Source organism: Solanum verrucosum, unplaced genomic scaffold, assembly GCF_900185275.1.
Source record: "Solanum verrucosum unplaced genomic scaffold, falcon-dt-bn FXZP01000194.1, whole genome shotgun sequence".
In the NCBI taxonomy this organism is placed as follows: domain Eukaryota; kingdom Viridiplantae; phylum Streptophyta; class Magnoliopsida; order Solanales; family Solanaceae; genus Solanum; species Solanum verrucosum.
In genome coordinates this window covers 2,376,100-2,439,312 of record NW_026020416.1, presented here as the reverse complement: position 1 = coordinate 2,439,312, position 63,213 = coordinate 2,376,100, and the positions used below count along the sequence as shown (strand labels likewise).

The window sequence follows — 63,213 nt, the reverse complement described above, 5'->3', positions numbered from 1 at the left end:
GGGTATTCGATCTGGTGAAGACCGAGTGCAGAAATGCTATGCTTTTAGGGGATATGGACATCTACATACTAATGACTAACACTCAGTAGGTTGAGGGAGATAAGCTTAGGGAAATGGCTAAGGACAACAAGAAGGCTAGAATAGGGAATTATAAATACTCTCAATAGAGATAGAGTGGTGGAAATCGCTCACCGTTTCAGCAGAGGTCTACAACCCCAACACCTTCATCAACTACCGCTCCATCCCCCTGGTTTCGACAGGATCAGAAAAGTAGGGCACCAGACTCTAAGTCACAAATGAGTGCTTTAGGTGATCAGACTTTTCCAACTTGCCCAAAGTGTGGTAAGAACCATCAGAGTGAGTTTCTTGCTGGCTGAGAGGGGTGTTTTGGGTGTGGTCAGTCTGGCCATAAGTTGAAGGATTGCCCTTTTGCCAGATAGGGGAAAGGAGGTAACAACAATAGGGCTCAATCTACAGCTCTAACAGCACCATCCGGTCGCCCAAACTCAGCAGGGTGCTTCATTTGGTTTAGGTGGCGGTCAGTGCCAGAACTGTATGCTCTCTAGGCTCGCCAGGACCAGGAAGATTCTCCTGATGTGGTCACTGGTATGTTACGAGTTTTTCATTTATATGTTTATGCACTGTTAGATCCCAGAGCTACACTATCTTTTGTAACTCCCTATATAACAGTTAACTTCGGTGTCAGTCTAGAAACTCTCTCAGAACCCTTCTCAGTCCCTACTCCAGTTGGTGACCCAGTTATAGCTAGACAGGCATAGAGAAATTGCCCTGTCACAGTCTCTTAGAAAGTCACCTCAACAGATCTTGTAGAGTTAGAAATGGTAGATGTCGATATCATTCTAGGCATGGATTGGTTACATTCCTGTTATGCCTCAGTCGATTGTAGAACTATAATTGTTCGGTTTCAGTTTCCAAATGAGCCAGTCTTAGAGTGGAAGGGTAGTAACTCACTGCCTATCGGTCGATTTATCTCTTATCTTAAGGCTAGGAAAATGATCTCCAAAGGGTATATCTATCATCTTGTTCAGGTTAAGGATTCAAACTCCGAAACCCCAACTCTTGAGTCAGTTCCAGTAGTAAATAAGTTTCCAAAAGTGTTCCATAAATATCTTCCTGGAGTTCCTCCCGAAAGGAAAATTGACTTCGGAATAGATCTCTTTCCGAATACCCAGCCTATTTCGATTCCTCCTTACAAAATGGCTCCAGCTGAGCTTAAGAAATAGAAAAAGCAGTTGAAAAACCTTCTAGATAAAAGCTTTATCAGACCTAGTATCTCTCCATGGGGTGCTCCAGTGTTGTTCGTGAAAAATAAATATGGTTCACTCAGGATGTGCATCGACTATCAACAGTTGAACAAAGTCACAATTAAGAATAAGTATCCCATTCCCAGGATTGATGATTTGTTCAACCAACTTCAGGATGCTAGTTGCTTCTCTAAGATAGACCTCAGATTCGACTATCATCAACTCAGAGTCAGGGATAGTGACATTTCAAAGACAGCCTTCAGAATTCGGTATGGTCTCTATGAATTTATAGTTATGTCTTTTGGACTAACAAATACTCCTGCGACTTTCATGGACTTAATGAACAAGGTGTTCAAACAGTATTTGGACTTGTTCGTCATCGTTTTTATTGACAATATCCTTATTTATTCTCAGAGTGAGGAGGAGCATGTGACTCATTTGAGAGTTGTTTTGCAAACTCTCAAAGATCGCTAGTTATTCGCTAAGTTCAACAAATGTGAATTTTGTTTACAGTAAGTCACTTTCCTTGGGCATGTGGTATCCATAGAAGGGATTCGAGTGGATTCTCAGAAAATTGAGGTAGTACAACACTGTCCTAGACCCACCTCTCCAACAGATATAAGAAGTTTCTTGGATTTGGCCGGTTATTACAGAAGATTTGTTGAAGGATTTTCATCCATAACTTCCTCATTGACCAAGTTGACTCATAAAAAGGTCAAATTTCAGTGGTCAGATGAGTGTGAGAAAAACTTCTCAAAACTGAAGACTAGCTTGACTACATCTCCTGTCTTTACTCTACCAGATAATTTAGACGGTTATGTGATTTATTGTGATACATCCAGGTTCGTCCTAGGTTGTGTGTTGATGTAGTGAGGTAGGGTCATAGCTTATGCCTCTAAATAGCTTAAGGTCCACGAGAAGAACTACCCGACTTATGACATTGAGCTTATAGCCGTAGCATTTGCCCTAAATATTTGGAGACACTACTTGTATGGTGTTCATGTTGATATGTTCACAGATCATAAGAGCCTCCAGTATGTGTTCACCCAGAAATAGTTAAATCTTTGTCAGAGGAGATGGCTTGAATTCCTTAAAGACTATGACATGAATGTACTTTACCATCCTGTTAAGGCCAATATAGTAGCTGATGCTCTCAACAGAATATCTATGGTAGTGTAGCACATGTTGAGGAAGAAAAGAAAGAGTTTGCCAAAGATTTTCATCGGCTTGCTCGCTTAGGAGTTTGCCTTACAGATTCATCAGATGGGGGTGTGATAGTTCATAATGGGTCAAAATTTTTATTGGTAGCAGAGGTTAAGGAAAAACAGGACAGTGATCCTATATTACTTCAGTTGAAAGGTGCAATTCATCAGCATAAAGTTGAGGTTTTCTCCCAAGGGGGAGATGGTGTGCTTCGTTACCAGGGTCGCTTATGTGTTCCTAATGTGGGTGAGTTGAGGCAGATGATCCTTAAAGAAGCCTATAATTACAGATATTCCATTCATCCAGGTGAAACTAAGATGTACCGTGATCTACGAGAAGTCTTTTGGTGGAACGACATGAAGAGAGATATCGCAGATTTTGTGGCTAAGTGTCCTAATTGTCAACAAGTTAAGGTAGAACATCATAAACCAGGAGGAATGACTCAAGAGATTAACATTCCGACATGGAAGTAGGAAGTGATAAACATGGACTTCATTACAGATTTACCTTGTACTCGCAGACAACATGACTCCATTTGGGTGATAGTGGACAAAGTCACTAAGTTTGCTCATTTCTTTTTGGTGGGTAAGCAATTGAGGATGCAAACCATCATATTTGAAACATGATCGAGGTGTGGTAACCTTTTAAGATGAACATCATCTACCAAGAATCTGTATGGCTAAGGTTGTTTCCTTTTTCACTAAAGAGGGAAGCCACCATTTGGCTTAACAAGCTATCCCAAGAATCAATCACCTCTTGGGCTGAGTTTAAAATCACATTTCCTGATAGATTCTTGCCCTCCTCATGTATGCTTAAGTCATGGGATAAGATAAAAATTATCAGCAACTATCGGGGGAGGGCATTCATGAAATGTGGTTTAGATTTAAGAAAAAGGTCTCAATGTGTTTAAACCATGGGTTGTCTGATGAAATTTTGCTACAAAACAGGGTAACCAATCCGGAAGAAACAACTTGGCTGGAGATTCTATCAAGGACCTAACATATTCTTTGGCCACCATCATTCTTGATCATATGACAAAGAAAACAGGGCATGGGATACAAGAAACAATGAGCATCCTTTAGGTTTAGTGGCGACTAGTTTGAAAAATGAGATGCAGTGAAAAGAAAAGAGCACGATGAACAAAAAACAAAGACGATGACACATGTGGATCTCTTGGCCAAGAACATGTTAGGCACCAGGAGAAAAAATGAGAATGATATCGAATGATATGGTGCACCATCTCATGAGATTGAGGACACTTATACCTCATTTGATGAAGACATAAGATATTTGGCAAATTAGGACATGGGTTCTCAACCGGGGTACAAAGGCACCAATCGAGGTCCTTGGCATTTTCAAGAAGAGAATCAAGTTTTGAAAAACCGTGATGGCCAATGAAGAGATCATGACAGGTACTGACATAAGCGAGATCATGAAAGAATTGATTAGAGGTACAACTATTGAAGTTGAAACTCGTACGTGCCTCCACAAAAAGTTGAAGTTGCACACAACCAAGCAAGTGTGAGTGACTAGGAAAGTTCAAAGATTTAAGAGATGTTTCATCATGTTCTAAAGAGGTTTGATTCAATGAACAATATGTTAAGCAACTCAAAAGTGATGTATCAAATTTAACCCAAACCACGAGCTCTCAATAAGCTTTAAGCAAACATTAGGAATCTCAAATGAACCATCTCTCGGCTTAATGAGTTAAAGGGCCAAAGGTATGCTTTCTAGTGACACTCTTCCCAATCCTAAAAATGATGGTCATTATTTTGCAATAGTCACTAGAATGGTGGGTTACTTGATAATGCCAATATTGTGCCTAAAAGGACAGTGAGTAATAAAGTGGATGATGCGGTGAAACCTAGTGCACCCATACCATTTATGGTTAATGATGAGAATAATGCATGTGTAGAAGAAGAAAATGAGGATTATCCTCCTAGTGTGGTGGTTGATATTGAGGGAAACAAAGGGGATGAATCCACTAAGGGCGATGTGCCTAAGTGTCCCCCTTCATACCATCAAAGATTAATGAAGAAGAAAGAGGACAACCAATTCAAGATGTTTAGCAAGTTGCTTGTGAACATACCATTGGTGGATGCTCTCTTGTAAATATAATGGTATGCAAAGTTTATGAAGGACATGTAGAATAAAAATAGGGTGATTCATATGGGAAAAATCAAAGTATCACATCATTTTAGTGTTGTGATGGCCAATAATTTGGCCTTGAAGAGAGATGATCCATGAGCATTTATCATTTCTTGTACCATTAGGGTGTACATGTTTAATAAAGCCTTGTGTAACTTAGGGGAAAGTATCTACTTGATTGGGTCTAAATGATTCCAAGCCCACTCCGATGAGGTTGTTAATGACGGATCACTCTACTAAGAAGCCGAGTGGTATCCTATTTAACATATTGGTCAAAGTAGATATGTTTATTCTCTTATATGATTTTATGGTGTTGGATTGTGACATGGATATTGAGGTGCCTAAAATTTTAGGCTGATCTTTCCTTTCCATGGGATGTGTTTTAGTAAATATGGAGCTAGGAGAGGTCAAGTTAGAGTTGAAAGTGATAAAGTGATATTTAAGGTCTGCACTCTTATGAAACCACAAGATGAGTGTAGAGTGGTGTCAGTGCTTCAATTCGTGGATGAGTTGGGGTTGAAGGTCCATGGGAAGAAGAGGTTCCACCAAACATTGGTTGAAACTGAGGTACTTGCATCGTGCCACGATGTTCAAATAAGCGCTTCTTGCGAGACAACTGATAAGTGGTGAATTTACCACTTATTTGTGTCTTTTTTCTTGTGATTTTTTCCTTCTAATTGTTGAATAAGACTACTTATGTGTGTGTTTTAAATATTTCAGGTTAAAAGGTGTGAAAGAAAGATTGAAGAGAAAAGACTCCAAAAAAGGAGCTAAATAGAGAAGTTCATGCTATGAGTGAACTGCTAGGTATTTCGCTCATGCGAAATTGGACCCACACTGACGAGTTTGCACCTGTATAACAATAAGTGTTGTAGCGAGGATGTTACTATTTCACAGGAGGCGCAACAACAAAGAAAGGATCACTCTTGTGATGAATATTCATAGTTGTAGTATTTGATTTTCAGAGTGAGACATTATGTTAGAGATAAACAATATTTTGGTTTTGATTCTTGTTTTGTGATTTTGCAATTAATTGAAGATTATCTTGTTTATAATATGGGTCTTTGATTCTCTAATTTATCTCATGATTTAATTGACTTCCAAGGGACTGATCAACCCAAGGACTTGGATATTTATCTTTATCTTATTTGAGAAAGATGATTAAGTGTAGAAAATATTGATTAGCATGATTTCACAATTGCAAAAAAGACTTGAGTTTGAGAAAGTCTAGATCCGGCCTAATTGAGCTAGAGATAAATATAATCCTAGTGTTTCCATATTAGTAGTTTATTTGATATAATTTCTATGTTTGAGAGAATTAGTCAAGATATACTTACTTGTGATTCAGAGATACAAGTTAGCACTTGAGAAACCAATGCAAATTTGACTCACCAATGATTATATAGATGATGTTTGGTTATTAGTGATGGATTGTATGAGCATGAATTGAATTAGTGGCTTGTAATTCTTTATTTGTTCGATCTCCCCTACATTGTTCCTTGTGGGATTCCACTCTGACCTTATACATTGGGTATTATTTTTTATAAGGCCGCCTATATTCTTAATTTGGGAGTGTAGTTGAGCGTTATAAAAAATGGCGCCGTTCCTGGGAACAATTTGGTGTATTCAATTAGTTTAATATTAATAGTTCACCTGTTTCAATCCATCTTGTGAACATTTGTTTGTGTGTTTGTTGTTTTCTATTTTTGTAGTGTTTGATTTTTATTTCTATGGCACCTTGTGATGAAACCATGCTTGGGGGTTGCAATCCTATGTTGATGACCTTGTCCATTTTGCGGAGGACCTTATGTTGGCCAAAATTGTGTGGAGACATCTCAAAATGAAGATTGAGACACAATGGGAAGTGTGAGTCAAACTTGGCTCGTGGGAATAAGCCTATATCTTAAGCTTTGTGAGATGTTACGGGAGGACTTGTTTCAATTGACGGATGCATTCCATCTTAATCGGTGCCATAAAGTGACCCAACTTGATCTTCAAATTGCAAACTTGAAGAACGATTTGAGAACAATGCTTAGGGCATTTGATGCTCTTATTCAAGTGGTCAAGAGTGGTGAAATATAGTTGGAATCCGAATAAGAAAGTGGTGTGCTTAATGTGGAAAAAATCTTGGGTATTTGCACGCCATTCGAGCCAAAGATATCCAAGATGCCACAATCAGAGAAATGATGCTACAGTTGCAAGAAAAAGTTAACATCCTCATCTCTTGTTCGTTTGAAAGTGAGATTGCCAAGAAAGAGGCAAATCCAACAATGGGGAGGCTTGTGATAAATGCTCAACTATGTCCTATTTTCAAGGTATAGGTGGCCATATGCAAAATAATTACACAACTTATGAGGTCAGGGTCGAACTTGAAGGATTGACAGATGGAACTCTTCTTCAATTGATTGCATAGTTCAAAACAAACTAGCAAATTGAATTCCTAACAACCAAATACACACACACACACACACACACACACACATATATATATATATATATATATATAAGTTTAGCAAGTTTGGAAAGGACTAGGGGTTTGTCCATAACGATTGGGTTCAACTCGAATAGGCAATTGATGCATGGATAGCTCTTGGTCTAGGCTACACTTTGATATTCTCCCGAATTATCAAGCTTATGTCTCTTGGATTCTTTCAAACTCCAAGACCCTTTCAAATAAAACACCAAATACTGCTTGAGTAGATAGACTATCCCTAAATCATATCATTAAATGTGAATTACTCGGATATCCCATCCATGGCCAAAAACCATACAGTGATATCAACAAGTCCTCACTACTGAATCTTCCTCAACTCCATTTTTCTTTCCTAAGACAAAAACGTGTCAAAGAGCTCAATTAATATTTGCAACCACTAATTTCTAGATTATAAATTCAAGACAACAATAGATCTATGTCATACAATCAATATTTGAGTCGATTAATTAAATATCCTTTTGGGGTTTTACACCCTTATCCAACACTTACACCCCTAGTTAAGGGTTTATCTGCTCATAAAAGAAGAAATAAAGATAATTCTCATGTGAGAAATCTCCATTCCAAGCTAATTTGATTAGCTAAAACAAAATTCCAAGCTTTGATTGACATAAATTTGAGGTTTCTTCCTCTACAACCTAAGAAGTTCTTCACTATAATCTATCAGTATTTTCCACATAAAAAGAGGTCTTTTCTCTCTATCCCTAATTGGGAAGATGATAATGGTACTTAATTTCACAAATCTCTATTCTATCCTTGCAACGTTTAAAAAAAAAGCACTATTTTCCATAATTACATTTCTTCCCTTCAGTTTATAACTTAAGACTTGCACAGGACTGACAAAATGCCGATCAGAAATTATGGAGCGTCACTCGCCTCCTCACTTCGACTTTTAGTTCTCACAATATCATCTGTGCTAGGACTAGCAAATCGCCGATCAATCATTGTGCTGCACCAATTGCAGCGTTGATACTGAGGTAGCTTTGCTCCATTCAAGTTGGCGTTTAGCTGACTAGGCAACTATTCATTCCTGTGGGACGCCAGTTCTGTCACAAGTGTGCTTCGGTAACTTTCAGCTTCAAATCCACCAAACTTGCATTTTCCAAATAAATTATGCATCCAAGAGAACTAGGGCCTAAAACCTCTTCAATTAGCATTAAAATATTACAATAATTCATGAATTTAAGTCTAATAAATTAGTAAAATATCAACTCATCGAACCCTAAAACTTGAACTATTGTTTGTCCTCAAGCAAAACACTCACTAAGAATAGAATGAAAGCTCAGCTACACCCAAGATAGGATTTGGATAATTACATACTTGAGTCAAAAAAATTAAAAATAAAAGATTCAAAATGAAAAGACTTTATACAAGCACAACTCACTATTGGTTCCACCATTATTTGTTAGGTAAAAGTTTTTCTTCTTTTTCAAACAAAATACGTATAGCATGAAATTCTAGCACAATCTTTCATTCAAGCACAATCTCATAGCATCTCAAGTCAATGATATCAACCTTCTCCGTTTGACTAAATATTCACATGAATATGTTACATTTATGCAACTCAATTTAAATCAAGACATCACAATTCACATGAAGAATGCAATGTCACTCACACTAGAGAGAATCCCACACACAATTAAGAATGCCAATTTAAGGGATTATAGATCATAGTAACCAACCAAACCCATGAAAATCCATCTATCTATTGAGGAGGTGGTTCTAGGCCATTTCTTCACTACCTCTATTTTCTATGAGTCAACCTGAACACCTTTATTGGAAAAAATCTGGCCTAGGAATGCCATTGACTATACCCAAAACTCACACTTTAAAAACTTGGTGTATAACTCATGGCAATGGGAGTTTGGAGAACTATTCTAAGAAAGTTGGCATGGTCCTCATCACTCCTGGAGTATATCAGAATGTTGTCGGTGAACACAAAAAATATTTCCTAGTATTGTTTAAACACTTTGTTTATGAGATCCAAAAATTATGTAGGATCATTAGGCAAACAAAAGGACATCACAAGGAACTCAAAGTGACCATAATGGGTCCTGAAGGCTGTCCTTAGAATGTCACTTTCTCTCACTTTCAACTGATGCTAATCGGGTCTAAGGTCTATCTTAGAGAAACAAGTGGCACCCTGAAGTTGGTCGAACAAGTCATCAATTCTAGGAAGGGGATACTTATTCTTTACGGTGACCTTTTTCAACTGACGATAATTGATACACATCCTAAGGGAACCATCTTTCTTTCACGCGAAAAAGACTGGAGAGCCCTAAGGTGAGACACTTGTTCTAATGAAACCCTTATCAATGAGATATTTCAACTACTCTTTTAACTCATTGTCAACTCAGTCAGAGTCATTCTATATGGTGAAATAGAGATGGGTTGAGTATCAGGAGGAACTCTAGGAAGATCGTTGGGAAAAACCTGTGGAAACTCATTCACTACTAGAACTGACTAAAGAGGTGGTGTCTCAACGCTAGAGCCTTTAACTCTAACTGAGTGATAGATACACCCCTTGGAAACTCTATCCTTGAGGTATGAAATGAAATGACCCTTAGGTACTATAAGATTGGTTCACCTGGGAGCTGAAACTTTATGACTCAGATTCTATAATCAATTGAGGCATAACAAACATACAACTAGTCCATGCCTAGAATGATATTGAAATCCACCATATCCAACTCAACTAAGTCAGATGTGGTATATTTATGATGGATTGAAATAGTGAAATTTCTATAGACACTTTTGGCAAGAATGGACTTACCAACATGAGTAGAAACACTGAAAGGATCTCGAAGTTACTCGAGATAAATTTCATGGAATGTAAGGATGATAAACTAGTACTTGGGTTAAGTAATGAAAAAAACATCTAAGGAGAATATTTTTAGCGTACTACAACATCTGGAGAGTCTTCCTGATCCTGGTATATAAATGGTTTAAACCTCTTTCAGCTGTTGATGAAGAGTCGTCCCTAGTGCTCCCATTACCTTGCTTCTACATCATGCAATCTCTCAAAAAGTGACCAAATTTTCCACACTTGTAACATCCACTTATGTTGTCATGATACTCCCCTAGATGGGTCTCACTATACTTTCCATAATGTGGGTTCTGAGTAGATCCTTGCTCCACACTACCTTGCGATTGAGAATTTTTCCCCTTGAAATTCTGACTAATCTGAAACCTCAAGTCGTCCTCGTTCCTCGGTGTAGGTGCACTTGCTAATGATAGTGCATGCCCTGATGAACCCATCTGGAAGAAATACTTATTACCATTTCCACTCCTCTAATGAGTGGGCTTATAACGTGGCTACTTCTCTTTCTTTATCTGGTGCTCTTCCTTATCCTTCTACTTATCTTTATTAATATGTTGATCATATACCATAAGTATGGAGATGTCCATATGATAAATCAATAGTGTAGCCTCGTGTTACTTCTTCATATGTTTACCCAATCAAGATACAAACTTTCTCAACCTAGATTTCATGTTCGGGACCATCTCCGGAGCATAGCGGGATAATTGAATGAACTTGAGACAATACTCTTTCACACTCATTACACCTTGATTCAAATTCATGAACTCTTCAACCTTCAACTCTCTTAGATCTTGTGGAAAGAAATGGTTTAGGAATTCCTCCTCAAACTCGTCATAAATAGTCGGATCAACATCCTCACCATGACCTTCCTCCCTCTGATCATACCAAATGTTTGCTCCACCTTGAGTTGATAAGTAGCAAGTTCAATTCCCTCAATCTCAGTAGCAGGCATCGCTTTCAAAATATTCCACATCTCATCAATAAAGTTCTGGGATCCTCTTCTACCTTGGGTCTTGTGAACATTGGTGGGTTCATTATGAGGAAATTCCTCTCGCCATAGCTGGCGACTTTTGAGAACTCGAGTTAGTGACTGTAGTGACCTGACAACATAATTGAACAGCAACCAACCGAGTGAGCATTTTAATAGCTCCCCAAAATCTTCCTCCGAAGTGAGGGGAGGATGAGGAGCAAGTGTCCCTGGAACCTTACAGTCCTAACAAACACTCCTTGAGTCCCAATACTTTCCCCCCGATCTATTGAGCGTGTTCCATTCCGGGTATGCATCCTAGTTGGTGGAGGCAGGTTACTGCATTACTTCAGGTGGGGACATTAGTACTTGCAACGTTTATCTGGCTAATGGTACGCTTTGGAGGCATGATCTGACATATGCAAATACACGATTTAGAAAAAAACTTTTATAGAGTTAAACTCTATCGCATGAAATAGAGTGTAAAAGAAGGGTGATATTTCTTAATGTTATGTTGCCTCTCTATTATAGATGTAGCGCGTTTCACACCCATAATAAATAGTCTACTAGACACGACTCGACATCCCAGAACACTTGAACTGTGGGCTTAGATACCAAGTTTGTCACACCCCGAGCTTATACCCTACGCATGTTTGGCACTCAAAAAACCTTTATGGTCCCAAGCGAACCCTTGGCCTGGCTGACTATTAAGTGAAGGACTACACAATTATGTAGAAGCTTTAAAGAGATATGTTCAAAATCATTTCAACAATCTTTAAACATCTCAATCGTACTTTATGAAAAAGTCTAAAAAATAACTCTGAATATAAGCAGAAGTAAAGTTTAAAACAACATAATAATAAGATTGAACTGACTCACTAACTTTATCCATGACACATCTATTAAACTAAGATAGGTGACGGGACAATACCTACGACTAACTAAACAATGAACTAGTTGTCTACTAACACCAAAAGACGTAAATAAATAGAGCCCTCCAAAAGCAAAGAGGTCTCATCAACAATGCTAATAGATGGAGATCTTAACGAAGTGCATGTCGCCGATCTTGAACACTTGTATTTGCATCATAAAACAATGCATCATCGAATGAAGTCAGTACATGGAATGTACAGTATGTAAAAGTGGCGGAATAAAACAACAAGCTGACTAACTACGTAAGCTGAAAGGAACTGAAACTAACTCATATAAAAGTAAAACAGATAGATGTAATGAAAACAAGTAAAGCTTTACAAATAATACAATGCGATATATCAAAGGCTAAAATAGTATACTTTACTTTTTTGAGAGTTTTTCTAACCGACAACCATCACTATGAGCCTCGTGATGATACAACGTATTGTCCATATTGCCAGATTCATTGAATAATTTGTCAAGGTATAGGATGATACTAAACTTATGGGTCCATATCTAATCCCTTATGGGAGTTGTGTGAGGAGTCACCCAAATCAACGACATGATCCTGCCCTATGTTGGCTGCACACTTTATGCAGTTTGAGTTATCTAAATCCTTATCCAACTCCGTGCTAAATACTACTCCCAAAACATGCAAAAATACTTAGTTTAACCTCTATTATGAGTTAATACTCAAAAGTACTTAGAAATTATATTGAACTTCTTTTAACGGAAATTCCTTACAAAAACCGATTATATTTTCTTTAAAACCATGTCATGCTTTTACTTGTGAAAAATAATACATTTAAAACGCTTAGTGTTTTCCTTAAACCTCCTCTTGAATGAAAGCTCAAGTCATTGAAACATACTTTGAAATCCGAAAAAAATGCATGAACGTAAAGGTACAAGCTTGCAAACGATTCTTCACTATTTAGGGTTCATGTGATGAAATAGGCATGCAAACAATTGAGAATCAGAATGTCATAGAGAAATACACTCAAAATGATAAGAACCAGATTGCAATGATAAGGAAGTAAGGGCAAATTGAAATCCATGAAACTTAGGGTAAAAACCCTAGGCTTAATCTCATTAACTGAATTCTAGATGTAGGGAGTGAGGATGAACTTAGTCCATCACTATGATAGCCTTACATACCTAGGAAAACAATAGTTGTTGAAGAAAGTTCTCTTGAATCCTTGAAACCCTAAGTTTGATCCTCTTATTTATTGCTCTAAGTCTTGAAAATGATTATGGGAGTAATTAGGTCGAATGGTACTGGTAAGGACCTTAATTAGGTGTAAAACTATCGGGGTTTAGGCTTAAAGAGGTTGGAAAAACTAGAATACCCCTTCTTAAAAACTGTCAAAGGTTGTCCACGGGGCCTTCTACTGTCCATAAAAACTTTTACGGGCCGTAGAGCCTCTCTTATAAGTCCGACTGAATTTTTCTGAAGTTTCAAAATTTTTGGTTTACAGATGATTTTACAGGTCGTTCACCCTTTTACAGGTCATCATGTTGATCCGTATAAAACAAGCTAAAATTAGAGTTTCAGGACTTCACTCCACGATATAGTCTATGGTCTGTTTACTTCTATGGGTCTTAGAACTTGTCCGTCAAAGTCAAACTTTAAATTAAGTTTCAAGACTTTGTTTCACGATTCAATCTACGATCCATATTATTATTTACCACCCGTAGTCCGGACTCGTGAAACTCGAGTCAAACCAAAGTTTTAGAGGTCTGATTTGGCAAGCCCATCTAGAGTCCGTGGCTACTTTTACAAGGCGTAAATTATGTTCGTAAAAGTAAGATTTCTGCAACAACTCTTGATCTTTTTCTAGGTTTTCTTGGTTTGATCTGAGTTAGAATTCTTGGGGTGTTAAAGGAATAACAAGAGTTGACTATATTTGCAAAGCGTAAAAAGAAGTGCGCTCTGTACTTTCATTATAATTTTTTTTTAAAAAAAGTCAAAACTCGATGACATATTTTAGTGCAAGAGGTTAAAACATTTTTGTATTTGGGGGTCGTTTGGTAGAGTGTATTAGGAAAAATAATGCATGCATTAGGCTTGTGTATTACTAGTACTTTGTTTGGTACTCTTTTCCAACTTATGTATAACTAATGCTTGCATTAGTGATTCACTCTATTGTGTATTAAGATGTGTATTGCTAATACCATGAATTTCTAGGTATTGACAATGCAATGGTTTTAATGCATGCATTAGCATGATTAAAGATCCAATTGCCCCTCAAAACCTTTTTTACACCTTTTCTACCATAATAGTGGAGGGTATCTTTGTAAATTAATTTTTTTATGTAATGCATGCTATTTTTTATGCATCAAGCCAAACAATGCATAAAAATAATCTATGTATAACTAATGCAAACATTACTAATACACTCTATTTAGCATTATTCTTATACACTCTACCAAACGACCCCTTAGTTTGTAATAGTAGAACAAGCAAAGTTTCTTTCTGTTCACTAGTTTTGTCAATTATCACTTTTTGTCCCCATATGTAGGTTCCAAACTCCCTGTTGAAAGAAACCAAAAAAATGTAACAGGTTGAAGTATTTGATTGTTAATAAAGGGGAAGAGAATCAACAGGCAGACTATAAAGATTAAATTAGTCAAACACTGAAGAGAATAGGAAATGGGGAAAACCAATCAGACTTCCATTCACTAAAACAAAATAATAAGTGGAGTGGTTACACACTGTACACAACCTCGCATCAAAGACTAATGAATTTCATTTGCTAACCCCCCAAGTTTTCTATGAAATCAATGATGGCTAAAAAAAATAAAAAATACATAGGATGCTCAAAAAATGAGAAAAAATAAAATGCAAACTCACAACAAACAAAAAGAATACCAAGCAACTAACTTATAACAATAATGATAAATTAGCATACGAAGAAGCCCCCAAAAAATATCATTCATGTAAAGACGGGATCTTCAGTCCTGTCCACTTCGGAAACTTAGGGGAGCAGTAGCAGCTAAAAATACACTGGTGCTGTCCCTCAAACACTGTTGAAATCGGACCCTTTGCTGCTGTATAAGTGCTAGAAAAACGGGAAGCAATTGGAGAAGGGGAAAATTGATAGAGAAGGCTTGTAAAATTCTCTTTCTTGTATCCCCATTATATAGCCTGGGAGAGAGCAGGCCTCAATGCAATCAGAACAACTGGAGTGCCATTTTTACCTTGTTCTGTTTCCACTTGGGTAACTTGTGGAAAGCCTCCTTAACCATCCCAAATTTCTCTCTGAACTCTTCCGAAGACAAGTAAGTCTGCAGCCAAAAACAATAAAGAAAGGATCATAGTAAAATCAAGAAAAGCATAATGTACAATATCCAAATGAAGCTTTTTGAAAACACACCTCTCGCTTAGTTACATCAATTTCAGTGACAGGATCTGTTGCTGTTGTTTTCAGCCGGTCATAAGGATAGATAGGAAGCCCTTCCTCATCTTCAGTTTCACCCTCTTTCACATCCTCTTGTATTGTTTCTGGTTTGGGTTTAGGAGTCTCATCCGTTACATTGTTAACTGAGTTCTCCTTAGAATCTCCCTGAGGACTTGATATCATGGCCTCCGTGCTCAATTTTGGTTCTTCAGGGCTCCCTTCATCATTTGAAGAGTTTTAGTTTTCTAATATGGAGAAGCGTAGTTGTTAGTTCTAAAATGAAAAGACTCTACCTTTGATAGAGGGAGGTATTATGACTTCCTTGGCAGGTAAAGGTTTATTGAAACTTGCTGTTAGTGCTGCAATAGCTGCTGATCTGGGTGCCAATTTTGCTGAATCTGGAGTAACAGATTTTGGATAAAGCTTTCTCACCATTGGTGGAGGCGTAGATAGATTTCTTGCATTTGGGTTCTCAAAAGTAGCTGCTAGTGCATTAAAAGCTGGAGACCTTCCCCTAACACGAACTCGGTCAGGGCTGAAAGACACGCTCCTCGATCGCTGTGACTTCTCGGGAGCAGCAGATCTTCCACCATATGACACAGGTGTTCTCCTTTTAGGTTTCTAATGGAGCAAATCACGCAAAATTAGAAAATCAGCAATAAGATAAAGGAGTCCTTACATGAAGGGAAACAAACAAATGATTCAAAGAACACGGCCAAAAGATAAAAGTTCGAAAGGAACTGCAGTCTATACAGAGAAGAAACACGACGCCAAGATCAGGTAGAAAGGCCTAAATGCATGATGATTCTATTTCCAGAATATATGAATATAAAGGAAAAAGTCATCTCTTCAAAGTAGACTTTGAAATAAAGTGCATTCTATAAGTCTTATCATATTAGAAGGATAGCTTTGACTTTTGCAACTCCAACAACACTTCGGAAGGATACATCAAAGAAGGTGTCATATTGAACAACACCCAGATGGTACAAGAAGAAAATAAAGCAAACATGGAAAAAACACACAAAAATCATTACCTATGTAGTTCCAGGAAAGGAAAGAAAAAAAACAGCTATAGGAAGAAACTTACATCTATTGGTGGAGCGCCCCCGTTCTTCACTAGTGCAAGTTTTCTTTGGAATGAGTTTCCATGCATCTGCCGAAGTGTTCTCTATTAGCAAAAATTAGTTTCAAAATCATATGCAAACATCATGAAGACACTTACAGCAGACTTGGTGGAGTCCCAACTGAAATGACGAGTGAAGAAAAGTGGTTCACTCCCTTCCATAACAATGTATGTTGGAGCTTGGTGAGATAGCTTCTCCATAAGAAAATCATATTCCAGGAATTTCTGATAGAATTGATCAAAACTTATTAGCAAATGAGAGAAAAGCCTATGAGATCACAAATTCAATTCTGGATTTGTAGAACTTCTGTGCAGCTATAAATTTATCTATAGAACTTCATAAACTATGCAAAACTAGCGTTCAGGTTTCCAGAGAATTGTATATCCTATACTGCCAAGAGAAATGACATTATCCAGCTTATGTTCACAGGGGAAGAAGAGTATATATGTAAAGTGATTGGTCTCTCTTATAAAACTTATAACTTATGCTTATATATCTTATATGGGAATTGAAAAAAAAAATTAATTCTCAAAAAAAAAAAACCTTATATGGGAATTGATGTATTATTTTATACAGGATAGACATGGAATAAGACGCGTATATTAGCATACTGTGACAAAGTTAATTCTTCACTTCAGTATAACAACTTATATGGGAATTGAAAAAGAAAAATTATTTCTCAAATAAAAAAACCTTATATGGGAATTGATGTATTATTTTATACAGGATAGACATGGAATAAGACGCGTATATTAGCATACTGTGATAAAGTTAATTCTTCACTTCAGTATAACAACTCATAACAATTTGTAATATTTTTCAATCACATAACAATCTCTAATGACCGAATAACAATCTTTTGCATTACAATCTTTGGATTCCTGGCTGACTGTTCTTATTGAAGAATTAGATTGTCAGATCTTGCCAAGCAATCACCCTTTTCCCATAAGAGATTGCTCTCCTTCTACTCCTAGGCTTATCCCCTTCTTGTTCACCTTTCTTTTTCTTTACTTATTTTCTTTATTGAAGGAGTTCCAAAATAACAAGTTTAAGAACCAAATGGTTTGCAATTCTCTACTTGGCAGTCCTGAGACCTCTCCTGTGGCTCCTTGCACTAATATTCGAGGGAATGCTCTCAACATGGCTCTTTCCTGCAACCCTTTTTGTGTAAAGACTTGGTTATAAAGGAACAAATAATACACATTTAAAACACAACATTTTCTTTGATAAGTTTAATTAAATGATATGTAAGATTGAATAGACATCCCTTTTTATATTCTTAGGTGCTTTTTTGGCAATTAGCAAGGGTAAAAGATTACAGTTAGAGTGTGGACTTAAGTCGTCTGATTCCCAATCCACCTTAAAACTTTGGTTAAATACCTTTAAGAACATTTCACCAAGTGCAATAGTGAATCTGACAATACCTTGTAATGACTTTATTTTTGATAACCGAGAAAACCATTTGTGACCCGTCCTTTGGACCAATCACAGCCTTCTAAACTCGATGGATGATGGGCCCGCCCCTCTACCCTTCTCCACTTAAATACCAGGCTTCGCTTTGCATGGTGTGGGGCTTGAACTTGCGACCTAAGCCACAAATCCTCCACCTTTTGCCACTCGAGCTAGGCCTTGGGGGCACCTTTGTAATGACTCTCTAGGTCATTTTCTCCTTTTTCAGAATATTTCGTCATTTAGAGCTTTCCTACGACTGCCCCAAGTCATTTATGACTTGTTGGGTGGGATTGATAGTTCGGTCACCCGGCAGTTCGTTTGGTTTTTAGAGCCGATTCCATGTTTTGGAGCTTTCGTTGTTATGAAATGGGTACCAGGCTAAACTTCAGGTAAACGGCCTCGGATGCCAATTCTAACAACTTTGTTAGTTCAGGAATGTTGACTTTGGACTAGGGGGACCTTTGGTTCGGGTATTGAGGCTTCCGGACTCCTTTTGTGCTATTGAGTTGTTTTTGGATGGGAAGTAGGAGCAACTTTTGATCGAAACAACCTAGGATGGAAATTTTGAGGGTGTTGTTGAGTCAGAAATATCTATTTGGTAGAGAAGCATAGTTTGTTTGATGGGATTCCAAACGAATCCTGAGGATCCGATCGATGATGACACTTAACAGATTTTCAGTCGTCATATGGTGCAATCACTAGGCATAGAGATAGCCTTGGCCCGCGATCATGATAGAGGAAATTTGGGCGTTGACATAGTTGGTCACAATTGCGAGGTCGTACCCACACGACCGGGATGTACTGATTAGCTAGGTCACGCGATTGCGCCCAAAGTGGCCTACGATCGCCATGAAGGATATGTGGGCGTATTTATTTCTTTTCAACCCGATTTCCTCCATTTATTACAAGTCCCAACTTCCAAAATAGCCCTAGAGAGCTTAGAATCTTGGAAGGTCGATTGTTGGGTGTTGGAGGCGTGTTGGGGGTTTTGTAGTGGTCTATTCCTAGTTGTTATTCTGTAAGTTCCCACGTAATTTGTAGTTAAATTCCCTTATTTAGTTTAAATCCCTAGATTATTGTTGGGTTGATTTGAGAGCGAATTGTGCTTGGATTTCACCCACTTTTTAGGGTAAATGATTCTTTTGCTTAGAGGGATGTGTTGTCAGTGTTGTTTTCGAGAATACCGCAAGTGGGCCCCACATGAGAATTTAGTTAGTTTTTGACCCAAAGCATTTATATGCAATATGGGTATCATTGTTCCTGTCTCGATGCATAGAACATTATTTGATAGTGTGGCAGCATTCAAAAACTTCTTGGAAATGAAAAGCTACGGAGTAGTGGACTTTGCAAATTTTTGAAGGCATCAAGTTAGGCTAGGCTGACCTTCTTCATAGATGGAGATAACTAATCCCTAGCCTTATTTTATCCCTAGAAAATGGAGGGATAACTAATCCAAGATTTCTTTTCCTAAATTTGTAATTTGATGTCCTTTTTATTTATACTAGAATATTGGTTATAAATGCTTTTTTTAATTCTCCAAATCCAAAAATTTCTCCATTTTTTCGAGGTTTATTTTTGGTTTTCATTATTCAATGCAGTTCGTCGATTGACCACTTGAACTATTTGTTGTTTTTTTTAAAAAGTTTCAGGTATTTGAACAATTTAAGTAGCCTTAAATCTATGTTAAGTTTAAGATATATTTGTTCAACAAAAAGTTAAAAATACATTGTGCCAAGGAATAGTGGTACATCACACCTCAAAATTAATAACAATATATATATATCTATATTAGTTTTTAACTTGATTAGTTAAATTAAATAGGGAACCCTATCGAAAAAAATTGTCTGGATGACAAAGGCGAAGGTAAGAAGTTTTGTAGGCTAGCCAAGGCAAGAGAGAGGAGGGCCTGAACCTAAACCAAGTGAAATGCATCAAGCACAAGGACGACAAAGTGTTGGTGGAGGCGGCACTCATTAGATGGAGATGGAAGTCATACTTCCATAAACTCTTGAACAAAGAGGGGGCAACGACATTGAATTGGGAGATTTGAGCACTCCGAGTGGCGTCACAATTTGGGTATTATAGGTGTATAATGAGGTGGTTAAGGGTGTTATTCGTAGGATTCATAGGGGAAGAGCAACCGGGCCAGATGAGATTTCGGTGAAATTTGAAAGAGCGCATTCATTGTAGGTATGGAGGGCTGACTAGGTTGTGTAATGTTGTTTTTAAGACAGCAAGAATGCATGAAGAATGGAGGTGGAGTACGATCACTAAACTCAATTCTTTCAAAATTAAATTAAATTCTTTTCAAGAGCTTCATCCATTACAGCTTATCTTTACCTCTAGTTCTCTTAGCCACAGATGAAGTGTGTCCCGTTGATACTGGTTAGACCCTCTTTGGCTATGTCCTTTTCCTGTCTTTTTAAGAGTCTCTTCTGATTGTGGCTATCCTTGCAGCCAATGTCTCATCATCTGTCATGTTTCTCAATATTTCTTACTAGGCTTCATTCAAGGGCTCATGAACAACACATGACCAATGAAATCCCACTAAGTGAGGTCTGAGAGGGTAGAGAGTACGCAGACCTTACCACTACCTTGTGGAGGTAGAGCAGTTGTTTCCGAAAGACTTTCGGCTCAAGTGCATCAAACTCAAGTAAACGATGAAGAAAACAATGAAGAAAGCATACAGTTAATACGAAAACAAAGAACAATTGAAATTGTTCCAGCAGTCTCTGACTCTATCTGTGAACCCCTTAGTGCTAAATCAGCAAAGAACAATTGCTGAATTGTGGAAGCCTGATTGGTGGGAAATCAATTTCAGAAGGCAAGTAAATGACTGGGAAATCACAAGAGTTGCAGAATTCTTAAACAATATTGGACAGTTTAAAGGAACACAAGAAGGGGAAGATGAGCTTTGGTGGAAGGGCAGAGACAAAGGAATATTCAGGTTGGCAATGCATACAGATGGTTGAATAATCACAATCTGCAGAATGTCAACTGGCCTTGGAAAACTATATGGAAGGTGAACATACCCTACAAGGTAGCATGTTTCATTTGGCTCCTATCTAAGGAAGCTGGCCTTACACAAGATAATCTGATGAAAAAGGGGATAACTTTATGCCCCAGATGTGTTTTTTGTGGAGAACAAGCAGAGACTGTTAGATATTTGTTCCTCCACTGCAAGTTCACAGACCAGCTTTGGAGGCTATTCTTAAACCTTAATGGTTTCTCTTGGTCTATGCCAGGAAAGGTTATAGAGGCCCTGCAAAGCTGGGAATAAGCTGGGGTTCGAGCAAGAAGCAGAAGTAGGTTGAGAATTATACCAGCCAGCATATGGTGGACAATTTGGAAGGAGAGAAATGCTAGGTGTTTTGAGAGCATAGAGAATAGTATAGAGCAGATCAAATTGAATTGTATCTTGATTCTAGGTTTTTGGTGTAATCAGGTCTGGTCTAATGATCCTGAATCTATTATTGATGTGTTAAGACTCATTATAGACACAGGATCATAGGTTCTGGAATTACTTGTAAATATGGCCCTAGTACAGCCCATGTACTAATCTGTTCGTATCAATATACACAAAGTTACCAATTTAAAAAAAAAAACAATAGTGTGATAATCGAAACACAATACACAACATATGACAATAGATAACACTCTACCCCTACTAACCTTCTACCCTTATTCGCGACCTCCACTCCTTATCTAGAGTTATGTCCTCGTTAATATGAAGTTGTGCCATGTCCTGCCTAATCACCTCCCCAATACTTTTTCGGCCTATCTCTACCCCTCCCCATACCCCTTACAACCATCCTCTCGCACCTCCTCACGGGGGTGTCTGTGCACCTCCTTTTCACATGCCCAAACCATCTCAGTCTCGCTTCCCTCATCTTGTCTGCCACAAGGGCCACTCCCACCTTCTCCCGAATAACCTCATTCTTAATCTTCTCACTCCTAGTATGCCCACACATCCATCTCAACATCCTCATCTCCGCAACACATATCTTCTGAACATGTGAGTTCTTCGTGTTTGTTGCCGAATGGCATGCCCAAACAGACTGTTGGTAATTTTTCTACCTGACACCCCAAGATCCCACCTAGTTAGTTCCTCCATCAACACCACTTCTTTAATAGGAAAGAGGTTACTATTCCTTCGGTTAATGCTAAAACTAGAAATGGCTTCAAAAACAATTAGTATTATCCTGGTATAGCAAATTTGTTCAACTACAGATTCACAAAATATCACAGTATTATTTGCATACAACAGATGACATAATTCCATATCTACTCTTATTCTGCTGCCATCCTTGAATCCTTTTATCCACCTGTTGCTAATAGCACTCCTCATCATATTGTTGAACCTTCCATGGCAATGATGAATAGGAAAGGATAGAGAGGGTCACCTTGTGTAAGACCCATCTCTGAAGGAAAAACCCACAAGTTCTCCATTTACAAGTACGGAGAACCTAATAGTTTTAACAAAGGCCAATCCATTTCAGCCGCCTTTCACCAAATTCCATCTGCCTGAGAATGTTTAGAAAAAAACGCACAGTTCAAATAATCATAAGTCTTCTCTATATCTAGCTTGCACATAATTCTTGGCACCTCCCTTTTGCCAATCTAGTATCCACAGATTCATTGGCTATAAGAGCAGCATCCATCGAGGCCAGTTCTACCTTGTACCGAATATATTCATTCCTAATCTTATCTCCCCTAGTATCTCCACACATTCATCTCAGCATCCTCATCTCCGCAACTTTCATCTTCTGAATGTGAGAGTTCTTGACTGGGCAACACTCTGCTGCATACAACATAGTTGGTCTATCATGATTCAATCACTAAAACATTTTCCTTGAGCACTTCAGTTCCTGCCGAGTGACTTCTCTCCATTTTCTCTCTTTTTGTTTACTCAAAAGAAGCATTATTCAATGCTTAAAGTTTATTTTCTCCTAATGCGCTCATCTTTACTGCTTAGATCGATCTATTATGGGTACTTTGCTATTGAAACATTTTCTTAACTTCCATATATCCAGTGAACAATTCCTTGGTCAATTTGTTTAAATTTTTCTACTTTTGATAATGATGATGGCATATTCGCACCAAAAGGCCCATCAAGTAAAATCTGATGGGGTGGGATTAACAACCCTAGAGGATATCATCAAGACCAAAGTCTAGATAGAAACTTAACAAGCGTCCTATGAAATCAACTAAGTGATCAATCTCCCCCACTATATCTTGTTTACACCAAAAATACAAAAAACTTAAACTCTTCATCTTGATCTTTTGGAGACTGCTAGTTTTTCCATCATGGACTCTTTCAATTCATTCTTACCATAGGGTGACAAATAATTTGTTTTAATTATTTTGAAACATTATCTCACTTAAATTGCAAATCATCTTGCTGCTATGCTTTGTGAAATTACAACTCATAGATTACTCGAGTTTCATCATCTAAGCTCTGTAGATATTCTTCTCAAATTGAAACAGAGCACAAAACGCTGACTTTGGTACTCCATTAACACAACAAACTGAGCTTTTAGCCTTTTACCCCTCGAAGGTTACAGTCATTCAAACGAGGCCTGCCCTATTTAAAAAGCCATACCAGGATAATAATCCTATATATGCTCATCCCAATTTTCTGTCGACTCACCATTAACAACCTAAAGTAAACCTCGCCAACATTATAAATGCAGAAGTTTGTATTTAGTAGCCCATAATCACCTAAGCAATGAAAGAACTTCCTTGTAAAACGTTTAACGCATATACCTCACCAATGGCTAAAGCCTGCATTTTATTCTTGTTCTCCACCTGCTGGCCAACCCAAATATAAATATCTGAATGGCAATCAAGGATAAATACATCTTCTGTCATCAAATCATCTTGGTTGAAATTGTAGATCTCTGTCACCTGCAAGTTTTAAGAGAATCAAGTCTAAGTAAAGTCTAGAAATACTTCTGTCAGTGTTGATTGGACGATAAGTGGGCGTTCAGACATCCAGTCATTTCAGTGGGCGTAAGAAATACTCTTATTATATACAGAAGCTACTTGTAAAAGAAACACAGTTGTATCTTATGACCTTTCTATTTAAACCTAAGTTGCTTGGACTCGGGGTGCAGGTGTCCGATGCGGGTATGGATCTAGAGGTTGGATCCTTCATGATCTAAACTTTAATATCGGGGATACGGATCCGGGTATAGATACGGGTGCGGGGATTCGGCTTAAAATAATTCAAATATCTAAAAATAGAGTAGTAAAAATATGCCTAAAATTAAGGTGGACTATTTGGAAGGAGCGGAATGCACAAATTGTTTAGAGCAAGTTTGAATCTGTAATTATTATTGAGTACAAATGCATCTCCATATTTTTTTGTGTGTAACATGGCTATTGAAAATGATATAGAGGTTATGATAGACTTCTTGAATTGATTGCACATTCAACAAATGTTGACATGTTAATATCTTTATAACACCTTGTGGTTGCGAACTTTTAATACAAATATCTTTTAACGATAAAAGAACATGTGCCTAAATTATAATCTCACCCTAGCTTTTGTTTGATTTTAGAAATTATTTTATCTGTCTCAAATATCTCAGTCGATTTTGGTCAAAGTACCCAAAATCGATAGACCATATCAGATGTGTATCCCACACCCACACCCATGTCGTGTCGACATGGGTACGACACCAAAAGTGAAGAGTACACACATCATAGATTTTAATACTTCCCTCCCCTCCCAATAGGAAATTAGCCAAAACAATAAACTGTAAGAGAACAAAATTAGAGGATAGGAACAGTCCAGCTGAACACTCACCTTTAGTTCCCCTGAAGATCAAGTAAAATCCCAGTAGCCAAGAATTGGAGAAGTGAAGAAAACTAAATTAGTAGAACTATTAAAATCAAAGAAACATAGAATGCAATTTTTTTAGCATAGAGATTTTTGGGAAAAAAATGGACAAAAAGAAAGTGAGAATCCTACCTTTTGAGAAAGTGCATGAAAACAAATGAGGATCGCTTTCAGCATCCCGTCCAATCTTCTCACTGGGATATTCAGATTTTCCACCCAATATCTCCCAGAATTGCTCAGATTCTGCCCCTTCTTTTTGCAATTTTGACTGCATATCAGGCTGCATGTGGTGTGAAAAATGAGACAAGGATATAGCATGATTGACAGAGCAAGGATAATTCAATGAGAAAGCAAAACTGGTTCAGTTTGACAGTCACTAGTTAGACAGTTGTGCAGCAAAGATTTCAAAAAATAAACAGTAAAAGTGAAGACCATCAAGCATATCTTCTTCAGCTTGCAGATGAAGCAGCTCAAGTAATACATGTTTACTATGGGAAACCATTCCATGACAACTTGCCTTGATAAGATCCAGTTGCCTCTCAACAAGTTCCTGATCCTCAGAGTTGGTAAGATTTCCAGTCCATGTGAAGACAGAGGAGCCACTGTGTAATATGTAGCAATATGAGGAATTCAAAGATGAAGCCACCTGATTTCATTAAATGGAGAAAAGCAAATTATGATTCTTTAGCCAAACACTATGTAGGAAAGTGCAGAATAATATAACCACAACAGACAATTTAAGGTCAATAAATTTCCCCAAAACCGATGACTACTCAATTCAAAGTAATTGGACTACCGATATAATATTTGTTTCATTTCTATTAAATCTACCAAAAAGAAAGAATGTGCAGAGCAAACTTGCAAAATATTATTTCAAAATCCAAAAATTGTTTTGCTGAAGAACCACATACAGAAAAGTTAAAAAATCATGATGTATTATACACAAACATGACACTTTCAGGAATAATATATGGTACATCTCCTCCATTCAATGATTTATTAATTACTCCTATCATTTCATGTTACAAACTTCCCAAATCCAAATTGGGACATCTTAAAATATGCCGGAAAAAAGGGTCAGAATACCCCTACCGTACAGAAAATGGTTTAAATTTGCCTCCTTCTATTGGACCCCAATTTCCCTTAATGTTAATTTTTGAGTTAAAAATGCCCCTAATTCCACCTATTGGATCTCAGTTGTCCTTTACGGTTAAAAATATCCCTCCTTTTAACGGAATTATGAGATGGATATGTGGGGCTTTAATTATTGGGGGTGGGTCGGTTTATGAGTAAAATGTGGGTTTTAATTGAATGAGTATTTAGAATTGAGGGTGTCTCTTTTTATTCCTAAACTGCCACATGTCCTTCCGTTTAAATTAGGGGTATATTTGTGCCGTAGCATAACAGTACAATCTTAATTAAACGTATACTGAAACAAAGGCTATATTTAAACTATTTCCGATAGTACAGGGGTATATTTGGCCCTTTCCCGTAAAATATTTGATACACATCTCAGTTAACAAAAACTCTTTCTTTCAATAACTGTGGCATTTTGGCAAGCTTGCACGCAATTCAACTATTTAACCTAATACATGCTGCCTCCACCCATATATGTATTGGGTAATTCTGCATATTACAGTCTCAAGTAGATTGGAAGAATTCAACTAATGTCGCCTCATACAGGATTCCTTGGTTCAAAGTTGTTACTTCAGCCCTTTGAAGAGCTCTCAAGTAGTTTGCTGTTTTATCAATAAATTAATCTTTCTTTTTGCAAAAATAAAAACCAAGTAAAATATATTTTTTTACTTCTGCAAATACATTACACTGTAAGACTTCTTAATCTGTGCAACAAATTAAACACACATAAAATGGGAGGGCGCCCTAGACAAGAGAATTTGGACTATAACAAACTCTAAGGAAAGATTAGACAAGCTAAACTATGTCATCTACAGGACGACACGCTGTGAAGAGTACAAGTACAGTAGCCAGCATAACACCAGGAGAGCTATTTTGAGGTGCTTAGTATGACACAAAGGTCCATAAAACTTTTATCTGGGAGCATCTTCCTTTATAAGAAGAATCTCAGAATCATATAAGACCACAGTCCTATTACTAGAATTTTCAGAAAAAGTATGGTGAGCTAGCTAGATAGAATATAGAGTGAGCACAGGGAAGCAACAAATAAGAAACTGTGATAATTGACATCATAAAAAACAAGAGAAAATAGTGATAAACTAAAACAATATTAATTTATCAAAACAAACAAAAAAAAACAAAACTGCTTCCAATGTCTATGTAAAATAATGAGAAAAGAGACTGGCATCCTAAACAAGAACTCTTAATTATTGCCGACATAGAACAGCTAAAAGGGGAAATAAAATATAGTAAGAGAACAGAGATCCTAAAATAAATAGGGCAAAATATCTAAGCACGAAACAAAGAAATTAAAAAAGAATACTGTATACTGCAATCAGAGCAGTACATGATAAATGGCAATTCCCCAACCCCAACCCCTTTCTAATTCCCACTTAGTTGGACAGAGAGTAGAGAAGATGCATAATTACAAAATGCTGATGATTCAACTGTGTCATGAGTAATGATGTTCACTTTCAAATCTGAACTTCTAATCTCACTTAAACCGAAACCAGTATCTGCTATTTTGATATTCAATTTTCGGAGGGTATCACACTCAATACAACTAGGGGAGGACAACAGGAGGAGGCTTTTTTATTTATGTCTTTATACTTTGGAAATCGAATCACCATACACTTTAGGTGTTTCCGAGCTAAAGTTCTAAGATGGATTGGACCCTCATATATTAGGAATGAGACAACTTCCAAGTTAACCATGTCAAATAAACCACCCCCACCTGCGCCTTCTCCCCCTAGTAGCATCCTTTTGCGTATAGTTTGAAATGGGAGAACATTCCACATTGGTTCACACTCTATCCAGGCACATTTATGACTCTCTGGCACCAAGTCCAAGCATGGTCCACATAGGTAGTTGGGCATATGCACGTATGTCTGTTGTCAGGTAGAAGATGAAATTTCAGAATGAACTTACAGGTTCTACTTGAATTGATTGCATATTATCAGGTCCAGTACCCTGAACTCGGAATAATGCAATTCCATCCTCTTTATATGTATCATCTCCAAGCTCCTTCTCTGCTAGGTGTTTCTTGTATCCTTCACTGAGACCACCCTGGTAATTTTAGTAGAAATAAGTTACCAATAAATGTTCAAATGTGATTTTAAACAAAGACGAAACAAATGTATGAGTAAGACACTTTTGCACGACCACAAACCTTAAATACAATAAAGCTCTGAAAGATGACAAAGAATTGAAGTGGTTCATATCCTTCATAAATGCGAGCCTGGATGTTTTCCATATTAACAAAATTTCAGCATCAACTCTAGGTTAACGATCAATATTTACATTCTGAACTATTATCATGCAGTGAATTACCTGAGTAGCTGAGAACTTCAGTAACTCAATTATCTTGCCTGCTTGAGAAATTGTTGAAACTCTGTCTTCCTATGTTCCATAACAGAAAGCAAGGATGATTAATAGCCGTTTAACATTGTTTTGACACAAGCATAAGGAAACTTTTCAAAAGCTACACATTCCCACTCTACTTCCTTAAACATTGCCAAAAGCCATTTTTTCTCCGGTAGCTATTTTTAGTTCTAGAAGAATTTAATAATCATTTCTTTGCTGAATTAATAGTTTAAAGATATTCCATTTATATCTTATACTCCCCCCTATTCCATTTCATTGAGATGATCTGGAGTATGAGGGTCAAACTATCTAATTTTTTGTGTGATTCTGATATAGAATCTTCAAGTTTTTTGAAATAAAATGTACATATTTAGAAACTACATAAAAGTAGTACAAGTCATAGTAATTAATCATTCAAAATATTTAAAAGCATATTAAAAATCATGGTCAAAGAAACATTCCTGTGACTCTCTAAATTGGTTAGGTCGCGTAAAGTGGAACGAAGGGAGTATAATTTTCCTTTTTTGAAATGGCAAGTATTATATCTTATATAATTTTCTTGTATCCTTTTCATATTGATCATTGCCTTTCTGATTGTTCGCAAGTTAAAAACTTTACAGGATAGAACATTCAATAAACATGGAGGAGAGAAGAGATAGATCAAAGCACCTTACAAGTGTTCTTTTGGAATTTATGGAAGGAGAGGAAAACACACATTTTGAAGAAGTTAAAAATACTTGTATGGAAGATTAAGAGTTGTTCTATATTTCCTGTCCATGTTGGAGTAGAGAAGAACAGTTTCCTGGCTTGATATTTTGGTTATTATATTCATTCTGGCACTTTCTTGGTGGCAGATAACACGTTTGATTTACCAAAAGAAAGCATCAAGTCGAGAAGCACTATCCTTGAACTTTTTTAAGCCAAGATTTAAGAGATAACTTACAGGATACAGCACTTCCCCTCGCCTTCTCAAACTTAAATTTTAAAAAATAGAGAGCTGTATGACACGTATAAATTGTTCCATGAGCAAAATAGAGAATGATGATGCTGAACATTCTACCTCAACACTTTGCCTCCCAAACCAGGTGCCAATGAGATGCTCCTCTTTATCTTCTCCAGGATAAGAATATTGGAATATGTAACAGTCTCCACTATAAAACTTTGATTGATCGGATACTTGAAGAAGAGTCTTCTGCTGTCCATTCACACGCCACACCTAAATATAGACATAGAAGCAATGAATCAGATACTTTACAGCAATGTAATGTTCCATCGAACCTTATCAAAAAAAGATGTAATGTTCCACTGAATATTCTTGTTAAAGATATTTATTTCTTCCCACGCTTCTCATACTTCGCTTTGCAAGTAATTTATATTTTAGAATGAAAATTCAAGAAAGTCTTTGTAGATCAATACGGAAATACATAGAAGCTAGCCACCTGTAAATTTCCAGTGCAGTCTATATATGGTTGAGGTTCTTCCTTTGGAGGAGCTGCTTTCATTAGGCCCCTCACATTAAGCCCTTGACGCTTTAGAAGTGCTGGAGAACAAAGAGGGAAGGAGAACATCAGTATTATCATAACCAGGCGGTTCAGAAAAAATGCATGAAGAAACAAAAGAAGGTTGCTTTTAAGTTCTAAGAATTAGCAGAAATCCACCAGTAAGTGACTAACCAGCAACCTTGCCTCTACCATCCTCTGTCACTGCCACATTAGTTGATTGAGGCCAAGAGTCAAACTTTGAGCGGAACATAACAGTCTCAAACCCTTCAATTACACGCACTACATGGCACTTTGGTCTATCAAGGCCAAGCAGTAATTCCTAAAAGGTAATAGTTAAATGAGATAATGATCAGGTACACATAAGCTGAGATACATATTAAATAATCAAAACTGACAAATGAAATATTTACATCTGCAGCCCCACTTGCAGTTTTCCTCTCATCAAGAGAAGTGTTTCTTCCCATCCACACAAAAACTTCTATCCCACAATCAACTATATAGCAACCATTCGTTTCTAGCAACTCCCTTGTCAAAGACTCAATCTCAACAGGTTCTGCTTGCCCTTTTTGAACTCTATAAAAGTAAACAAATTCCAGCAGAATTGAGATGTAGAAGCTATAAGGTGATCATAACAAAAGAAAAACAAAACAACAGAAGAAACTTACACTCGAAACATCTTGAAAATTATCAGTTAAAAACAAGTTTTTTATCCTTCTTTATTGGCAAATGTTTCTCAAGTATAAACATTTGCACCCTATAATTGTGCAACTTTTGGGATAAACATCATTTTGCTTTTATTTACTCTGGTCTGTTACTAAAGTCAAACACTCCAAAAGTACCTGAACGGAGCAGAAATTAACTGAAAACACACAAACTTTACTCCATAATATGAAGGCAATAGAAGATAACTAAACATAGACTTTTAGTGTGTGAGTCTCATTTTAGATCCAAAGGAGTACTTTTGAATGCATCCAGGAGACCAGGACTAATGTCAGTATTTCTAATAGGAAGTCTCCTTATCTAGTATCATTCTCTCTCTAAGATACCAGAAAATAGATTTGAACTTTTAGCCAAAATTATCAACATTTCAGTGATCATGGTTAGGATTAAGTTTACTGGGTAATGTAAACCTATGAAACAGCAAAGGGAAAGGTAGACCAAATCTGCTGTTTAAACTTTATTTCTAAGAAGAAAAAAGAAGAAGAATAAGCTCCCTGTGGTTGGAAAAAAACAGTATGAAGTCAAGAGATTGGAACTAACATCACAGAATGGTACATGATCATTGAAAGAGAGGAAACTAATGGAATCAGTATCGATAGACAACTTTATTAGAGCTTGCAGCTACTGAGCTTAATTTGGAATATAGCATGGTTGTTGATAAAGAATGTACAATTTTAGACTTTCGTACATGGGTTGGAACTTACAATTCAGAAGAAATTCTCTAATTGAAAAATTGGAAGTGTCAATCTCTTGTCAGAGAAATTGAGGGTAGTGGAATTAAAGAAAACTTGAATTATTCCTTACAGTGGAATCTCTGTTAGGAAAATTGGGGACAACAGAACCTAGAGAAAACTTAAATAATTTGATAGTTCATGCTACGGAGGGTTTCCACATCGATATTGTTATAGTGGGTAAAAGTACCACATTGGTTGGGGAATGGGCTGGTGGTGACTTGGGCAATCCTCTCCTCATGAGCTAGCTTGTGGGGTTGAGTTAGTCTCAGGTGTCATATCTTTACATGGTATCAGAGTGAGGTTCATTCCCATTTGGACTCCCGGTCCACACTCCAACTGGGCTTGGGCGTGAAGGTGAAGGGGGGTGTTAGAGTGGGTAAAAGTACCACATAGGTTGGGGAATGGACTGGTGGTGACTTGACAATCCTCTCCTCATGAGCTAGCTTTTGGAGTTGAGTTAGGCCCAGGTGTCATATCTTTATAGATATCAAATCCTTGGAGTGCTACAGAAGGTCGTAAAAACCAAGCTTTCAAATTGAACAAGACAAAGGAAGAAGAAGCTAAAAGCTACTCAAAATTTGTGGACAAAAAATGGCTCCACGTTTTCAAATGTGGAGCTAGACAGTCTTGGAAGATAATTTTTTTGAAACTGAATATTGTAACTTAAGGCAGCCTAAGAAGATATGGAGCAGGGGAGTAGCACAGGAAAACGTCTAGGTTCAACTAGTTCCTAGTTGGGTGCTTGAAAGTTCTAGCCATAATGCCTATTCCACATACCTTTACTTGTTTCCCTGTCAATCTTCGATGGTGTTTAGGGCTGGTTAATTTTATACAAATATTTTGAATCTTCCTGGGTTGAGAGTTATCATTCATTTGGTATCAGAGCTAGGGTAGTTATATTTCCTATAAACACTGTTTGACTTTTGATTTCCAATTAAAAAATCACAAAACAATTTAAAAAAATCAAAAATATAAAATAGAAACCATTGTGTGCTTTGTGTTCTCTTTGTGTGTTCCACTTCTGAGAAGATTTCAAAGCTTTTGATTTCCCTACTGGAGTTGGACGGAATCAATTGGAGCTACTGTGGATATGGATATTTGGGCTACACACAAAGCTAAGAAGCTTGAAGGGAAGCGTAGAATTGGTAAGGATATGGATATAAAAGCGGATAAATAAGGAAAGGTATAGGTGATGAGGAGGTAAAGTTAGCGATTACAACAACTTTTAAACGCTTGTATTTCGAGTTAGGGGACAAAGTTAGAGATACGAAGTTATACAGGCTCGCTAAGGTGAGAGAGAAGAAGGTTCGAGACCTGCATCAAGTAAAGTGCATCAAAGACGAGGAGGGAAAAGTGCTAGTGGAGAAGGCACTCATTAGACGAAGATGTCAAGCATACTTTCATGAACTCTTGAACAAAAGGGACAAAGATATTGTGTTGGGTGATTTGGAGCACTTAGAGATACGTCGGGATTTTGGGTACCCTATGTGTATTAAGGTTGAGGGGATTAAGGGTGTTATTCGTAGGATGAGCAAGGGAAGATCAATCAAATCGGATGAGATTTCGGCAGAGTTTTGGAAGAGCACAGGTTAGGCAGGCATGGAGTGATTGACTGAGTTGTTTAAAGTCACTTTTAAGATGGCTAAAATTCCCGAAGAATAGAGGTGGAGTACAATGATTCTGTTGTACAAGAATAAGGTTGATAACCAAAACTACAACAATTTCAAAGGTATCAAGAAGCTAAGCCATACTATGAAAGTTTGGGAGATAGTGGAGGACATGAGGGTGAGGAAGGGTGTGTCCATTTCCTAGAACCATTCCGGCTTCATGTCGGGGCGATCAACTATGGATGGTGGAGAAATATAGGGATAGGAAGAGGAAGTCGCACCCGTATCGGATACTCGCACCCAGGAGGATATGGAAGTCGAGAATTAGGGTAGAAGGTTAGTAGCTAGTTGAGTGTTGTCTTGCCTTTCGACCAAATTAGGATTGGTGTAGTATAAGCCTTATTCATTTAGTTTCTTTCTTGTGTTATTTGATATCATATGTTGTTTATTATGTTGTGATCGCACTATTTTGCTGATGTTATTGTTTCTTGCATGTATGCTTTGCACTGCTTTTCTATTAGTTGTCATGTTTTATACATTGTCGTTTATCCTTTTCATTACTATTTTGATTTGCTTTACTTGAGCAGAGGGTCTTTCAAAAACAGTGTCTTTTGGAAACAACTTCTTTACCTCCATGAAGTAGGGGTAAGGTCTACGTATACTCACTTTGTGGGATTTCACTAGGTATGTTATTGTTTTTTGTTGTAAGAAGAGCAAGGCTAGGTCTTTATCTTTTTGGAATCTGTAATTGGTTATCAGCACAACCTTTGTGCTGTGATTTTAGTACAACTGTTAATCATTTAAAAAAAGTGAGGTGATGAATCTAGCAGCAACATATATAATAGGAATTACCTAATGGATGTGGAAAGGGGGATTTAAGGATACTCACTTATACAATCTAGTAGGAACAGTATCAATGTTTTTAGCCTCATCCCGTGTAGTCTTCCTTGGAAGAGGAGCAAAGCCACCAAAAAAACCCCAGAATTCTCCGGTCTCGGCATCAGCCATCAATTTACCATCCTCTACACATCGATCAGACCACCATTCAATGCAATGGACACTTCAGTATAATTCCCTTGAGTAATTAAATTACGAACTACTTACCAATTGCAGCGACGTCGCATTTGCCATCGTGGTACGTATCCTTAATGTACTGAACAACTTCAAGTGCTTTAGCCCTTTCTTGAATAGAGGAATTGGAACCATTAAATTGAAAGATTTTAGACTTGGTATCAAGAATGAAAATGTCGTCATGATTAAGTGAGGATCGAGCAAAAGGAACCTGTACCAATAATGTAGAAAAAGGACATGAAACTATAAGCTTAAATTTTTCTGATCATCCATTATCAGAAGCAAAGTAGTTGAGCACACTTGCCTCCTTCACATGGACAACATGCTTCCCTTGGCATATGTACAAACAGTTCTTATACTCTTCTTCCTCTACATGCTTAAATCCAGATGCAATTCCACCTTTTAGAGGGATTATACATGGTTTGAAATAGGAAAGGAACTTCTCAGTTTCATGGCCTTGCACTTCACGATATTGAACAGCACGCCCACCAAGTGCTGCATCTAGTTCAACAGTTTTTATGGCAGCAGCACCAGCTTCATCCTAATAAAACAGATGACTATGAGAAAATTAAAAAAACACTGGCTCCATAATCTTCTAAATAGAAACAAACCTGACTAGTATCTGCACCAAGCCAATAATGAATATCATGCCGTAAGGCACCAGTTTTTGAAGCGCTGGTCTGAAAAAGAGGAGAAATAAGGCCTCGGATGAACAAGTACAGCAGTCTATAAAATAAATATACCGAAAAGTAATAGCAGTCTATAACATTTCTAAAAGGAACGTTTTCTCAAGGATATTGCGCCTACAGATACTTCAATAAATTCTCTATTTCCAGAATTCTGAAACAGGTCTACATCTGAAAATTTTCTCTAGGCCAAGCAGAATTGATGTTTTTTCCTTATCTTCTTAAATCTTGATAGTCTCAGCAATTTTAACCTATACACATAATCAAACTGAAGAATAACATGTATGAGGTCTAATAAATATTCGGTACTCGATCAAATTTACCTACAACCACAGTAAACAATACAATCGAAAAGAGAGGGGAAAGAATAAGCCCTTCTAGCTGACAAATCTGACATATTAAGCTGCCAGTCAAGTCATCACGATCCCATCAACCAGTTATGACATAAATGTTTTCCAATTACATTAAGTGAGTCTCTGGCTGGTCCAACATCATAAATGGCTCCAAAATAAAACAATGACAGTTCCCCTTAAACATGATATGGAAGCACAAAGCCTTCCAGAAATAAAAGGTAATGTTCCAATTTGAAACCTCAATCAAACAGTACAATACAACAATGTGTTAGTTAGATTATTTCTCATTCATATGATGCAATATCTTCTATGGATCAGTCAAGTCATATTAAAGGACGAAACATTCACGAAAATCTAGCATCCAAAAGAATATTTTTTATTTTGTTTTAAAAGTTTAATAGCTTCTAGTTTGAGGTAAGTTGTATATTTAAAATTATACCACGTAGTTATATGATATAACAGTAAAACATTCAGAGACAACCGATGTTGTCCTGTTAGAGTCTAACAGTATAGAAGCAAAACAAAATGACTCTTCTAAGATCCTTAAGCATATGATGAAAGCTAATAGATCACCATAAATAACATACCTTCAAAATAATATATGAGTCTCCTGTGTAAAATTTACCATGTGATGACTTTGGAACAGCAACTGGACTTAGCTTTTCAATACGCCAGATCTCTATTCCACTATTAATGGGGTCAAGGAATTTGAATTTGCACTATTCTTTAGCTAAACATTAGCCAATGAAATTAAAAGATAAATCTGTAAATGAACATAGGCATCAATGATATCAAAAATTACAATTAACTCATCATTCACATGTTATTCTTCTTTCAGTGCAATGTTTTCTGTATCTATTACTTCACTCATTTTGAAAAATATCAGGATGAGAGCTCATCCTCTAATTAACATTGAAGCAGCAGTTCTTCCTAAAGAGGTGGCTCAAAAAAACAAGCTTTTAAGGATTCATTACAGCAAAGAGAGAGAAAAATATCATTTCACGAAATCTTCTACTTCTACATGACCTAAAATGAGGATACGCCTTTTGGCCTGCTCCTTGAAAAGCTGGATCCAAATCTCTCATTGAAACAGCCATAGTTGTTCCTTTCTGCTTTAGTACTTCAACTAGAGAGAAGGCTGAAAATAACTGAAAAGAGAATGCATAATGAGGGATAATATCACTAGACAAAGAGGAAGTTTCAAAATAAATCCTTTCTCTACTAGGCATATGTCACAAGAGAATAATTCATGAACTTCTCAGAAACATAATTATCCATAGAAAAAGAAAGATAGTAGAAACAGGACTACTTAAAGAAAGAATAGAAAGATGAAAAGATAAGTAACAGGCTAACAGCTGCAACAATCTTCAGCAGAAAAAGACAAATTATACAAAAACTCATAGAAGAACAGAGAAAATCCATCAAACACCAAACCAACTGAAAGTATGCTTCACCAAGGAAAAACAGATATCACCCTGTAACCTCAGAAGTCAGATGACTTCAAATACTGCTCAAATTCCAGATAGCACTAAAACAAAAGGAGCTAGTAAGGCTTCTTTTTTTATAACTATGGTGTCCAGGCCCCGCTAGAGTGCAACTCACCTAATTCCATTGGGTACCTACTAACTCCCGTATAGGTACCGGGTAACTATTTACATCAAGGCTTGGACAGATGGAAGGAAATAACCTAATGCTTTTGTCTTTGCTAGGAATTGGACCTGCAACCTCATGGTTCTCAACTCACCTTATTGGCCACTAAGCTACACCTTTAGGTGTAGGAGGCTAATAAAGCAATCTTGGTGCAACATATCGACAACTACATCTAAGAAAGGGACAGTTTTCAAATTAAAGACATGCATGATATTCTTACTTGAACCCTTTTAATCTTGAAGTCACTAATTTCACAGTGATATATGATATTTCTATAGCCTACCACTTTCATTTTACCAGACCCAATTTCATTCATTTTAGTTTTACTCTCGAGTAGACTCATCCATTTGAATTTTCAAAAATCATCCTCCACCTCCCTTCATCACCTACAATTCTTTTTTCCCATTCATGAATGCATTTTTAAAAGTTCCATTTTGATCATATAAAGCGAATTAAGCAACTAAAAGAGAAGAGTATGACAATTTATACCACTCCCACCCACCCCTATTGCATACTTGAGGTTTTCAATCATTTATTTTTTGTGGTTGGGGAAGGAATCCTAGGAACAGACAGAACGGAAGAGAGTTGAATTGACGCCATGAATGGGGCAATAATTTTTTGGAGAAAAGGAGCAATAGTATCAAATCACCCACTAAACAACCCGAGGAAAGAGATGATGATCTGGGAATTCTAAATCTAACCTCCCCAAAACTAAACAAAACATAAAAAGAAACCTCAGATTGCAAGTCCAAAAAAATTGCATAAAAAAACTTCAATAATGCAACTTCGATTCTCAGATCACACATAAAAGATCCCAGTCAATAATTCAAAAACCAACCTCAAAACGAATTTCAGAAAAAAAATAACTAGAAAAGAATAAGATTACCTAGCTTTATCGAGTGAATTAACCCAAATCCACTGCAACAGATCCAACCAAATTAAGCTGAAATGCAAAATTAGACAAGGGAAGGAACAATGGAAAGTGTTTGTTGTTTTTTCTTTGGAGAGAGAAAGATAGAGAGAAAGGGGAAAGAGAGGAGAGAGAAACAGTATATCTATGGTAATATACGTTCGAGAGAGGGAGAGAGAAAGTCGGGGGTTGGAGGGAATGATTTGGTGCCAGGCGTGCTTGTCACTAACGGCACACAACAAAAGAGGAGAGAGAAAACAAAAAGGAGGACAAACACACTCACATGAACTGTAAAGACTTTACTATCAATAATCAATTAACTACTTAATACCAAATTACATATGAAAATTAAGCATTTCTTTCATTTTTTTAATTTTTTTTCCCTCTCAACTAAAAGTTAAATTATAAAAACACTTCTTCCATTTCATTTTATTTGACCATTTGCTCCTATATATTAAAAATAATGTTTCATTTCATTTGCTCATTTTAGTAAATCAACCGAGTTTATTATTTTTTTGGAAAAAAATTAAAAATGACTATAGTTTGGGCTTAGCTAAAAATTTATAGTTATAGTTTTACTTAATTATGATTCATGGCTACATGTTAGAAAGAGAAGAGAGGAAAATGAGATTAGGAGATGGAGGAGATAAAGGAGAGAGAAGCAGTTGATTTGTATAATTAATCTATATTTGTATCATGAATACAATTGTAATTTATACCAATAAATACAATTGTATCAAAAGGTATAAATTACAATTGTATCAAAACTATTTACAAGTGGGGAAGGAAGGAGAGAGACGAGCGTGATTTGAGAGAGGAAAGAGTCGACAGAGATACGATTGATTTGTATATCTTATCGATAATTGTATTACTAATATGTCACGACCCAGACCGTTGTGAGTGGCACCCACGCTAAACCAACTCGGTGGGAGAACCAAGAACTAATCCAAATCAACTCCACAATATCATAATAACTCAAGTTCATCATAAATAAGGGCAATAATTTAGTTGGCAAGAGAATTGAGTCCCCATAAACTCAACTCAACAGCCAAAACATAAACAACTACTTGCGGAAATAACCCCTAAGATCTGAAAGTTACCATACCAAAATTCTAAAAACAATCAAACTAGGGATGCAACCCCGAAAGCTTATTATAAATAAGTCTATAGTTTGTGTCCAAACAAATGAACAAGAAACTGTGGAAGAATCCATGGAAGCCTGAAAGATAAAGCTCACCCTTGGACTCGGAATCATATGTCTATCAGCTGAGATCTCGGATCAGCAGTTGGAAGATTCGCTTCACTCAACAAGAAAGAAACAAGTACATTATCAGTACAGATGTGTTCAAACTTACACCTCAATTAAGAAGTATAAACAGTCAAAGTCAATTACATAACTCAACTGGAGTTGAGGTCAATCCACAGGGAATTTACTGTAGAAATAACCTTACTGACACTTCTATTCAATTGCAGTTAATATTTCCGAAAGAAAGTAAATACATAAAGTAAATGTTAGGTTGTTAGTGTTCAAGTAACCAATGTTTAGTTCAGATTAACAGTCAACAAGAGCAAACAATAGTTTCAAGATTTTAGTAATTGATTTAACGAGACTGGGATTGTGTTCTCCATGACCTTTAATTCACTCTTGAATTCTATACAAGTAACTATTCATTGTTAATATTAAATGTTCCTAGCAAGTTAGATACATCTAATCGCTTCTCATCCCTATTAGATTACTTTCACTATTTTCCTCTTGGTCTTAGAGTGTTTTGAAGTTTACACGTGCATGCTTGTTAATGGAATTTGATTATAACTTTTCCTAATTATCACTTATCTCTCGAAAAAGTGATAAATACAGGAAAGTTCTAATGTGTGCACTCATTAGAAAGCAGTCATTATGAAAGTAGAATCAACATGTGCAATTAACAACTATTCGTATTTTGAATCTGTAGTTATGTTTTAGTCATAGTTCCCACAACCCTAGTTGTGGTGTTTAGCTATTCATTATTTCAAGAAAGCCAACCGAAGATATTATTGAAAGAATAATATAAGAGACTTACAATAATAGCAAACCAAAAAATTCTTGATCATCAACACTAAATCATGGACACAAAGTTTCAATCCAAAGTAATCGACCAAGAAAGGTGTTCAAAAATGGAAACTATCGTTTCTCCATACTCCCAATGGATCAATGTAAACGAACGATAAAAAGTAATAATATGAACATAAACCCTAAAAATTTAAAATAGTCTTTGAAAAGAATCCCACGCGAAGTAGGATTTCTGTTGTCGAAAGGTTTCATAGGGAGAGTGATGGCTCGTCTAAGGCTAGACAGTTCGTCAAGCCCTCTGTGGTCCCACATTTAGATAGTGTGGGTAACTACTAGATGACTTGTCTAGTACTTTGTGGACTTGTGCCTTCACTTGGCTGACTACTGGATTGCTTATCTGTATTCCATGAGCCCTCAAACGGCTCGTCAATTGGACCATGACCCGTTTGGGACTCCGTGGTATTCATGCTTTACATTGGCATCTGAAGGTCTTCACTGTCTCCCTTCCACGAACCCTCAAACGGCTCTTCAACTGGACCTCGACCCATCTGGGGCTCTGTGGTGTTGACTTCAACTCTATTTTTCTTCTTTTTTCTATCTTTTGCCTCCAAGTGTTTTACATGTTCAACATCAAAGAAAACATCAAATCCACATAAACAAGCTCGATTTCTCGCACTAATCCATAGTTTTGAGCGTCAAATGTTCTATGAGTTCACGACACATAATACACAAACTACCGTGCACTGGTAGAATCACACAGCTAGTCCAATATACATATATAAGCAATTCACCCCCAAATAGTAATCACAAGGCAATACGAAATATACCAATCAACTATAGATAGGCTATTATTCATATGTCATGACAAAGAAGTAACTAACCAATGCATAACATGTCCCACATGATCATAATGCAAATATTGGTCCTCTCGTGGAACCTCAAACACATGCATGGTCCTTTCACGAAACCCAAACCAAACTGCAGTATCATATCAGACATGGTATCTGAGCAAACCACATAAAGTCATACTAGAGCCAACTGACAATATTTTTTATCGATATGGTACTCAAGCCAACCAACAAACACATCAAGCATGCATAATCACATAACACAATATGACACTATACGTGATAAACATGCATATATACATAACCCGGAACCATACAACTATCACCTATCTCAAATCAAGCCCATTGGAAACTCTAAATAGTTGAGCTTTCCCTTGCGAAGTGGATTGGCTTTATCTTGGTCTATAATAACAATACAAACAATAATCAATCACACTTGGCTTATTCATTTATCGAGATTACAAACAAATCACAACTCTGGCCAAAATGTGATCATCTTCCCTAACTTAGGGCACTTTCCCACCATGAAATCATATTCAAAACTTTTCATTAATGTTAACCACCTAGTTTCTAAGGCTTAAGAAACAATTTACAAGACTAGGGAGTCAAATTCTTACCTTTACCAATCAATTTCATGGGAGAACTGATCCAAGGATGCCAAAAATTGCCCTTCTCTATTTTCAAGAACACAATTGTATAAAATAGGGGTTTTGGGCAATTTTCTACATAAAATCATATTCCCCTCGGTATAGCGATGCTTGCCTCTCTATTATGACAACTTACCTCACTATAGAGGTCTGAGCGCCACTATAGTGGGAGGTCATTTGCTATTGTGGATCAACGAAAGTTCAGAGGTTCAACATCTTAAAATAGGCTCTTTTTACAACACAACTCATTCCTTTGACATTCCAACACATGTCTTTCATGCGAAGTTCAATTTTGAGAGTTCTGCTTACTCAAATTCGATTCCAACAAGCCTTATGGATTCCTTAATGTCTTGGCTACAAGTATACATCCGTCAAGTCTCAACAAAAGACCCCACCCTTTCCTTGATGGACCTAGACCTCACCTAGCCCAGATCCCATCTAAGGTTGGCCTAGCTAAGAATTTTCAAGTTACTACCATGATAGTTTTTTGACCCAAATTCCTTCCCTATAGACCTACTCATAACGATCGGTTAGGTCGTTACAATAGATACCAATTTACCCATCACTCATCCTTGAGTGATCAAACAAGAAAAATTAGGCTAAAATAGAAAACAGGGTAGTACTTGAAAACAAATGATGATAATTGTCCCGGATATCTCTTTCTGTATCCCAAGTAGCCTCCTCATCTAGAAGATGTTTCCACTCAATCTTTACTGATTTGATCTCTGATGTCCTCAATTTCCAGACATCCCAATTAAGAATCTCAACTAGTTTCTCTTCCTATCGCAAGTCCTTGTCCAACACAACTAAGTCCCATTTAATGATATAATATCCAGCCTCATGGTACTTTTCAGCATAGACACTTGAAATACCAAATAGACCCCAAATAGTTTGGGTGGTAGTGCTAACTTGTAAGCCACTAGAAGCACACGCTCAAGAACCTCAAAAGGACCAGTGTAACGAGGGTGAAATTTACCTTTTTTACCAAACCTCATGACCTCTTCATAGTTGACACCTTCAATAGAACATGTTCACCATTCTAAAAATCCATGTCTCTTACCTTGCGATTTGCATACTCTTTCAACCTACTATGGGCTGCCAACAACTTAGCATGAATTCCCTTCACCCTTTCCTAAGCTTCCTTCACCAGATCAACACCCAAAGGTTTCATGTCTCCAACCTCAAACCATCTTATGGGATATCCATATCCCTCCCATATAGTGCTTCAAATGGTGTCATATCAATGCTGAAGTGATAAATATTATTATAGGAGAACTCACATAAGGGTAGAAATTGATCCCAATGGACACCAAAATCAATTACACATGCCCTCAACATGTATTCTAATAATAGTCCTCTCTAATTGCCTATTAGTCTGTGGATGGAAAGTTGTACTAAAAGTGAGTTGAATTCCCAACGCCTCGTGCGGCTTACCCCAAAACTTGAAAGTAAACAGAATGTCACAGTCTGAAATGATAGAAGGGGCACCTTGTGCAGCCTTACTATCTCCTTGAAATAAACCTTTGTCAACTGTTGTGAGTTGTAATCCACTACGACCGAAATGAAGTGGGTTGATTTAATCAACTTGTCAATAATAACCCAAATAGAATCATATTTCTCCAAGGTCTTGGGTAGTCCCACAACTAAATCCATGGCTATCCTCTCCCACTTCCATTGAGGAAAGGGCATCCTCTAAAGCAAATATGTTGGCCTTTGATACTCATACTTTACCTATGGAAATTCTAGCACTTGGAAACATACTCTACAATGTCCTTATTCATCCTAAGCCACTAGTAAAGTAGCCTAAAATCCCTATACATCTTGGTCACACCAGGATAAATAGAATAGTGCGAACTATGAGCCTTTGTCAATACACTCTAAATCAAGTCATCAATCCGAGGAACACAAGTCCTCCCTCTAAACTTCAGCTCACCATCATCATCAAGTGTGGCATCTTGGGTCTCCCTCGACACCACCTTACCTTTGAGCTTGGCCAACTCTTCATCCTCAAATTGTTTAGTTATGATTTTCTTTGTGAAGGTGGGCCTAACCTCAATACTGGACAACACCCCATCCTTCTAAGAGAAACACAACTGCATGAACTTTGCCTCCAAAGTCTGAATTTCTCTAGCCAAAGGTCGGTTAGATACCCAAGCAAGCCACACTAACCATGCTAACTATCTTTCAGCTCAATGCATCTACCATAACATTAGCTTTGACCGAATGATACTGAATGGTCAGATCATAATCCTTGAGCAACTCCATCCATCTTTTATGTCTCAAGTTCAGATCCTTTTGAGTGAACACATGATGAATATTGCGATGATCACCGAATATTTCACACTTAACTCTATACAAATAATGTCACCTAATATTGAGAGAAAATACAATTGCCACCAACTCAAAGTCATGGGTAGGGTAGTTACTCTTATGAACCTTCAATTATCTGGAATCATAAACTATTACATTCTTCTCCAATATCAACACAACACCCAAACCCAAATCTAAAGCATCGTAATAAATAATCTGGAAATGTCAAAACTGACGTTGTAGTTAAAAGATCCTTGAGCTTTTGAAAGCGCTCCTCACATTTATCTAACACAAAATATACCTCTTTTTGAGTCAACATGGTCAAATATGTAGCAATAGAAGCAAAGTTTTTCACAAAGATATGATAATAACCAGTAAGCCCTACAAAACTTCTCACATTTTTCATGGCGCTAGGCCGAACCCAATTCTTGATTGCCTTAATCTTCTAGGGATCTACCATCACCCCTTTCTTGGAAACCACATGCCCATGAAAACTAACTAAAGCATCTAGGATTCGATCTTATATAATTTACTATACAACTTTTGTTTCCCCAAGATACCTAGAACAGTACGAAAATGGTCTACATGTTCCTCATCTCCCTTGGAGTAAATCAAAATATCATCGATAAAAACAATCAGAAATGAATCCAAAAATGGCTTAAGAACCCATTTATCAAACTCATAAATGTAGCAGGCGCGTTAGTCAGCCCAAATGATATCAGTAATAACTCATAATACCCATACCAATCTGGAAGGTTGTCTTAGGTATGTCCTCTAGTGTAATCTTTAACTAATAGTACCCCAACCTATAATCAATCTTAAAAAAGGTAGACACACCCTGCAATTGGTCAAACAAATCATTTATGCGAGGCAAGGGATAAATATTCTGGATAGTAACCTTATTCAACTACGGTTAATCTATATATATCCTTATACTACCATCCTTTTTATTCACAAACAAGAAAGGAGCACCCTAATAATAAGCACTAGAACGAACAAACCCCTTTATCAAGAAATTTTTGAAGCTGAGTCTTAAGCTCTCTCAACTCTACCGAAGCCATGTGATAGGGAGGAATAAAGATTAGGTGAGCTCAAGCTCTAAGTCTTATAAAATTATATATCCCTATATAGAAGGCATGCCATGAAGATATGCAGGAAACACCTCTAGAAATAGGAAAACCATAGGTACAAACTCAATATAATGATACTCTACTCTAATATCCTAAATATGAGCCAAATAGACTAAACCAACCTACCCTACGAGTTTGCTAGCCCGAAGGAATGATATGATCTTTAATGGCTTAGACTTGTACACCCTCTCCCACTCTAACCTTTCCCTCCCAAGGATCTCTCTAGTCATTATTTTAGCATTACATTTCAACACAACAAAATAGGGAGACAACAAAGTCATACACAAAATCAAATCAAAGTCTAGCATATCATACATTACTAAAGCTACCCGAGTTTGTAGGCCCATAAATAACACAGAACGATCACGATACACATAGGTTACTATGATTGACTCTCCAATAGGGCTAGCAACAAAGATAGGGGCATCGAGGGTATCACAAATCAAACCACAACCTAGAGCAAAAGTCACATATATATATAATACTAAGTAGAACCCAGATCAAACAATACATTAGTCATCCGTCCATAGACAAGAATAGCACATGTCATAACAACATATTATGCCTCCGCCTCTCGTCTGCCTGAAAACACATAAAACTTGGCTCTATTGTCATTTTAGCCAACCTCTCTCCATGGATGCGCCACTCCTTTCCCCGTATTACCATTACATTGGCCTCCACACCTCTCTTATTACCTTCTCACCCACCATGTGGACGTCCTCTACTGTGATTACCTCCATCCTTAAGTACCACTACTCTAATCTGTTGTTGAGCCTAAGTAATTGCTTGCGGGGGCATTCTCTCTTAAAGTGTTCGGGCTCACCACAATGAAAATAACCAAAGTCAAGTGAAGGCATGTTGGCTGATGCATAAGAAGGCCCTTGACCCCAATATTAGCGGACATAACTAAGTGAACAGGACGAGGCAAAAATACATGATGGCACGAATATCTTGAATACAAACCGCTAAAATTATCCACATTCTTGGGTCTCTTTGTCTCTACATTTGCCTGCCCCGCTTGTTGAACTCTTTCTACCCTTTTCACAAAATATGAACCTCATTAAAACCCTTTCCCACCGAGGTCATATGAACAAACAAGACCTGCATATCAAAATTCAAACCTTTGATGAACAACTAGATCCTTTCCTTTTCAATGCTCACCAACTACGTGTAGCGTATTGATATAAGACATGAAACTTAGCCTCATAAGCAACCATAATCAAACTACCCTGCTCAAGAGCGATAAACTCATCCTTCTTCTTATCCCTCAAAGTGTGAGACACCTACTTCTCCAAAAACAAGGCATGGATCTGAGCCCATGTCAATGGAGGTAAAACTGACGAATGACATTCCACATAATCTCTCCACCACTACTTTGCCTCACCCTAAAGATTGCAAGTCACAAACTCAACCCCCATGTTGTTGTGCAATGCCTAACTTGTAAAGTCTCTCATAGCAATCTAGGATGAACTCATAGTATCCTCCCCCTCAAAACCATGAAACACTAGAGGTTTAAGCTTCAAGAACTTAGTCAGCATCTCATTCTCTCTACCAATCATCACAGGGCCAAACAATAGACAGAAAAAATGTTAGCCCCATCATCCCTATCCACATTGGGATCAATGGCAACAACTATTTGAGTAACCAAAACTTGAGTAGTCTAAACCATGAGAGTGGCTCCAGTACTTGCCAAACCTTAGAAAAGCGAGTACATACTGAATAGTCTCTACATTCATAAGGGAAGACCTGTTATCCAATATGTGTCCTTACCTCATGCTCAACCTCATTCTTGATCTCGATCTTAACCTCTTTCTTGATAAATGGATCTTGTGGTGGGGTGGGGTCGCAACCCTTAGTGCTTTAACATTATGAGCTCCACCACTGGTGGGTGTTTCCCTTCCTTTGCCCCTGCCCCTTCCCCTACCTCTTCTTCTACCTCTACCACACCCTCTTATTGCGTGCTCAGTCATTGGTTTTGCTGCTGGAGCTACAACTCTGGTGTCTTTACATCTAGTATCAACCATCTACAAACACAAGAAAAGGTTATATACCAATTTGGATCACCAGATACTAGCTAGAAATAAGTTACAACACGAAGGAATATAGAAATAGGATTTCTAAAAGTCTTGTAGCCTCTTGCAGAAAAGTACATACTTCTTCGTACCATTTCACAAGAGTAGACTCGTTTTGGTATGACAAGTCAATGAACTTAGGGAGCTAATACCAAGGTTTTCGTGGCCTAAATCATCATAAGTGACACCCATGTTACACTAATCTGGTGGGTGAACCATGAACTAACTCGAACCAACCCCATAATATTTGAATTACTAATGTTCATCATAAATAAGGGAATTAATTTAGTTTGCTAGAGAATTGAGTCCCCATAAACTCAAATCAATAGCCAAAATATAAACATCTACCTGCGAAAATAACCCCTAAGATCTGAAAGTTACCATACCAAACTCTAGAAATAATAGAAGTAGGGATGCAACCCCGGAAGCTAATTATAAATAATCATATAGTTTGTGTCCAAACAAATGGGCAAGAAACTGTGGAGGAATCCATGGAAGCATGAAAGACAAATCTAACCCTTGGACTCAAAATTAAATTGAACAATTGTTGGAAGACTTATTGCACTCAACAGAAAAGGAACAAGTGTAGTATCAATACATAAACAACTGTGTACAAGTAGGATAACACAGCTAGTCCAATATATACATATAAACAATTCACCATAGAATAGTAATCACAAAGCAATACACAATATAACAACAATTACCAATCATATATAAACTATCAGTTACGTGTTATGAAACCACAAAGCAATAACTAACCAATGCATCACATGTACCATATGATAATAATGAAAATAGTGATCCTTTCATGGAACTTGAAACAAATACCTGGTCCTTTCATAGAACCCAAACCAAACTTTATCATACTAGGTGTGGTACCGACGCCAACCGTATATAGTCATACCAGGTGTGGTATCCAAGCCAACCAACATTATCTTGTACCGACATGGTATCTGAGCCAACCATGAAGCACATTAACAGAACAAGCATGCATAATCACATAGCACAATGAACAAGGCTACTTGAACCCACAAGTTACAATCACAAGTTCATTTCATATGCTTCCGATCATATATTGAACAATATGACACTACAAGCGATGAATATGCAAATATACATAACCCGAAAGCATACAACCATCACCTACCTTGAATTAAGCCCCTGGTAACTCTAAATAGCTCGAGTTTTCCCCTTGAGAAGTGGTTTGTCTTGTTCTTGGTCTAGTATAAAAATACAAACAATAATCAATCACAACTGGTCTATTAATTTACTCGAATCACTAACAAATTCCAACCCCGGCCAAAATGTGATAGTATTCCCCAACTTAGGGCTCCTTCCCACCATGAAGTCATGCTCAAAACCTTTCCCCAATGTTAATTACCTAGTTTCTAATGCTTAAGAAATAATTTACAAGATTGGGGAGTCAAATTCTTACCTTTTTCGGTAAATTCGTGGGAAAACTGATGCAGGATGCCCAAAATTACCCCTCTCTATTTTCAAGAGTACAATTGCACAAAATAAGGGTTTTGGGCAGTTTTCTGCATAACATCATGTTACCCTTGCTATAGTGATGCTTGCCTCGCTATAGCGACAACTTACCTTGCTATAGCGGTTTAAGCGCCGCTATAATGGGAGGCCGTCCAATATAGCAAAATCAATGAAATTGCAATGGCTCAATATCTAAAAATAGGCATTTTTTACGACCTAACTCCTTCCCTTGATGTTCCAACACATCCTTTCATGTCAAGTTCAATTTTGGGAGTTCTAATTACCCAAATTTGATTCTGAAAGACCTTAGAGATTCCTTAATGTCTTGGCTACAAATATAAATACATAAAATCTCAACAAAAGACTCCACCCTTTCCCGAATAACCCTAGACCTAACCTAGCCTTGATACCATGTAAGACTGGCCTAGCCAAGAATTTTCAAGTTTCTACTTGGAAAGTCTTCAGACTCAAATTTCTTCCATGTGGACCTACTCATAACAATCAGTCAGGTCATTATAGAATATTATTGATATATAATTGATTTGTATCAATGGATACAATTGTATCAAAAACTATTATATTTGTTGATACAAATCACTTTTATCAAGTATATTAACAAACACAATTTATATCCAAATACAATTTAACAAATAAACTATTACAGTTGTATTAATGTTGTATTTCATAACAAATTATATTGTTATTTATATGCATTTGTATTAATTTGTTGTCTTGTGTATTTATATTTATATGTTACCAGTGTGTTTGTATTTGTGTTTATATTTGTTGTCTTGTGTGTTTGTATTTATATTTGTATTAGTTACTATCTGTTGCCTAGAAAAAAAATACCATTTGTATTTATGATCACACCCAAAACTCATCCTAAAAAGGATAGGTCATTGCAAATATAATCTGACTTTCTTTGTGACTAGAGTCAATCCCATGAAAAACTATCAAAGTTTCTTCCATATCGCTAAGAATATTATAATAATTGAATTCTCATGATTTTTTTTTAATTTCTTGTTGTTATGAATTAAATAAAACTAAGACAAATACAAATAATTAAACAAGTAAGCAATATATGGCTTTGTTCAAACAATCTAGGTTGATGATTTCGCCGATTGTCGGAACAAACTTAGATTATGACAATATTATCTTGTCCAATAATTCTCTATCGACTATGAACATTTACTCACTACAATTATTTCTTAACATACTGTAGTGATTTTCTAGCGTTATTCTCTCGAATAAACTCTTGCTAATTGATTACTTTGTTCATATAAATCACACCAAAGTTTTGTTATTTCTAACTTTTCCTCTTAAATCACAGTCATTAATCTTTTGATGCTTTGAAGTGTTGTTCTTCAACTAAAACATAATCTCACTCTCTCTCAGCAACATCTATATAGCACGACACTGTTAATCAGAGGGCGTTTAATTAACGTTAATAAAACATAGATCAACAAATAGAGATGAAGTAAAATGACTTGATTATAGTAAAATAAAATTACCAGTTCATCCAAAAATGGATTCTATCAATCATACAAGAAAATAATATAGCTACTCATAATAGAGTTTAGTAGCACAACATGGATTTGCATAACGAACAAGTAAGAGAGTAGAAGAGAATGAAACTCTAGGACGATTTTAAGTTATCGACTCTTCTACTTGTTCTTGCCTTTCACGAACTCTGCAACCCTTTAAATATTGAGTTAATACACTATTTATATCACATATATTTAATCTGTAGATAAAAAAATAACATCAAGCCAAAATAAATTTAAGTTATTTATCTTTTTAGTTGTACACTCTGCGAGCTTTGTAGCATGACCATTCTGCACAAGGCCAATTTTCCAGAAGCCATTTTTTTTTGCTTTTCCTTATTTCTTTTCAACTCGCTGTATGTAGGCCTGATATCGTGGCCACACCACATACACATTTTTCTTGCACACTCAAGTTTTTCTTTATTTTTCTTTGTCTTTTAGCTCAATGACTCTCAGATACGATCTTGATCATTTTATTGGATTTCTACTCTGACTTCAAAGCTCAATGGCAAGTGTATTTTTTCTCAAAACATGCTTATTAGCTCTGATAAATCTACTATGCAATAAAACACACGTAATACGAATATAACAATTCTAATGCATGTCAGCATATTCAACACACATATATAGGCACAAGAATCAAAACATGCTCACTGTCACAAAGAATTTCACATGAAATCACGTATGATGACCCATAGGATTTTCCTTAGTGTAAATACAACACTAATACATGCATGCCAAATTCAAGATCAAGTAAGACTTAACAAGTTGTAATGTAGGCGAAGAGACGGATAGAAATCATTTGGATTAAATAATAACTATTCTTCTTAAGTACTTTAATACATCTCCAACTCTTGCTCTTTTGCACATTCTTCATTTTCTGACATATAACACTCAAGTATACCTAGTGATTAAGATATAGATGATCGTATGAAAAAAAAAACCCTACTTAGGAGTCGGGGTCGAACCACAAGGATCGACAAAAAGGAGTATGCTCTACCCGATTGTCAATTCAAAACTAACTAGCACAATGTTGTCAAATAGGAATGAAATAGGAGAAATTAGGAAACACAATTTTGATTCAAATTTCAAGTATCAGATCAAGTAATCAACAAAACAATAAATTCAACAAGATGAAAATGACTAGGGAAGTGTCTAATGATATTGATGGAGTTTCATCACAATAGGTAATGATTAATCAATTCTAAAATAGTTAACACATGGACACGATTTGGTATATGTTATATTAAACATTCTCTGAAACTATTCAATAAGTATATCTAAGGTTCTTCTGAATCCTAAGACCATGTAAACAAAAAAATAAATATTGCTTGAGTGGATTGGAAGATTATATCAAATCGTCTAATCTAACTCTACTCTTCAATGAGAAATAAATCAAATTAGACTATATCTATCTCTAATCCAATGGCCAATTTCTCACTAATGAAATCTTACCCAAACTTTATTTTCTTTCTCAAGGCAAAATAGAGATAGAGAATTCAATCAATGTCCACAACCATTGATTTTTAGATTAGAACTTCAAGACAATAATAGATTTCTGCATAACAATTTTTTATAAAACTATTTAATCACTACCCATTAAGATATACACCAGTTCATGACATACGACCTTAGCTAGAGATTTAGCTACTCATAAATAAGGAAATAGAAGATATACGAACAAGAGAGTACTCCATTTCTTTCATCAATAGTAACCAAATTTCAGATCCAAGCTTCGTGGTACAATATTGGTTTTCTTCTTGAGCAAACAAAGGGGTTTTCAATGTCTATTTTCTTATTCTCTACCTTGCAATAATGACAGCTTTTTCGAACGATCAATAATTGGGAAAACCATAATAATACTTAATTAGACATGTCTTAATTTTGTCCTCAAAATCATCAAAAGGATGCATTTTCAGCATCAAGTACGAGTTATCCCCTTAATTTTCGTATTTCACTGGCACTACATTGACATAGAAATGTTCAGCGCCACTTGTGAAATTGCTTTAGTGCGTTCCATTTCAGTGGGGCCTACATTAGAACCGGCGTAACAACGATGCAATTCCATTAAGCGCATGTGCATTACGATAATATATTTCCTTATAGTCAACATTGACACAACAAAACACCTATTCACTTCTGTTGAACACCGGTTACTCGCTTGTGTATTTAGTGATTTTTCATTCTAAATCCTTCGATCTTCATTTTCTAAGAAGTTCCCACACACAAGATAACAAGGGCCTAAAATCCCCTCCTTTAGCATTAAAACATAACAATAATTCATGAATAAGAATCTTCTAGGTTGGTAAAATACTAACTCGTCAAATCCTAAATTTGAACTATTACTTATCGTCAAGCAAACCATTCAAAAAAACATAGAATTGACACTCAACCACATACAATATAGGATATACACAAATATGAGATATTGACTCAAATTACAAAAACAAAAGACACAAAATAACAAAACCCTATATACAAACATAATTCACAATTGTTCCCACCATCATCATAAGGTGAAGGTTATCTTCTTTCAAAATCAACTTTTCAAGCAAAAATAATTTTAGCATTTTAGAAAAAGTAGCACTGATGTTGGACTAGTGCTCCATAATTGTAAAACTGTTCACCGTTGGTTCTGATGGCGTGGTCAGATTTTTCAAAGGCCTTCTTGTCTAGGTTTATCCCAAGGAGTAATAGAGATAGACTTAGAGATTATTTCTCGAGGTTGGAGTAGGGCTACATTACTGTATTAGAGTATGAGATGAGGTTTCTTGAGCTCTACCATCATGCTACTATGATATTGCCTACTGAGGAAGAGAGAGTTTAATGCTTTGTTAGAGGTTTAAGACTTCAATTGTAGATTGAGACCATGATGTGGTTTCAGTGGGCTGCCCCTTTCTGGTGTAGTTTACCATGCCCATACTATTGAGCAGCTCTGTCGTGAGTCCCATGGGGGCAGCGATAAGAGGGATAGGCATGAGGGTAGCTACAATGAGTCCTGTTCTAGTCCAGGGACTTTTATGATAAGCCTTGGCAATGGTTTCAACAGCGTCAGTCTAGACGGCCTGGTCAGGATTTAGAGGCTGATGTACCGTTCTTATTAAGACCAATATTCATATGTTTTTTATGATTGTGGGTAGTTTGAATATTGGCCTAGAGAGTTCCCATGTATAGGATGCCTCAACCAGCTCAACATGCAGTTGGACCAGCTCTAGCAGCAACACCCTTAGCTAGAGGTCGATGCCAAGGTCAGGACCATTGGGAGGGTAACCAGGGTGCATGAGGTGGTCCTTGTTGACACCCAATTTTGACCCTCCTTTTTTCTAATTTATTATTTTTGAGCTTCTAATTTAATAACATATAAATTATCCTTTTTCACAACTATTTTTACTACTACGATTATTTATCTTCTAAAATTATTAGTTTTATTATCAAAATTACTAATATTACTTTTTATACCTCTTTTCCTTAAATAATCGATTGTCGTCAGTTTATTTCAAGTTTCCTATTTTATTAAATTAATTATAAGTCGATATTCTTGTATCTTTATTTTATATAAGCATAAAGTCGTAATATTATTAATGTTGTCTTACTATATGTTATATTAGTTATCAAGTTAGAAGCCATAAATAATTTAAAAGAAGAAGGAAAAGGCCCACAATTCAAGCCAGTGTTTCAGTCCATTTGTTACATAAAAGTTTGTCCTAAAGAAGCCCAAAATTCGGTCCAAAGCCTCCAAAAGAGACCAAAACATTTTAGCCATTGTTTTATATCAAAATAGCCCAAAAGTTCAGCCCAAAAGCAATTTTTTTCGGCCCAAATTTTGACCTAATCTGAGAGAACAACAACCTCCATGTCTTTCTTCTTCCCTCCCATTTTCGGAAAAACAACAAGGTCTGTCAGCCATCAGCTCTCAACTACTTCATTTCCGTGATATATGCATATAAATCACGTGAACCTACAAAATCCTGCCCAAACTAAGCGCACTAATCTTCTACTGCTATAAGTATTAGGTTTGGGACAATCTTCAACCGATTTTGGAGGCTGCCCTCTTCACGCACAAGTTTCATAACATTTTAAGTTCCTTCTTGATTCGTCCTTCTCGGAGCTTTCAATACTTTGCATTTTAACTTTCCAGAATTAGTCTCGCTTTTATTCGCTAAAGGGTGTACATCGGAGGCACAAAAAAATCCCCAGTTCACTACCCCAAAATAGGTCAGTGACCTTTAAATTTGATTGTTTTAACAAATTTATTTATTTACGTACATACGATCTTAAACGTAGTGTTTCTTTCCGTTATGAGAGTGTGTTGCAGCTTGTTTGTGTGCAGTATTTAAGATCTTTCTTCATAAGTGAGTTCTCTTATATGATTATGATTTATAAACAGGGTTATTTTAAGTTCATTCGTTATAAAAACGAAGTCGCCCTTAGGATGTATATATTTAAGACTTCGTTTTGATTTTCTCTGGAAAGCATTGCTGTAATTATTCATAATTTACATTACATTTGATTGTTCCTATGCACTCTTAAATTGAAAGTAGCTAGCTCTAACAGATAGGAACAACTTGTAAGTAAATTTGTCATTAATATATTTAGCGTATGCTTGTATGTGTAGGTGATAATGTCCAAGTTGCTCAAATCATGTTTAGTCCTTTATGAAAGCTTATTCTGACGAGTTATTAGTGAAAATGTATGCTTCTTCAGTTGAGTTAAAGTTCATGACTTTGTTTGCCAGTATTTGAGCCCCATTATAGACGCATGCTATTCCAGAATTTTGCTTTACAACTAAATGATAATTTTATTCCGACTTGCGGATCATATCTTTAAGTATTTATTAGGTCAAAACTTATTCGACTTGGTTCAAATGCACATATGATTTTGTTTAAATTTACAGCAGAAACTTTAATGCATATTAGAAGTTACTCTATGTATGATTGGAGTTGGGATAAACATAGTATTAATCTTTACCTTAAATATGATTTTACATATGTTATTTGACTATTATACAAGAATTGATTTAATTTATGTTTTAAGGATTAGAAATTTAGAAGTATTTGTTTATGTGGTTATGTGTGTGAGTGTTTCACTTTAATGTATTTGTCTTTCTAATTTTCTTTGTTACCTTTCTTTACATGTACACTCGGGAGCGTGTATGGAGTTGCAATATGACTCCACCTCTATACAAATTAGAGAAGCGACCAATCTTGCATTTAGCTCGTGTCTAGAATGATTCACTACTTCCAAAAGAAAATCCCGCACTTCCATCCTTATCTCAAAGCTTTACATACATATATGTTGTTATCTTTGACTAACATTTTATACTTTCTTTTGGCACCTATATTTATGTTTTGTTTCAATTTATGTTTGAACTTATATAAACTAACTAAGAAATTTAGCAAACCTAGTTGCTCACCTTCCCCTCCTTTAGATATTTGGTTTATTATATTAATTTGGCTTAGAATAATGACCTTTAAATTAAGTTCCTTTTGCTGCTTAACTCGTTTGTTAGTTTGGAAAGCATAGTTTTGCAAAGAAGTTGGACCCTTTTTCATAATGAATATGTATCTACCCTTAAACCATACTTTTTGATAAACTAAGGTCTTTAAAATATAACATTTCTAACACTTTCCATAAACTTTTTTTAGGTTAAAAACAAAAAGTGTAAATTTCTGAACTCTACAGTGAAACATTTTTTAAAAAAGAATTTTAAAGGGACAGTTTGTACGTCTTTTGTTTATACTTTAAGAATGTAAACTTTATAAAATGTTGATATAGTTAAAGCTTTAAAACACAATTCTTTTTGGGGAATTTTGAGTAGGCAAAATTTGAAAATAAAATACTTTCAAGTGGTTAGAGATTTTTTATTCTTTATCAAGTCTAATGTGAATATGATCTCTTTAACTGCAAGATTTCTTTTGCTAATTTAATTTCATGAAAAGATTTTCTTTCTTAAACAAAAGCATTTGAATTGGCCACCTATTTTGAAAATAGCGAATTATGCATATTCCTCAAATTCTTTTTCTCGTTAAAAAATCAAGTTTAAACTATTTAGAAAACATCTAAAAGTTAGAAAAGTGTCTTATTTCATTTTCAGATCTTTATAAAGTTAGTATATTTAAGGTTTTATACTTTAACCTTTTTAAGGTTAACTTGTCATGTTTTTATTAATACTAATTTTCTCTTAGCTTTTAATGATTATTTTATTTTTTCTTTAATTAACCTAAGTTTGATCAGTAACAGTCTTTAATGGATCTTAGAGGATGCTTAACCCCTTTCCTTTAGGATAACTAGAACCCTTACCTAGAATTTCATGTTTAGTAGAGCTTAATTGGAGTCAATTTTAATATTACTTAGTTAAATAGTTAGGTGTCCTAATTCACCATAACTAATTAGGTGGCGACTTCTTAAACTAGTTAATAATTTAAAAATCACCAATATGTTGTACACCGTTTGGACCTCGAGTTAAAATGGAGTATAACAGGTTGGCGATTTCACTAGGGATTTAATAGGTTCTAACCATAACAGACTTAGATTGATTATTAAGTTTTTAGCATATGCTTACTTATTACTTGCTTTATTTTACATGCCTAATGCTTTATTTTTCGTGCTTATGTGATATAAACTGTTTATTTGTTATTGTTTATCTAAAATGTTTATTTGTTACTGCTTTATATAAATTGTATATTTGTTACTGCTTTATAAACTGTCATTCCGTTCATACTTCCTCCAATTTTGAAAAATTCACACAATCACACGTACACTCGAGGTGTGTTTTGCGCAACCACAAATTTCTTTTGAAATCCCAAAAGTTAGAAGAGTTGGCATATGCGCGGGGTGTCCGGATCTTTTTCCGTGTGACCGCGTAGCCTCCTCACTTGAGTTGTCCACTCGGGAACCTTTTGTCTAGTAAATCAAATCTTAGAAAACATAGGATAGAGCTGAGACATCCTTCAATTTAAGTCATGCATGCATACAACTTAGGTAGATAGATCTCAGGTATCGATTACACATTTAACAAATTCACCCTTATGTCGACGGGTTTCACGACCCAACGACCTATAAGCATGTCTTTTTCTACCGTGATGATAATAGACGGATCTAAGCCAATTTTGACATAATGAGTTAGGAAAATTATCTTTTTGTTTTCCAAACTTGAGTTGTCTTAAAATTAATGGCTGAGATCAATCTATCATAATCACGTTATGTTTGACATTTAGGCCCACCTCTGGCCAAAAAGAAGTCCTATTCAAATTAAAATGCATTTCTATATATATTTTTGTTATGTGATTTTCTTGATGCGTGATATTTGTTTAGTCTCTATTTATTTGTTGTTATTGTTTAATTATCTGTCCAATTATTAATGTTATTAAAACAACAATTACCCACTTCATACTAATAGTTCTCTCTTTTTGAAGATTTTCTTCCTTTTTTATTTTCCCTCAAATGTTGATTGACGTTGACTACGAACTGGCGGATCACCCATAATTTACGAGATCAAAAGCATGTGCATCCATAAACATGACTGATTCAAGTGCATCTGATCAAAATGGTATGGGACTTGTCACTGTCGTGAGAGATGAACTCGAGACTTCGGAAGGAAGGGATCCAATCCCTTATGATGAACGCATTGCTGATTTGATGCAAAAAATGTCCAATATGCAAAGCAAAATTGATTGACTTTGAAACCTCACCAATTTGTCCATCACTTTGAACACACCACTTCCCGAGCACGGAACAAACACAACTACTCCACCTTATTTTCCACCAGTTGACTCTCCTTCTCCTCAACACTTTCTACCAAATCTTTCCTTTCACATGACCAATCCAACTGCTTTCAAACAATCCACCAACCCTCAACAACCTAATTTCCCACAAAACAATCCGCAACAAGCCAACCCTTTACCATTCACAACTCCATATGCATCCCAAACTTCGCTTACCCAAACTCCAGTCATCTAAACTAACCCACTTAACCAAACTACTCCACCAACCCAAACCACCCGAAAATACCAAGCGACCTAACGTATACCAGTGGCACACACTGCAATCCCTAACATGCATTATCTGCCTCAAGTATATGTAGCGGAAGCTCAACCTTTTGTTACCCCAATACAAACCATGCCAGAAGTCGATCCATATAAAGAGATGGAGAAAGAAGCAAGGTAAAAAACAGATGACAATGTAGCAAGAGAGATTCATAATTTGAAGGAAACTTTCAAAAGTATCCAAGTCCATAAGGCGGTTGAGGTCTTGGATATGAGGATTTATGTGTTCATCCCGATGTTGAATTACCCGTGGGGTATAAGGTACCAAAATTTGATGTATTTTATGGGAAGGGAAATCCTCAAACTCATTTGAGGTCGTATTGTGACAAGTTAGTGATGGGGAAATATGAGGGTATTAGAATGAAGTTGTTTATAAGGAACTTGACGGGAGAGGCCCTTGATTGGCATACTAGTCGGGAACCACATAAATGGAATAGTTAGGGTGCGATGGTGCAAGAATTCATGGATAGGTTCAAGTTTAACACTGAGTCTATTTCGGACAGGTTCTACTTGATGAGGTTGGAAAAGAAGTCAACAGAGTCATTTAGAGAGTATGCGATGCGGTGGAGAGCAGATGCCGCAAAAGTTCAACCTCCAATAGCAGAAAGTGAGATGACCTCTCTTTTTGTACAATCCCAAAAAATTGCAACGTACTATGAAAAGATGATAAGTGTTATAGGACAAAAGTTCTTTGAGATTGTTAGGAAGGGAGAATTCATTGAAGAAGGTATTAAAATTGGGAGAATCACTAATTTGGCAGCCCTGCAAGAAACAAGTAAGGCCATTTAATCGGATTCAATCGGAGGAGCCCTTAAGAAAAAGAGGGACGGTGTGTCTCCTGTCATTACCATCCAGGAATGTAGGCCAAACCAAATGTTAACCTACCAAAACCCATTACCCCAATCTTCATACTATAGTCAGTATACCCTAATTCCTCAATCCTCTTATCAACCTTCACCTTCCCCTTACCCAGTTTACACCACCCAACCAACGTATTGTCCACCTAGAGCACCTGCCTATCCAAATCCATCACGATACCAACCCAAATATCCATCCCAATCCCACTACCAACTACAAAACTGTCCATCAAATGCACTTACACCCCACCCAAACTTTGAAAAAAGACTAGCCAAAACTTATACACCTTTAGCTGAACCTTTAGCCCAATTATATGAACGATTGAGAACCACATGAATACTCCAACGAATATAAGGACGAATTCCCAATCCCATTCCTGGATGGTATGACGAGACCAAGAACTGGACATATCAGTCTGGAGCTGCTGGACATGATACTGAAAGTTGTCTTACTCTCAAAGACAAGATTGAGGCATTAATCAAAGAAGGAATCATTCAACTCAAATGTGTTGCCCCCAATTTAAACAACAACCCACTGTCAAATCATGGCAGTGTTAACATGATCACCGTTGATGAAGATTGCAACTTGGAAGGGACCATAGTACCAGTCAAGATAGAGAAGAATGTTGAGACCTCGACCTTTATTTCTCCCAAAATCACAGTTCAAGTACGAGCGCCAATTGAAGTGAGTTTTTCTTCCCAAGCCTAAGATCATGGCCCTTGTCGCTCAATCATCCCCTTTTGACACTAAAGTAGTTCATTGGGATTACTTGATTGATGCAAGGGACAAAAGAAAAGGAAAGATAGTTGTAGAAGCCGCTGCTGCAGGAATGACAAGATCCGGGTGTCGTTATGCCTCTAAAGAAGCTGTACAAGGAGGACCAAACAAGGAAAACAACTAAAAACGGGTTGTGACAGAGGTTGAAGTGGATGATTTCTGGAGGAAGATGCCAACTAAGGAATATTCGGTTGTTGAACAACTGAAGAAAACTCCTGCTCAAATTTCTAAGCACGGATATTGTTTCACACAGGTTGCCAATTGATCCATATTGCCCCCCAGTAAAGCAAAAGCCGAAAAAGATCAAGCTTGATTTGAGTTTAAAGGTTAAGGAAGAAGTTTCGGAGCAATTTGATGCCAATGTCATCCGGGTCACCAAGTATCCCACATGGTTGGCCAACATAGTACCAGTGCCAAAGAAAGATGGAAAAATTAGAGTATGCGTAGATTATCGAGATCTCAACAAGGCTAGCCCAAAGGATGATTTTCCTCTCCCAAATATTCATATATTTATCGATAATTGTGCAAAGCATGAGTAGCAGTCATTTGTTGATTGCTTTGCAGGATATCATCAGATTTTAATGGATGAAGAGGATGCGGAGAAAACCACATTCATCACGCCTTGGGGAGTATATTGTTATCGGGTAATGCCTTTTGGACTCAATAATCTAGGGGTAACATAGATGAGAGATATGACTACCATATTTAATGATATGATCCATAAGGAGATTGAAGTCTATGTGGGTGATGTCATCATCAAGTCATGGAATAGCTCAGATCATATAACAGATTTGAAGAAGTTCTTTGACAGATTAAGGCGGTATAATTTGAAGTTAAATCCCGCAAAGTGTGAATTTGGTGTCCCAGCCAGGAAGCTGTTGGGTTTCATTGTGAGTAGGAAAGGGATAGAGCTGGATTCTTCAAAGATAAAGTCTATTCAAGACTTGTCTCCTCCAAGAAGTCGAAAGGATGTAATAAGTTTTCTTGGTCGCCTCAATTACATTAGTCGATTCATTGCACAATCCACTGTAATTTGCGTGCTAATCTTCAAGTTGCTGAGGAAAGATGCTTCAACCAAATGGATGGAAGATTGTCAAAAATCTTTTGATATAATCAAGGAGTATATATCTAGTCCACCAGTCTTGGTTCCCCCAGAATCTGGAAGACCGTTGTTGTTGTATTTGTCAGTGTCTGACAATGCATTTGGATGTGTGCTGACATGATGAAACTGGAAAGAAGGATCAAGCTATATATTACTGAAGCAAAAAGTTCACTCCTTATGAAGCTCGGTATACTTTATTGGAGCACCCTTGTTATGCTTTGACTTGGGTTGCACAAAAGTTAAGACAATATTTATGTGCGTATATCACTTTTCTCATCTCAAGGATGGATCCACTCAAGTATATATTTCAGAAGCCCATGCCCACTGGAAGGTTGGCGAAGTGGCAAATTTTGCTATGTGAATTCGACGTTGTTTATGTCACTCAAAAGGCTATGAAGTGACAAGCGCTAGCTGATCATCTTGTCAAAAATCCCGTGGATGAAGAGTACAGGCCTCTTAAAACTTATTTTCCTGATGAAGAGGTTTTATTTATTGGAGAGGATATTTTCGAAGAATATCCCGGGTGGAGAATGTTTTTTGATGGTGTTGCGAATTCCAAATGAGTCAATGCTAGAGCAGTGTTGATTTTAGAATCAGGTCAACTTTATCCTATCTCAACAAAGTTAAGATTCTTATGCACAAATAATATGGCGTAGTACGAGGCTTGTATTCTTGGGTGTAGAATGGCTGTTGACATGAATATACAAGAATTGTTGGTTATAGGTGATTCCGACTTGTTGATTCATTAGGTTCAAGGCGAATGGAGCACCAAGAATGTGAAAATACTCCCATATTTGCTGTGTGTGAAAGAATTGTGCAAGAAATTTGTCAAGATAGAATTCAAGCATATTCCTCAAGCTCAGAACGAGTTTGCATATGTGTTGGCAACCCTGGCTTCTATGATTCAACCTCCAGATACGAACTATATAGATCCAATTAAGGTCAATGTGTAAGATTAGCCAGCTTATTGTTTCCATGTAGATGAAAAACCGAATAGAGAACCTTGGTACTATGACATTAAGAGGTATCTCCGAGAAGGAGACTATCCAGAAGGAGTAAACAATGTTTAAAAGAGGACACTTCGGAGACTCGCAAATCACTTTTTCCTAAGTGGAGAAATTCTTTATAGGAGGACTCCAGATTTGGGATTGTTAAGATGTGTTAACTCTCAAGAGGCAAGCAAGTTGATTGAAGAAATACATGGGGGTACATGTGGGCCACACATGAATGGTTTCACTTTAGCAAAGAAGATTCTACGAGCTGGATATTTTTGGATGACCATGGAAACATATGCAATCCGTTTTGTGAGAAAGTGTCATCAATGTCAGATTCATGGTGATTTGATTCAGGTTCCACCGAATGACCTAAATGTGACTAGTACTCCTTGGCCATTTGTAGCTTGGGGCATGGATGTCATTAGCCCTATTGAGCCAGCCTCCTCAAATGGACACAAGCTCATTTTGGTAGCAATTGATTACTTCACAAAGTGGGTAGAAAAATCTTCATACAAGTCTGTGACAAAGAAGGTGGTGACATATTTTGTTCGCAATAACATCATTTGTAGATTTGGGATCCCCGAGTCAATTAATACAGATAATGGAGCTAATCTCAATAGTGGCTTGATGCATGAGATATGCGAGAAGTTCAAAATTATTCACCGCAATTCCACTCCTTATCGACTTCAGATGAATGGAAAAGTTGAGGCCGCCAACAAAAATATCAAGAGCATATTGCTGAAAATGACTGATAACTACAAGCATTGGCATGAGAGTTTGTCATTTGCCCTCCTTGGCTACCGCACCACAATCAGAACTTCGATTGGGGCAACACCTTATCCTTTGGTTTATGGAACAAAAGTAGTGTTACCAATGGAAGTTGAGATACCATCTCTGAGGATCATCCAAGAAGCTGAGTTAAGTGATGCCAAGTGGATGCAAAACTGGTATGAACAATTGATGCTCATTGATGAAAAAAAGAATGAATGCAGTTTGTCACACGCAACTTTATCAACACAGGATGACCAAAGCTTTCAACAATAAAGTAAGATTGAGACAGTTTGAACCGGGACAATTGGTGTTGAATGGAATATTCCTGCACCAAGATGAAGCTAAGGGGAAGTTTGCACCTAATTGGCAAGGACCTTACATGGTTCACGAAGTACTGACTGGAGGAACTTTGATTCTAGCAGAAATGGATGGTAACATATGGCCAAAAGCTATCAATGTAGATGCGGTTAAGAGGTACTTCATCTAGAGGTTTCAATTTCATTTTCTTGTAATCTTTTTGTCATGTATTGGAACTACGTCTTGACCTAATTCCCATGGCGGGATACGTAGGAAATCCATATCAAATTTGGTCTTTTAATAGGTTTTTGCAAAATTTCCTTTCTATGTAATATGAACTACGCTTGGCCTGATACCCTCGGTGGGATACGTAGGCAGCCTATATAGGCTTCGGTCACTTTATTAAGATTTTTTTTTCATTTCTCCATTTCTTTGTATGTAGCGAACTACGTATGACTTGATTTCGTTTGGATAAGTAGGCAACCCAAGGAGGGTTCGGCCCCTGTATTTCAATTTTAATTATATCCTTAGGTTATATTTGGCTTGGTGCCTTGATAGAATAGTGTTCATCCTATAGAAGGGTCAGTATCATCGCGACCAAAGGATGACATATCTCTTTCACAAAAAACTAGAACAATTTTTAAGGGCATCATTGCAAGAAGATATCAACATATTTGAAGACTATATGGTCAATCGAATCATCCGACAGAAGAAAGACTACAGATAAAGGACGTTCGCTTTGTTTCATGACATGTCACAATTTGAAGTTCGACAAAGTTCTTTATTGCTATATATACGTATATAATTTTATCTTATTTTCAAATATGAGTTTCAATCAAATGTTTTCTTTTTATTTATTTTCTTGTTATTCATTTAAACAAGATTTAAAATGGACGGAGGTTATGAGTCCAAGCAAAGCT

At 36.7% G+C, this 63,213-nt stretch overlaps 1 protein-coding gene across 1 annotated transcript; it reads right to left on the bottom strand.

Moving 5' to 3' along the window:
- Nucleotides 1–14,455: 14,455 nt before the first annotated feature.
- LOC125840875 (villin-4-like) lies at nt 14,456–37,404 on the bottom strand. Its single transcript, XM_049519845.1, has 23 exons — nt 37,333–37,404; nt 35,838–35,944; nt 35,384–35,483; nt 34,369–34,437; nt 34,062–34,298; nt 33,791–33,968; nt 33,576–33,708; nt 30,036–30,198; nt 29,797–29,944; nt 29,563–29,663; nt 29,184–29,339; nt 28,091–28,159; nt 27,930–27,998; nt 27,689–27,826; nt 25,143–25,271; nt 24,758–24,905; nt 24,593–24,603; nt 23,548–23,688; nt 16,428–16,553; nt 16,293–16,358; nt 15,499–15,826; nt 15,182–15,423; nt 14,456–15,092 (listed from the first exon to the last, which is right to left on the bottom strand). The coding sequence occupies exons 2-23, from the start codon at nt 35,891–35,893 to the stop codon at nt 14,979–14,981; spliced, it is 2,922 nt and encodes a 973-aa protein (XP_049375802.1). The 5' UTR covers nt 35,894–35,944; nt 37,333–37,404; the 3' UTR covers nt 14,456–14,978.
- Nucleotides 37,405–63,213: the final 25,809 nt, after the last annotated feature.

Coding starts and splice junctions, on each gene's coding strand:
- LOC125840875 (XM_049519845.1), bottom strand. CDS start 35,893: ATGGCTGTTTCAATGAGAGATTTGGATCCAGCTTTTCAAGGAGCAGGC. Junction 29,340..29,562: donor ACTGCACTGGAAATTTACAG/GTGGCTAGCTTC, acceptor GTCTATATTTAG/GTGTGGCGTGTGAATGGACA. Junction 15,827..16,292: donor GGGGCGCTCCACCAATAGAT/GTAAGTTTCTTC, acceptor TTGCTCCATTAG/AAACCTAAAAGGAGAACACC.